At 41.6% G+C, this 72,089-nt stretch overlaps 2 protein-coding genes across 7 annotated transcripts in view; one reads left to right on the top strand and one right to left on the bottom strand.

Annotated features, from left to right (window-relative positions):
• CCDC148 (coiled-coil domain containing 148) overlaps positions 1-6,626 on the top strand; it is a 182,825-nt gene extending 176,199 nt beyond the window's left edge. For all 6 annotated transcript variants that reach the window (XM_081948672.1, XM_081948671.1, XM_081948674.1 and 3 more), the window contains 2 exons: positions 5,460-5,600; positions 6,392-6,626. In XM_081948672.1, the coding sequence (XP_081804798.1) occupies positions 5,460-5,600; positions 6,392-6,538 (288 nt within the window). In that variant the 3' untranslated portion in view covers positions 6,539-6,626. The remainder of the gene's footprint in view (positions 1-5,459; positions 5,601-6,391) is intronic.
• Positions 6,627-16,600: 9,974 nt separating this feature from the next.
• Positions 16,601-71,349, bottom strand: UPP2 (uridine phosphorylase 2). The gene is made up of 7 exons (XM_081936329.1): positions 71,127-71,349; positions 61,816-61,933; positions 56,565-56,723; positions 46,397-46,511; positions 42,830-43,039; positions 37,580-37,726; positions 16,601-18,217 (listed from the first exon to the last, which is right to left on the bottom strand). Exons 1-7 carry the CDS (start codon positions 71,195-71,197, stop codon positions 18,045-18,047), a joined length of 993 nt encoding a protein of 330 aa, XP_081792455.1. The 5' UTR covers positions 71,198-71,349; the 3' UTR covers positions 16,601-18,044.
• Between the last annotated feature and the right edge of the window lie 740 nt (positions 71,350-72,089).

Raw genomic sequence — 72,089 nt, 5'->3', positions numbered from 1 at the left:
ATGGCATAGCTATCAGGCAAAAGGAATACAGAACTAGAGCATTCGCCGATGATCTGGTTGTTACCCTTTCACATCCTTTGAAATCAATAATCCAGATGAAAAATATCATAATAGAATTTGGCATGGTGTCTGGGTTTAGACTAAATCAAAACAAAACGAAAATGATGGTTAAAAACATGACAGAGACTCAAAGAAAGAGACTTGTAAGTTTAGCAGGTTTTGAAATAGTTTCTAAAGTTAAATATTTAGGAATACAAATTTCAGAATCAAACACAAAACTTTTCTCAAATAACTATGAAGTGTTGTGGCAAAAGATACAGAAAGATCTTGAAGCGTGGAAAAAGTTACAATTGTCTTTGCTTGGAAGGATCTCAGCAATTAAAATGAACATTCTACCTAGATTTATCTTTCTATTCCAGATGATTCCGGTGCTCAAGTCAGATAAAACCTTGTTAAATTGGCAAACAACATTAAATAAATTTGTTTGGAAGGAGAAAAAACCGAGAGTAAAGATGAAGATTATGCAAGATACACGTGAAAGAGGCGGCCTTAGACTCCCAAACCTTCGATTGTATTATGAAGCTGCGGTATTAACGCATGTAGCAGATTGGTTCGGGAAAACAAAAATGGAATTGCTCAATATAGAAGGCCATGATCTTGTTCTGGGATGGCATGCATATCTTTTTTATGAAGACAGGGTGGATAAAGTGTTTAACAACCATGTTCTCCGTAGTGCCTTGATGAGAATATGGAAGAAGCACCGGCCCAATTGGGATTATAAAATACCGCTTTGGTTGGATCTTGCAGACACCATGGGGATTATGAATATTAAGTCACTCGGGGGGTGTTTATATAAAGATGTGCTTATTGCTGATGGGGGCGAATGGAAGTTAAAAACTTTGGAACAGCTGTTGGAAGAAGGAATTACTTTAAATTGGTTACATTACATACAGCTTCAGAAGAGATGGGAAGAAGATCGCAGGGTCGGCTTTATGGATAAAGAAGTGGAACTGATTAAGCAGATAAAAGAGACTGGTCCAAAACAAGTTAAAAGAATATATAATGTACTGTTAGAAAGAGACTCAGAAAGTGAATTGGTTAAGGATTGTATGATTAAATGGGCTCAGAATTTTGGTGAAGTGGTTATGTTGGAAACGTGGGAAAAAATATGGGTTCAGAATGTTAAATTTACACAGTCACAGAATTTAAGGGAGAATTTTTATAAAATGTTTTACAGATGGTATTTAGATCCTAAAAAATTATCATGCATGTACCCAAATGTTCAACCAAAATGTTGGAGATGCGGGTGTCTAGATGCTACCTTTTTTCATGTATGGTGGACTTGTAACAAGGTTAAAGCTTTTTGGATAAAAATATGGTGGGTTATGCAGAATGTATTTAAGAAAAGAATACAATTCGCTCCACAAATGTTTTTATTGGGTATAGTTAAGGATTTTACCAAAGGGGAAACAAAATTGGCCTTGTATATGGTTACAGCAGCTAGGTTGTTGATTGCGCAACATTGGAAAAAAGATTTTTTGCCGACAATTGATCAATGGATTCAGAAGGTGGCGGGGTTCGCTGAAATGGCAAAAATTTCAGCTTTCTTAAAAGCTCAGAAACAGGAGGATTACACACAGGAATGGGCAAAATGGATTGATTATATACAGAATAAATACCAGACTAGGAGTTATTACCTAGCCTTTAGGTAAGAATGTTTAGACCGATAGATGATCTGAGTAAATAGTATATGGGATGTTTGGAATTGTTAGAGTGGTATACAGCGGAAGTCAGGGGGGTGGGTTTGTGTGGGAGGTGGGGGAGGGTTAGGGTGGAGGGTGGGGCAATATATATGTATGAATAAATTAGAAGATGGGACTAATGAAACATTGTTAGGCTAGGAGAAATTTATATTAAGAGTTATAGATGTTAAATTAGCTTAGAAAATGATCAATGTGTTATTATTAATTTAAGAGTAATTTATATAGTTTTTGTTGGGAGGAGAGGGGTCATGAGTAATCTATTTTAAGATGGGGGGAGAGGAGGGGGTAAAGTGTTTGGTATAATATCTGAATGTGAATTTTTGCGGGGGGGTTGGGGGGGTATAGCATTTGTATGAGATTTATATTGTGTGGAGGGGGGGTGAAAAGGGGGAAAATTTGTTTGTACAAAACTCTTTTAATAAAAAAAAGAAAGACGAAAACACGTATCCACTGCCAGCAAAGAAAGCCACAATCAAAATGCTCTCTTGCTCACTTCTTGGTCTTTTTTCCTCAATCACTTGATTAGATATGTCAGGAACCGTGTTTCCTTTCAGGTTGATTTATGCTCTAAGTTCTTGCTAGGGGTTTTTTTTTTTGGTCTCCAAATACCACTTGCCCGCATCTACATATACTGCATGACAAAACATTTCAGCATTTCATAAAATGATTTGGGGCACAGCATGTAGCAAAATAAGAGAGAAAGTGAGTGAGTAGATGACCCAGGCAAATCCAGGGTCAACGTACGTGTTTTTGTATGATGGCTGCCTAGCAACTTAAGAAGTTCCTTCTAAAGTGAGATGCTTTGGGGGGTTGATATTGCTATCTACATTTTCAGAATCATAAAATCGGTTTTCCTGACATCCATAGCTCTTATTTTAAATGGATGCTCTGGGAATGCAGAGTTGAAGGGAGCAGGTCTTGGCTTCACCCACAGGCCAAAAGAACAAGAAGCTCATATTGTTTTTAAAGCTAAAGATCCAGGAAGGGAAATTCAGTCCAGTCTTTGCTGCATGTTAATTGTTCCTTCATATTTCTTGGTCTTTTTCTTTCAGGGACCCGGGGGGGGGGGGTGAGAAACTGATCTACCTTCTCCTTTTTGTTCCAATTCTCTCTCTCGCCCCCTCCCCATAATTTTGATCTTTTTGGACAGTAATCTTAAAGACAGGATTTTTTTAAAAAAATGGTATGAGCAACTTTGGGAACAATTATCTGAAAACATGGGTTAACAGTACAATAATAAATAAATAAATCGCCCCAAATCTAGCTTCTGTTACATAATGACAAGACCTTTTAAATTGCTAATTAAAGGAAGCGGGGGTATTTTTCAGCAAAACATCCAATTGATTACTGTTTTTTTCTCCATAAGCTTTTGAACTCCAGTTCTGTGCAGATGAAAACTTGAAAACCTTCCAACAATTTTACCTCAGGGTGTTTCCAAGAAACCACAACAACTACAAATATGAAAGTTTTGGAAAGTGAACTACATTTGCTTCTTCCACGTAAATGCTCAGTGTCACTGCTTTAATATCTGTGGTGACTCATCAGATGAAAGCAGAACTGTTAGTCATTGTCAGTGCTTTCTGATCTATTTTCATTTGTTATAAAGATTTTTTAAAAGCCAATTCCTGCATCCTTTTGGTCTGTGTGCCAGTTGAAATGGTACAAATGGAAGGAAGGGAAGTAATTTTTTATTTGTCATCATGCTTAGTTTAGAATGCCAAGCAAATGAGGGGGGAAATATCTAGTATCCTTGATAGACTGGAGAGCTGATATAATGAAGTCTCCCCTTATGCCCTCCATAATAAAATGGGAAAATATGGGCTGGATGATGCAACTGTTAGATGATTTCATGATTGCCTGGATGATGTCTAAATGGCTTCACACCAGCTTGTAGAATAAAGTAGTAAGTAGAATGACACATGGCTGTGTTTTGGCCGAGCATTGTTCAGTACTTTTTATTAATGATATGGGTGAAACAATCAATGGGATAAATATGAGATTTGCAAATGATATAAAAATCGTGAAATGATAGTTCCTTTTCATTGGTGACTTGGTAAGGAAAGCTGGATAGCCTTCCGTCAGAACTGAGCAAGGAGTTAGATTTAGATGACCTTTGAGATCACTTCCAACCAGAGGTGGGTTGCTCCCAGTTTGGCCCGGATTGGGTGAACCAGTAGTAGTGGTGGCAGGAGACTCCGCCCACCCACCCGGATGCTTCTGCGCATGCGCAGAAGTGTCACACGCCCAAACAGGTAGTAAAACAATTGGCAACCCACCACTGCCTCCATCTCTTAACTCCATAATCAGAGAGGGTTCTGCTTTACACAGTTTCAATCACCTCTCATGGTCCCAAGTCCATTCTGTGGCACATTTCTCCTTAGAGCCATTTTCATGGCTGCATTGGCCAAAGCTGTCTCTCAGAAATGAGTTGGATACAAATTCCTGAAATTAAGACTTTGTCTTGTCCTGAAACATAAAGTATACACTCACATTGACTACTTTTAATTACTTATCCGAGGAAGGAAGTGAAGCTTTGGACTGATGTTTGGGGATTGTTTCAGGATAGATGAACACCAAACCTAAGAGTAAAACTAAGAGATATTGTGGTCAGAGAGAAGAGGTGCACAACTGAAAAGTCTCAGGGCTACTGGATTAAGAGAGGAAAGTTTAATAGCTATGATGACCACAAATGATTTCTAACAGTTTACAATTACAGGTAGTCCTCAACTTACAACAGTTCGTTTAGTGGCTGTTCAAAATTACAACAGCACTGAAAAAAGTGACTTGTGACCACTTTTCAGGCTTATGACTGTGGCAGCATCCCCATGATCATGTGATCAAACTTCAGACTCTTGGCAGCTGACTCGTATTTATGACAGTTGCCGTGTCCTGAGATCACGGGACCACTTTTTGTAGCCTTCTGATAGGCAAAATCAATGGGGAAGTCAAATTCATTTGACAACCATGTTATTAGCTTAACAACCATAGTGATTCACTTAACAACTGTGGCAAAAAGCTCATAAAATGGTGTAAAACTCACTTAACAATTGTCTCACTTAGCAACAGAAATTTTGGGCTCAATTGTAGTGATAAGTCAAAGATCCCCTGTACTGCTCTTGTGTCAAACTATGTGAAGAGACAGACCCTGGCTTAGTTTTTTTATATATTTGAGGATTAGTTTGGACAAATATATAATGGTGCCTTTGAAGATAATTGATTAAATTCAACTGGTGCAAAATATGATTACTCAAATGTTGATGTGGTAGATAATTCTCTCCTAGATCCTCAAGATATTGGCTGTCTCTATATTCTGAAGTTAGTTGAAAATGCTGGTTCTTATTTTTAAAGCCTTGCCTTTATTGATTTCAATCTGATTTCCAGATTTGGAAAATTGAATTTCTAGATTATAGTACTTAATCATCCTTGATGCATGATTTACATCAAAAGCCAAACTGGAGATCTTATTCTTGGTGGTTTTGCCAGGCATCCTGGCAATATCATTACCTTCCTGGACCACCTGGATAGGTTGGGATAGGGGTGTCCTGTACACAGGTGAAGTTCTCAGATTTGAATTGCTTCTTCACTTATTTTTAGACTGTAATTTTCTGATAAGTTTAGGGCTTTTTTGTCCCTTATTTAAGGAAGTGGGAAAAGCAGGAGTATTACTGAATTGTTTGTACTTCCTTTCTTCTTCAGGTTGCTATCGTGGCAGAATTTGATCCTGCTCGGATGGTGGCCGATACAGTAGCCTCTAAAGCACGGATGGGTATTGGAACTGAAGAAGAATTTATTCTACAGAAACCTCTGTTTGTGTTGCATACCTTCAGTGATGAGCAGGTGTGTAGCTTGTACAGCAGATTGGCATTCTTATATAAATAGCTGTGCACTAAGCCTAAACCAAGCATACTTCATCACAGTTTAGGGCAATCTGTGAACCCAAACATTGTTTGCATGAAATGTTTAGAGCAAAAGAACAAAAAAGTGTGACTACTCTGGATGCCTTGGTAGAGTTCCAGAACTTGGGAGTAGGCACCAAGAAAGCCCATGTTATATGCTTCTGGAGTGGTAGGGCCCAGGTTGACATTTGAAATCACCAGTTCCTTTATACAGGAGAAGCCAGTCATTCAGATTGTATTCAAAAATTAGCATTTCTACTGATTCAAATCAGATTGTGATTGTTGCCCCTAAGATCAATATATTGTACATGCACAAATAAGACTACACTTACTTTGATAGAGCGACATCAGTAAATGTATTCTAGAAGCATAAGGATTAAAGTTGAACATTGAATAAAAATGTACAAAACAAGATAAGTGCAAAAAAAAAAAACTAAAAAGAAGCTAAATCCTAAGGCATGAAATAGCTGAAATCAGCCTAAAATCTAGGGAAAGGGGTGTCTAATAAACACTAAGAATTACAGTAACTAATTTGAAATAAGAATTAACATTTAAAAGTTAAGAATTAGAGTTTAAAAATTGGGCAGATTAGAATAACTGGTTTCAATGACATCAAATTGTCTACCTAATATCAGAAGGACAGACATGTTCTTGATCCATGACTTGTAGTTGACTGTGGCAATTTATTATACAAGGCTTGTATTAACATATTGTATTACCTTTTTTATTCAGATAATTTCTGATACCCGGGTTCGTGTTGAGCTGGCTCTCCGAGAAGCTGGACTTCATAGCACAGCTTATGCTCAAGAGCTCTTACCTAAAATCCCTCCACCTAAACTTCCAAGGAGAGACATGGTCTCCACAATTTTTAAAGTATAGAGCTTTGCAACATAGTCAAATCCTTTAATTTTTTTAAAAAAACTTTTCCTAACTAGTAAAAATGCATAAATAAACTATTATAATTTAAAAACTAAGATTGATACTGAGTTGATGGTGTTTTCTTTTCCTTCATAGAGAAAATATATTGAAAATAATGTATTGCCCAGCAGTTTTCAATAGACTATTTCCCCCCCCATCCACCCACACCCCCCCCCCAATCTTAAGCAATGCTGAATGAATTTCTTCTTAGAGCAATTTACTGAAGCTGCACTCTAATTATTTTTAGAGGAAATCATCTTTCTCGATGAACACCTGCAGGAAATTACAACCTGTACTTGGCTATCCATATATCCATATGGGAATGTACCATATATGTACCTTGTTGGATCAAGGCTAGAAAAGCAGCAGTTGGTCCTGAATTCAACTGGAATATCCAGAATTCAGACCACTGAATTCTGCAGCGCTCTGCAGAATCCTCTGCAGAGCTCACTGGCTAATCTTGAGCAATCTGTTGGGAGAGATTAACCCAAACTTTTATGTAAATCCATGAGGCCCCTTTGGCTGCCTTCTCATTTCTGTTCCCAATTGGACTCCTGCCTCCTTTTGTTTCCAAGTCTCTGGAAACCATCCTGCAATGGTTTTTAGACAACCAATTTTCTTAAAGATAGATTCCCAATTTAAGAATTAATCCATTCATACCAATTTACAAAAGCTTGTTTTACCTGGGTAGTAATAGCCCACTTCATTTTTATGGCAGGTTCTATTACTTGATTTTTAATAATAATAACCCCCCCCCCCCCAATTAATATATGTTTCTCTGGCTTTATTCTTATTATTATTATTATACATGGAAAATGGAAACTTTCCTTACTTATGGAAACCAATATGATTCATCATGTTTACCACAAACCAATCATCCAAACAATTTCATTTTACAAATGAACTTTGTAATTTTTTAAAATTCATTCTCCACGTTTTAGCAACAAGAGTCCTTAATAAAATATGCAAAGTGAACTTGTAAACCATCTCCTTTTGGAACATTAAAAGCATTTCCAGTGTTTATGCCACCTGCATATGAAATATATGTAAACAAGGTTCATCAAATCTGTAGTTTGCCAATTAGCTACAGTTCAAACAATTAGTTTCTTGGGTTGGGGACTGGATACTTTGTGACAGCTATCTTTCTTGTGCAGTGTTTCTATATTTTGCCGACTTGCCCAACAAAAGAAAAATAAATTGTAGTTCTCAAAGCTTGCAGACTTCAAATTTTAGTCCCAGCCCTGCTATTTTCTCAGCGGATTCGGTAGTTGCAGAGAGATAAGGACTGCAAACCCCAGCAGGGCTTAATCATAGTTAAACAGACTTGATGATTGAAGACAGTTTGTCCTGGTTTATGCTGACAATAAGTCCCAGTAAATACCCCATTAACTCAATTATTTATAGCTAATTTCTGTTCTGCTAGATTTTCGTAATGTAGGGGGGGAAACCACAAAGGGATGGGACGGTAGTGAAAGAAAGATACTTTTTTGTTTTAGTTTTTAAGCTACGGGGGAAATACATTTTACACACACACACACCTTAAGGTTGGGTACAGGCCACTTTATAAACATTTTCAGTGTGTTGTGTGTTTTGTCTTGGGCAAACTGGATATATATATATATATATATGGAAATGAGGTGATTAGAAGAAAGTCACTCACAGAACGAGGAAAACTGCCAGCCTTGATTCAGCATATTAGTATCAGAATAACTGCATATGTAGACAAAGATATTCTGATGAAAGCAGAAACAAAGTGGACTTTCCTGAACAGCTCCAAATATATGATCTAATCACTGTTGTTCTACTTTATTGTTTCTGAAATAGAATGTGGATTTTAAAGCAAAAGGCTTGCCTTACTAGGGATTCCTAGCAAGGCTAATGCCCGGAAGCAGTGAATAAACACTGACAAAATGTTCTCAGCCAGCCAACATTATTCAGATTTCTATTGCTCTAATTCAGCAGAAATCAGAATAAAATGTCTGGAGCTCAGGAAGGGAAAGTGAATTTGGAGAAGTGACTTGCTGGCTCCAGTTAAAGTAGCATCTCTTTAGTGCATCTCTTTTTTTTTTGTTTCCCACAAATGAGCTAGTGAGTTAATAGACTAAGTAGGCATTCTGCCTCTTGCCAGAAATGCTCTAGGACACTGGAGAGCCACACCGGATGTGCCATAAGTCAAAAGACTGGAGCTAATTGAACTAATTGAATGGCTGAGATATTTGCAAGTGGCATAATTTAGCATCCTATTTCCATGAACAAGAATAATGACCAGTCTACTGATGGTAGATTTTTTACAACAGATTGATTGGCATCTTCAGTCATCTTTTCAATATGTTAAGGGCTACTTTCTGCGCTAAAATCTTTGCAAATTATTTTACTATGGAATGGCAGTGTGCCAGGAGTGTCTCTGGGCCACTTGTGCTTTCTCAGCCTAGCCTTACACAGTTCTTGTTCTGATCAAATAAGGAGAGCCACCCTGGGCAGTCAAGGAAAAGAATGAGTGAATGAATAAATGAATACATGCATGTATGAAAATGAATGAATGAATGAAACTGCTGTCTGCCTGCAATTTGGCAGTTTGAATCTCACCATGCTCAAGGTTGACTCAGCCTTCCATCTTTCCGAGGTGGGTAAAATGAGGACCCATATTGTTGGGGGCAATCGGCTGACTCTATAAACTGCTTAGAGAGGGCTGTAAAAGCACTATGAAGCGATATATAAGTCTAAGTGCTATTGCTATTATAATGTATGTAAGAATTACATGGGACACAGTGGCTCAGTGGGTAAGACACTGAGCTTGTCGATCAGAAAGGTCAGCAGTTCAGCGGTTCGAATCCCTAGTGCTGCATAACAGAGTGAGCTCCCGTTACTTGTCCCAGCTTCTGCCAACCTAGCAGTTCAAAAGCATGTAAAAATACAAGTAGAAAAATAGGAACCATCTTTGGTGGGAAGGTAACAGCATTCTGTGCACCTTTGGCATTTAGTCATGCCAGCCACATGACCATGGAGACATCTTCAGACAGTGCTGGCTCTTTGGCTTAGAAACGGAGATGAGCACTGCCCCCTAGAGTCAGGAATGACTAGCACGTATGTGCGAAGGGAACCTTTACCTTTTAAGAGTTGCATTGTTAATATTAAGCCTGCTGAGATTCCTACAGGTGAAAGCTTCCTACCACAACCATCTTTGGACTTTGGAAATGTTTTGAAATTATTTTCATTGGAAGACACTCTTCTCTTTTGAAACATGACTTTGCCTGGCCACTTTAGAGTATTTTATTTTCAATTATTTAGTGATTTTCCATCAGATATGTCCATCAACATATTTATTTGGTAAATTTCATTCAGCTATGGAAGATGCCTGTATTGCAAAATCTCATATCTGTACATCAAGGTTGAATATAAGTACTGTGCATTGAGAAAGTTGCAGCATAATGTATCATTGTTAATTGTAACAATGAGTCCTTGTGAAGCTATTTTTTGATTCATTCCTTTATTCCTTTATAATCCTGTTTTTATCTTACTTTGTCAATCATCTCTCTGGCTTTGTACAGGCGTATCCAACAACTGTGCAAGATGTATCTACTTTTCATGATGTTTGCAGTCTTCCATATAAGGAGGATTTGGGTCACTAACCATCTAGGTCAGGAGTCCCCAACCGCTGGGCTGCGAACTAGCCCCAGTCCGCGGCATGCCAGGACCCAGGCCATGCAAATGAGTGAAGCCCCATTTGTGCATGCAGGAGGCCCAGGCAAGGCATGAATCATGTCTGTCCTGTATCTGCAGGAACTAAGCCCTCCATGAAACTGGTCCCTGGTGCCCAAAAGGTTGGGGACCCCTGATCTAGATGATATCAGAGGAATTGGAGTGTTTGGTACACAAACAGTGAAATCATATTTGCATCCATTCAGTTACATTTTTATAGATTAAAAATTGCAATTAGTTTTACCAAAAATACTAGCTCATATCTGATGGGCATGTTGGAAGAAATGTCCTTCTGGGTTCGCCCCCAAGTGGGGAAAAATACACTGGAGGCATGGAGGCTGCTTACAAAGATGGTTTAATGTTTTAATGGAGGACAGGATGCATGGCTGGAGGTCCTGGGGAAAAAGGTGATCACATGCTTCCAGGTGTTGGGTGATGAAGAAGAAAAGGGAAGAAGGGTCGAAGAAGGGCTTGCAGGGCTTTTTATAATCTGTTCGGCCCCACCTATCTGTTTCCTGTTCCTGTGTAAGAAATGTATTCTGATTGGTTTCAGACTCACATGGGCCCATGCAAGGGCAATCCTCTAGGCTGAGTTTTGAATCCAGGTTTGGTTGAGTTCAGATGCCATGTGGTCAGTTGAGTAAAGGCTTATATTACCATGCCTTCATTCCCATCCCCCTGGAGCTGAAGGGGAGAAGTCTTTTATTATGTAAAGTGGACTAGCTCGGGCTTTAATGGTTCATGGACAAAAGGTGGGGACAGGAAGCTGCAGGGAGAGTTACCTTGTCTTTTTGAAACATGTTTCTTTTCAGATCCAGAGAAATATTCTGCCTTTTCAATATTTCCTAGGATATTTCATTTTTCAGGGAGAGGGCTGGGTGATAACTTCCTACAGGCACCTACGCATTTTTCCAGGAAAGAATTGGTGGGGTAATATAACTTATTAACTGTAAAATCATTCAATATTTCACATACCATAGCTGTTGTAAGCTGTAACTTCTTAATCTTTTAACAAAATATGTTCCTTTGAGATGACTGCCTTAGAAGTGAGAAGATGCAGGGTTGAAGTACAGCTACCTAGGAAACAGATGGCAAAAGGCCAGATGGCCAGCTGGGATACAACAGAAGCACAAGGCAAGAGAGAAACAGCTTAATGGAAAGAAAGAAAGAAAGAAAGAAAGAAAGAAAGAAAGAAAGAAAGAAAGAAAGAAAGAAAGAAAGAAAGAAAGAAAGAAAGAAAGAAAGAAAGAAAGAAAGAAGGAGGTTTAATGAACACGATGTCCAAGAAGGAGTTGAAGAACTGGCTGATTTGTGCCCGGGTTAAAATGATGCTGGCTGATTTGTGTTATTTAAGATCAGCCAATGTACTTAGATTACAATATTCTAGATAATGTATGAACCCAACCAATAAAGTGAAACAGATTAAACTGTGGCTCAGTGAACCATAGATTAGCATTTTGTGTAAACAGCATGGCACTAGAACTTCTGGGATAAGATGCAACAAGAATGATGCTGCCTATTTAATCCTGATATGTCTTGTTTTCTGGCTGAGAAATCCTGAATGCTGTTTCAATTATTGCTGGTTGCCCAAAACGTCCATGGATACACATGTTGATGTCAAACAGGGCTGTAGGTTTAGGACAGTTTTTAAAACACTAAACTCCCCCAAAGGTTATTTTCTACAGATATTGCCTTCTTTACATTTTGGGCATGTTTGGGCAAGAAGCCTTCCTGTATTTAACTGAATAGTGATTTACTTAACCATGAGTTAACTAACTGGCCTGGGTTTGCACAATACATTGAAGTATATACATGCAATCAGAATTTCCACACTTCATTAAGCTACTATGTGTTTAGCCAGCTTATGGTTCAGTGTGTCATGCAAATTCATCTCTAATTTGGTATTTATTGATATTGACAAGACCGTTTGAATCCAAGAATAGCCCTACTGGATCAGGCCAAGATCAATACTGACTCCAGTATTTTGCTTCTTATATGTCCAACAAAATACTTCTGGGTTATTTGGAAGCAGGAGATGGAGAAATAATCTTTTATTATTTAGTTCCCTGCAACTGGCTATTTGAGGCAAGATACTGTCTTCAAGACCTACAGCCATGAATTGAGCTTTCCTCCTTGAATATCCCCAATCTGCTTCCAACTTGGTGGCCTTGTAACAAATGCAAAGAGTGTATAAGAGTCGGCACTGGGACGACTGTGTTGGGAGGCACAAACCCAGCATAGCCCTATGAATTAGGCCAGGGGTGTCAAACTCGATTTCATTGAGGGCTGCATCAGGATTGTGTTTGACTTTAGGGAGCTGGGGTGGGCGTGGCCAGCTTGACATCACTCATATCGGGGACGCCTATGGGGGCCTGAGCGCTCTGTCAGCGAACTCTGTTTTCGGCTGCAATGACCTCCTGCAACCCACCGCCAGCTAAAATTGAGCTCAGGAGGGCCACCTGCAGCTCTCCCAAGCTCCGTTTTCACTGGCAGAGGCACCGTGGGCTGGTCCTTCACTGTTTCCATGGGCCAGAGCTAAGCATCCCCCGGGCCAGATGTGGCTCATGGGCCTTGAGTTTGTCACCCATGAATTAGGCAATGTGATTTGAGTCACATTATAGAATATGTGAATTCTACCAGAGGAGCAAGTCAAACATATTGCAGTCATGTATGTAACCTACACACAGAAGGAAGAGATGTGCATTGGAGAGCATGTGAAGCTGGGATTGGGACAACTTGCCACGACTAACTCACTGTGGCCAACTCACTAGGGCCAACTCACCGCGAGACAACTCACCATGGCCAACTTACCAAAGGACAACTTGCCATGGGACATTCAACCATTCAATTTAATTATTTAAAATAATTGAAACATTATTTTAACCTTTGTCATTCACATTTCATTTTGTTCCTCCTTTCGCATCCATTTCACCATTTCTTCGCTATTAGTGTAACTGTTATCCCATGGCAAGTTGTCTTGGGGCAAGTTGGCCATGGTCAGTTGTCCTAGACCCTATGAAGCTAGATCTGGTTCCTCACCACCATTCCCCTCAGGTTCTTATGCAGACAGACAAGACTGTCTTTATGCTTGGAATCCATACTATATTTGTGTACATTTCACAGTTAAAAAGCCACTCCTGAAATACTTTTGCTGATGAAAACAAAACCCAAATGACAATATTTGGAATTACAGGCTTTGCTGGCACTGTTGGGTTAATGAGGCAACATAGTGGTTTTCAGATTGTAAAGCACATCTGACTCCTACCTAACCCTTTAGAAAGAAACTACTTTTATGCACTCCATGAATTGTGATAGATGCTTGGTTCTTTGAAATCACTGTACGCAAATTAGACTTTTCATTGCTGCATGGCAAAAGGCTCATTAGTACAATAATCTTTGACATTAGCTTTGTAGGCTCCAAGGTCTAGTTTAAATGTCCAACAGAGGGGAAAATGAGTTTATTTCTGGTTCTAGAGTACATTTACTTTTGCCCATTGAAGTATTATTAAAAGATCTAACCCTGTGGCAGGAACAAAGCTTCAGGCAATTCTACACATGCCCCTGAACAAATGACTTGAATGACTCAACTTTTGCAATTGGGGAAAGAGATGAATCACAGAAATGAGCAAGTTTACCAAAAGCCCAGGTGAATATATTATCACTGTTGTGCAATCTTGAAAGTGAAATGAAAAACTTACCTTCTGCTGAATCTATCTATTAAATCTAACTAAGTAATATTCATTTGTGCTTATAAGAAATGGAAATTATATCATGCCTTTCTCCTAAATATTTCCTACTCAAGCACAAAATCAAACATTTAACTTCTGAAGGAATGTTGGAAGAAATGTCCTTCTGGGTTCAGTTCCAAGTGGGGGGAAAAGACACTGGAAACATGGAGGCTGCTTGGAAAGATGGTTTAATGGTGGACAGGACCACATGGTTTGAGGTACTCAACAAAAAAAGGTGATCACATGCTTCCAGATGTTGGGTGAAAAAGAAAAGAGAAAGAAGGGCTGAAAGTTCCTGGCTTTATACTCTCTGTTCGGCCCCACCTCTGTTTCCTGTTCCTGTGTAAGAAATGTATTCTGATTGGTTATCAGACTCCCATGGGGCCATGCAGGGGAAACTCTCTAGGCTGTGTTTTGAGTCCAAGTTTAGTTGAGCATTGCTTCTTCCCAGGTGCCCTGTGGTGAGTTTGTTAGTATCTTTGTTATGTACAGTAGAGTAGCACAGGGCCCCTAATGGCCCATTGACAAAGGTGGGGGCTATCAAGAGTGAGTCTGTTTCCTGCCTAAAAACATGTTTCCCCCATTTCTTATCCAGGGAAATATAATGTTCTGCCTTTTCAATATTTCCCAGGATATTTCATTTTTCCTAGGAGAGCAGTGGGATTTAACTTCCTAAAGGAAAATTGGTGGAACTGTGTCTAGGGCAGTGTTTCTCAACCTTGACAACTGTAAGACGTGTGGACTTCAACTCCAACCAGCATGGAATTCTGGTAGCTGAAGTCCATACTTCTTAAAAGTTGCCAAGGTTGAGAAACACCGGCTACCCTTTCTAGGCTGCAAAAAATGGGATAACCACTAGATGGCAGCAAAGAAATATAGGAAACTCCCTCTGCTACCATCTAATGATCTCCTGCATTTCTGCAGTCCAAGTAAGGTAGGCCTTTCTGTAATGTTTATGGTGAAAGAACAAGTAAGACAGCTTTGCCAAGTACTATTATTCTCTCAGCATTTCCACATGAGGATTCTGCACCCATTCCAAAACAATCCAGACCTTCGTGACCCTATTATGTAGGTGGTAGCTGAGTGTGCTTTATTGCTGGCTCACCTCCATTGTGTTTGAAACTGCAGCAGAGTGAGTTGTGGTGCTTTGAAATTCTGCCTTTGTGGGCAATCTTATTTCCCCATTGGCAGGAGCTCCTTCTTATTTCACTCCCTGCTTGCTCAGCTGAAGGCAACTATTACTTTCTCTCCATAGAATTTCAGTTTAGAATATATGTTAAGGGAACTCCCATTTCAAAACAGGCACTAGAGGGGGAAAAGCCATTAGTAGCAGAGCTATTCCCTCATAAACAGGAGGAGAAAACGGATACAACTCTTCAATTTCACTTCTGCTTGTTTCAAAAATATCCTGCTACATTCCCCCAATCCTGCCATTATAGCCAACTATGTTTCAAGCTGCTGTAAAAAATGCCTGGTTGAAAAAAAAACTGCTGACAGGCTATCGGTCTTTGTAGTGACTCTTAAATAGAAAAAGGAATCACACCTCTGCAGCTGAGTAAATGTTACTCACAGCAATCATCATAAACTTCTGATTTAACAGACAAACGAGGCTAAAGGGAATGCTCATTAAATCAGGGCGTCTGCTAAATACAAAAAAGGTTTTATGCAGGTATATTTAATATGTTTTATGTACTTTATGCATGAATAAAATGGTAAATGAAATTTTATGGGTGTTCAAAATGGCAAACCAGATTTTAGATATGCTCAAAAACATGAAAAATTTTCTCCATTGCACCCAAAGTCCATTAATCAAAGATCCATTAAGTTTACCCTATTCGTATTTTTTCATCAAGCAGTCAAAGAAAATGTGTGTAAGAGAACACATATGAAAGGTACTTATTCACTTTCTTTCCCATTTACATTGAATGGAGTGGTCTGAGGGAACATATCAGAGGTGGTATTCAGCAGGTTCTGACCAGTTCTGGAGAATTGGTAGTGGAAATTTTGAGTAGTTCAGAGAACTGGTAAATACCACCTCTGACTGGCCCCACCCCATTTATTCTCTGCCTCCCAAATCCTGGCTGATTCATAGGGAATGGGGATCTTGCAGTATCCTTCCCCTGCCACGCCCACCAAGCCATGTCCACCAAACCACACCCATCATGCCATGCCACACCCATCAAGCCATGCCCATAGAACCGGTAGTAATTTTTTTTGATTCCTACTACTGGAACACATTGCTACTAAGATGGTTGGGCACTGAAAATCTTTGTACTCTCCTGTTTGTCAGATAAAAGTAGATCAATGTTTCTTTAACTTGAAATCGCTTTTTAGTTTCAAAATTTGCTCAGTTCATTACATTGTAAGCTAGTAATCAGGATTATGTGATACACTAAGCCACCTCCTCCTCCCAAGTAGCCACAAACCTAGACCAAACTTCTGCTATAAATTTTTTTAACCTGGTTAAACATATGTGAGCATAGACATTATTTTTGCAAAATGTCCAGCTTGAAATGACCGGTGAGTTTGGGAGTTGATTGGAATGGCAGTCACAAAGCTCAGATCGTCCTTCTCTCCCTGAGCCATTCAAAAACTAAAAGAAAAAGTACTGGCACAAAAATGTTGTGAATATTTATTAAACACACGATCACTAGTACAATACTTTCTTAAGCAGTTTTCCACCCACTCTCTTTCATGGGTTATTTTACCGCATGAACTAACTGATTTTTTTTAACAGAAATTTTCAATAGATGCATTGTGATACATGAAACAATGAATTATATAAATGTATTGTAAAATTATTATAAGATGAGGCAGTTCTCACATTCAACTCAATACAGCTTTTCTTCAAGCACTATATGCTTTCTTTCATTTAGAAAGGATTATGATTCTCCTTTCTTGGGTTTTGAGTAGCAGACAAATGTACAGTCAGAATTTGTCAGTAGCAGTTTCTGATCACATTTCTGCATCTCTAATGTACAGGATTTGCTTCTTCTTTCTCTTGGTTTATCATGACAGAGCTCGTCACCCAATAGGTACTGGAATCAGCGCCAGGATGTTCCTTCTTCAACTTGGATCATAGCATCATGTACTCGGAACATTTTCTGTGCTGCTTTGAGCTTGCCATACATTGACATCTTCTGCTTAAATATTTTAAGGCTGTTTGATCAATGCTTGACAGGTGTCTAAAATAAAATGTTACCTACTGTGTTAGGAAATCACATTCTAATCTCATTTTGCAGCTATGCTGAGCCGTAACACATGGGAATGACAGCCCTATTTTTGAATCCAGCGACAAATTGTCACCTGAGTTATACAGTAAGAAGTAGCTTGGCTCCCTCCTACAGATATAGGAGACAATTAAGCCCTCCTCCCCCAGCTTAGGGGGATTCTTGGCTTGACATATTGATTTAGCTAGGATTAAGTCTGGCATTTTCAATGATCATTATTTATATTGTCCAGTACATGACATGGTATCACGAAGTTAACATTCGGTTAACATCTTAGTAGAATGAACAGGACTTCTGTGATGACTGCTAAAATGATCTCATGCCATCAACTAACAGTCTATAATAATTTCGATCCAAAATCATCATTAGGATAGCTAAGTTGAAACAACCTATGGACAGATATTTGAAATGTCCCAGACTGATCTTCCCCAATGGAGAGCACTTGTATAGAACATGTTGGGCTTTAAATCATACCTTTTAAACACTTAGCTTAATTCCTTTCTTTGCCTTCAGCTGGTACTTACCGTAACTAATATTAATTCTAGGTACCATAGTTAATAATGCAGAAAATTCTTCTGAAGGCAACAAGCATAATCCAGTATGTTCTGGTAGGTAAAAAAATGATGTATTCAGAATTAAAATTAGTTTTTCCTCCCACTAAATTCAAAGTATCAGTGAAATGGTTTTTCAATCCACTCTTTTCCTGTTCTTGTGCTTCATACAAAAACCCAATAGTGTTAATGCACCTAACATTCGTAATTCACATCCATGAATATTATGCCGTTCCAGGCACACACAGTCCGCAATACTTTAGACCACTGCATTATCTAATAATTCCTTGTCATTAATCAGCCCAAGGCGTTTTTTGATCAACGTCGCAATCAGTTGCTGAGGTCGTCGCTGATACTCCGCTAGAACTTCATGGGAGGCTTTGATCTGATCTCCTTCAAGTCGATTAAGGAGAGCCACACAGACAACTGCAGCTTGAAAGCAGAGGAAAACAGAGGGAAGAAAATCAACTTTGTTTTTACAACAGCTATAATCGTAGTCAATATAAATTTTACTGCAAGACTGCAAATGCTATAGTGGAATTTTACTAGACAACTTTCAAATTAAAGGATAACTGTTTCAGAAGTATAACAAAACATTCCTAGGACTGCCAATGTGTATTTACTCTACTTCGAAAGGAAGACAAAATCATTACATTGCTACCTTTTAAAACACCTGTATGGCTTTTAAAAACATGCACATGTTGTTCTTACTCAGTTTAAAGCAGGTGCAATAACGACAAATGCTTCAAAACTCAACAAGGATAATAAAGTGTCAAGCCGGCCTGCTTCAGCAACCAAGAAAGAAACCACTTAACTCCATTTTGCAGAATTAAGAGTACTTTTACTGGTTATGAAAAGATAGCAGCTAAGTAAAGCAAGGTCTGAGGCAAAAGCGTGCGAAATCATACATATCAATATTTGTCCAACCCCCTCTCCGCGGTAACCACCACCCCATTGTCCAATCTGCAAATCCCTCAGGTATCATGTGGGTTTCATGTCCAAGGAGCATCATCAGGTTGGTATGCAGGACGGTTGGCCTTGACCAACTCTAAACACCAGCCATCAGCATGCGCAGTAGATGGTGAGAACAAAACTCCCACTTAACAATTTCTCCTGTACCAAATCTTCCCCTCCCAAATACCAGCCCCCCCCTCCCCATTTCAATGGCAGCTGAAAGCAAATAGCAAAACAGAGACTGACATCCGGCCCTCCTTCAGGAAGCCCTTCCAACATGTTAAAAACAAGAAAAGAGTTAAGGAAACAATTGGTCCATTGCTGGGAGAAAGTGGCAAGAAGGTGACAAGCAACAGGGAGAAAGCAGAACTATTTAATTCATGTTTTGCATCTGTCTTTACACAAAGGGATAAAACAGTCCAACCTATCAAAAACAGCACTACAAAAATCAGATTAGGAACACAAGTTGAAATAGGGAAGAAAATGGTAAGTGAGCACCTGTCTACCCTAGATGAGTTCAAATCACCAGGACCAGATGGATTACATCCCAGGGTTCTGAAGGAACTGGCAGACAAGATCTCAGAACCACTGAACTATATCTTTCAGAGATCCTGGAGCACCAGGGAACTACCAGAGGACTGGAAAAGAGCTGATGTGGTTCCCATCTTCAAAAAAAGGGAAAAAACAGATCCAGGAAACTACAGACCTATCAGCCTGACCTCAATACCAGGAAAGATTCTGGAAAAGATAATCAAGCAACGAATTAGCGAACACCTAGAAGTAAACAAAGCAATAGCCAAAAGCCAACATGGGTTTGTCAAAAACAGATCATGCCAGACTAATTTTATTACATTCTTTGACAAAGTGACAAAATTAGTAGACTAGAGGAATGCCGTTGATATAGTTTACTTGGACTTCAGTAAGACATTTGATAAGGTAGACCATAACTTACTACTAGATAAAGTAGAAGAATGTGAGTTGGACAGCATCACCACCAGATGGATTCGTAACTGGCTGACCAACCGCACTCAACGTGTAGTCCTCAATGGAACTGCATCTACATGGAGGGAGGTATGCAGTGGAGTACCCCAAGGCTCTGTTTTGGGCCCAGTACTCTTCAACATCTTCATCAATGATTTGGATGAGGGAATAAATGGGGAACTCATCAAATTTGCAGATGACACCAAGCTGGCAGGAATAGCCAACACTCCAGAATATAGGCTAAAGATACAGAAGGATCTTGACAAACTTGAACATTGGGCACTATCTAATAAAATGAAATTCAATGGTGAAAAGAGTAAGGTTCTACATTTAGGCAACAAAAATGAAATGCACAGATACAGTATAGGTGGTACCTTGCTCAACAGTAGTAACTGTGAAAGGGATCTTGGAGTCCTAGTGGACAACCATTTAAATATGAGCCAGCAGTGTGCAGCAGCTGCCAAAAAAGCCAACACAGTTCTAGGCTGCATAAACAGAGGGATAGAATCAAGGTCACGTGAAGTGTTAATACCATTTTATAATGCTTGGTAAGGCTACACTTGGAATACTGCATTCAGTTTTGGTCACCACGATGTAGAAAAGATGTGGAGACTCTAGAAAGAGTGCAAAGAAGAGCAACAAAGATGATTAGGGGACTGGAGGCTAAAACATATGAAGAACGGTTGCAGGAACTGGGTATGTCTAGTTTAATTGAAAGAAGGACTAGGGGAGACATGATAGCAGTATTTCAATATCTCAGGGGTTACCACAAAGAAGAGGGAGTCAAACTATTTTACAAGGCACCTGAGGGTAGAAGAAAAAGCAATAGGTGGAACTAATCAAGGAGAGAAGCAACTTAGAACTGAGGAGAAACTTCCTGACAGTTAGAACAATTAATCAGTGGAACAGCTTGCCTCCAGAAGTTGTGAATGCCCCAACACTGCAAGTCTTTAAGAAGATGTTGGATAGCCATTTGTCTGAAATGGTATAGGGTTTCCTGCCTAGGCAGGGGTTTGGACTAGAAGACCTCCAAGGTCCCTTCCAATTCTGGTATTGTATTATTGTATTATTGTATTGTATTGTATTGTATTGTATTGTATTATTGTATTGTATTGTATTGTATTGTATTGTATTGTATTGTATTGTATTGTATTGTATTTATTGTATTGTATAGAAGTCATCCCTGCAAGAAAAGAAAACAATAGAAAAGAGAACATAAAATGTGTACATTTCAAATAATATCAAGGCTTATCAGGGTACTTGGCGTAGAACTTCTGTAAAAGTCTAGGAGACCTAACATGAGATTTATCAACCCATTCAGCCTGGGAGGGGGGGGAAATGTTTCCAGGACATTAGATACTGAATTCGACTCTTATGTTTCCTGGAGTCCAAGATTTCTTTAACTTCAAAATGCTGCTCAATAAGAAGAGGGGCAGGGGCTGCAGGTTGAGGCGCACGAAAGGAAGAAGTGTGCTCTGGTTTCAACAGGTTCACATGAAACACAGGATAAATCCACCTAAAATGCTTTGGCAACTCCAATCATGCAGAAACAGGATTAATGATTTTCACAATAGGGAATGGACCAACATACTTCGGTCCCAGTTTTTTCTTTTAAGTTTTGGGTGGTTTGCAGAAACTTGGTGGACAAAAACACGCGATCCCCCACTTTGTACTCTTTCGGCTTCACCCTCTTTTTATCAGCCTGTTTCTTGTGCGCCCAGTGAGCAGCCTCCAATGCCTTGCGGGTCATGGGCCAGAATTGGTGAAGTTGATCACTCCACTCAGAGAGGGACAACATTTGTGGTTTTCTCTCAAGGTAACTCAGGAATCGGTACAAAATCCTGCCCAAACACAACTCTAAAAGGGGTCAAGCCGGTACTGCTGTGCACAGAGTTATTGTACGCCACCTCAGCATGTGGTAACAGTTCAGCCCAATTATCTTGCTGATAATTGATGAAATACCGGAGGTACTGTTCCAAAACAGAATTAGTCCGTTCACAAGCCCCATTAGTTTGAGGATGGTGGGCGGAGCTTAGGCCCTGGGCAGAGCCAATTAACTTCAGAAACTCCTTCTAAAAGAGGGAGGTGAATTGAACCCCCCTATCTGAAATTATGCATTCAGGCACCCCATGTGAAATAAATAACTTAGCTAACGACTTAGCTGATGGGATTTGGGGACAGGGTACAAAATGGACTTATTTGCAAAACAGGTCGGTGATTACCCAAATCACGGTATTCCCTAGACTCTCTGGCAATTTGACAATGAAGTCCATCGATGTTTTCTTCCATGGCTCCTCAGGGCGGGCCACACTTTGGAGAAGGCCCTGGGAGTTCCCCGGTGGTCATTTTGAGGCTGAACAAACGGGACAACTGGCTATGTAGGACTCAATGTCTTTTTTCAATGAAGGCCACCAAAATTTCCTCTTAATCAGATGCAAAGTCTTTACAAATCCAAAATGGCCTGCCATTCTCGAATCGTGGGCCCATTGAAGAACAATAGGTTTCAGGTTAGCAGGAACATACAATTTAGCTCCTACCCAAGCCAGTCCATCTTTCATAGTGCATTTGTTTGAATGTTCCTTGAACCAGTCATCGGACTCAAGGCCTTCCTTGAGTTTGTACATTAGGTCCGTAGTGAACTCTAAATTCATTGTGCCTTGGCTCCTAGTAACCACTGGGGCAGCTAGACTTTTTGCTGGGATGACTGGGTGAACAACGCTCAGCTTAGAGCTGTTGTACTGAGGAAACCTAGACAAGGCATCAGCCATAAAGTTCTCTCCCCCCTCCCCCGGAATGTACTTGAGGGTGAAGTTGAAATGGTTGAAGTGTTGTGTCCAAAGCACCTGTTTAAGAGATAGCTTACGTGGGGTCTTCAATGCCTCCAAATGTTTATGATCAGTCCATACTTCAAAAGAGTGTTTTGACCCCTCTAGGAAATGTCACCAGGTAATCAAAGCCCACCTGACCGCAAAAGCTTCCTTTCCCCTTTTAGCCCATCTCCTCTCCGTCTCTGTAACCTTACATGAGGTGTAAGCGCATAGCTGCAATTTTCCATCAGCATTCATTTGAAGTAATACTGCCCCTACCGCCACATCACTGGCATCAACTTGAACGATAAATGGTGCCTCCATATCTGGGTGTTTCAAAACAGGTTCAGCTGCAAAGAGTTGCTTTAATTTTTTGAAAGTGGCTTGACACTCCATAGTCCAATTCAAAGGCTTACCCGGTCTGGGTTTGGCCTCCCCTTTTGATTTTAGGAGATTTGTAACGGGAAGAGCAATGCTGGCGAATGAGAGAATTAATTGACAATAAAAATTCGCAAATCCCCCAAAACTTCACCGGGTCCATCTCAATACCATTGTGGGAGATGTGGTAGCCAAGGTAATCGATCTTCTCTTGATGAAATTCACATTTAGACAATTTGGCATAAAGTTCGGCGGCCCGGAGTTTCTTGAGTACTGATTGCACTAAAGTCACGTGTTCATCACATGTTTCCATGTAGATAAGGATGTCGTCAAGGTAGACCATCATGCCTTTGTACAGGAGTTCATGTAAAACTTCATTTATTAATTGCATGAAAACTGCTGGTGCCCCCTGCAGACCAAAAGGGAGTACCCTGAATTGAAAGCAGTTGAAAGCAGTTTTCCATTCATCTCCCTCTTTTATTCTGACTCTGTAGTAGGCTTCTCTTAGGTCCAATTTCGTGAAGATCAACCGTTTAACCAATTGGGCCAACATGTCCTTCATCAGCGGGAGGAGGTATACATTTTCTATGCAAACACTGTTGAGGTTTTTGTAGTTGACACGTAGATGAAAAGAGCCATCTTTCTTTTATCTAAACAATACAGGAGTGGCAACCCATGGACTAGCAGGTTCTATAAACCCCCTCTCCAAATTTTTGTCAATAAACTTCTGTAATTCCTCCATTTCGCGTGGGGTCATCAAGTAAATCTAGGGTTTTGGGAGTTTTACTCCTGGGAGGATTTCAATGCTGCAATCCATCATGTGGTGGGGAGGGGGTAATTTATCAGAAGATTTTTCACTGAAAACGTCCTTTAGGTCCCAATATTCTTTTGGGATTTTCTCCTCCCCCTCGATTTTTTCTTGCACTGCAGCGCCAGGTTAGGTTCAGCGTTGGCTATTTTGGAAACCCTCCCCTCTGCCTCTGGGGGTTTAGCAGATCAGATGCGCAACCACCCTTTCCTCCAGTTGATATGAGGGTTCCATTTCCGTAACCAGGGCAAGCCCAGTATGAGGGGCCGATCCATCCCAGGTGCAACAATGAAATTTAAAGTTTTGGTAATTCCCCATCCACATATCTATTGGTTCAGTCACAAAATGGGCAGGAGCCCCCCCAGCTACTGACACATCCAGATGGCAAAAGGCAATGGAGACTTTCAAAGTTCTCAGTCTTAAGCCCATTGTTCCCATCACTTCTGGGCTAATAATGCAACCTGTGCATTAAAGGGTCTAAAAGGGCCAGCATTTTTGCTTGGGTGCCAGTAGAGGGCACTTTAAGTTCTACTGGGATGGTCATGGAGCCCGATCGGGAACTTACCAGATGATCGTCATCGGAATCGGTTTCACTTTCCCCCGATGGAGAGGAGGGTTCTTCTTCCTTCAGGATGGGAGGGAATTCTGCAACTGGTTCCACCCCTTTCATAGCGGTGTCCTTCCGTTTTCCAGGTTGTTTCTCTGGCTTCCTATCCCCCACGGCAGGGGGCTGTAGGCCAATCTTGGGTGCCCGGTGCCTCTCCTTTCCACATTGGAAACAAGTGGTAGATGGGGCTTGCTTGTAGACCAACTTTTTTCTCCTTTTGGAGTTCCTTTTGGGGGGACGGGAGGGGGATTTTTCTCTTTCTCACTGTCTTCACGGTACTTATCACTAGCTATCTCGATCTTCACATCTGCTGCCAATTCGTACCAGCGTTGCAGGTTACGGGGGGCCCTCCTGTTAACACAGTTCTGATATGTATCTTTGTTCAGGCCAGCCATAAAACTGTCCATTAAAGCTTCTTCCGACCACCCCGCATATAAATGGACAGTTCATGAAACTCTTGGATGTGTTCAGCCACTGGATTCTTTCCCTGAGTAAGGGTTTTCATTTTGATTCTGGCCTTTCGCTCGGTGAGCAGGTCATCAAAGCATTTTCTCAGGCAGGCCATAAACCTATTATAGTCTCTCAGCAGAGGGAAGTCATCATTATACAGAGCAACCATCCATGCCATCGCGTTGTTCTCCAATGCCATCGTAACAACTCTTACTTTGGCTTCTTCAGTGGGGAGATCCTCTCCAAACTGTTGCATGAAGTTCCAGACCTGGACCAGGAAAAATCCTAGCTCCTTTGGGTCACCTCCAAATTTCACACCAAGTGGAGGAACTTTGCCATACGGCATCTGTGGGGGGGCCCTCCTCCTCTTGGAAGGGCTCTCAGGGCTGCTGATGCCAGGGCTCCCCCATCCTGATCAGCTCCACTGTCTGCCCCCAGGGTCTCCCTTGGGCGAGACAGGTCTTCAGCAGGTCTCTTGTCTAGATCTGGGAGATCAGCTTCTTTTTCGGACCTGCTCTTGTGAAAACGTCGTCTCTCCCAAGCCTCCTGGAAGAGTTTCATAGCATGGGACATCATGAGATCCTCCTCGTTGGCTTCCTGCCAGGCAGCTGCCGGTTGCCGATCTCACCTTGTTGTAACTCCAGCCGGAATTTCCTCAAGCTTATACTTCTGTCCCACTCCCAACAACCACCTGGGGCAGATGGACCTTTCCTCCAAATTCAGTTCCGCCATCCGCTCCGTCTCCAAGGGACATGAGGATCTGGCCGCCCCCATGTTGTCCTCCTGGTCGCTGCCTAGGTTGGACATTCCTTTGAAGGTTTTGGTTTTATTACACTCCCCTCAGAAGGTGTTAGTTCCAGAATGAGTGCAAAAGTGAGATCTTGCTTAATGTTAATTAAGTTTGGTAGGAAAGTTTTAAAACCCCACCCTGAGTTTGGAGGCTCCCGTAACAAGCTTTATTGCATCTAAGTGTGATTGGAAAGTTTTAACAGACTTGAATAAACCATGTAGAAAAATAGCACTTAAACTTTCCCCCATAAGTCATGTTCTTGGTTGGAATGGCCCACATATAAACAATCAATGCAATACTGTGAGGAATAAGACCAGATTTTATGGAAACAAAAATATTATGTATAATAAACACTATTGTTGAGCATCCTAAGCAAAGGTGGTATTCAGCAAGTTCTGACAGGTTCTGGAGAACCGGTAGCAGAAATTTTGAGTATTTTGGAGAACCAGCAAATAGGCTGGCCATGCCCCCTCTCCCTTCCAGCTGATCTTTTGTTGTTGTCCTGAACTGGAGAATGGAGCTGGGGGGGGAGAGAATGAGGATTTTGCAGTATCCTTCCCCATGCCATGCCCATCAAACCACTTTTAACTGGTGTTAAAAGATCTTGAATCCCACCACTGATCCTAAGTTATTTGCCACATTAGAGCAAGGGTGGGCAACCTTTTTTTGGGGGGGGTCAGCAGCCACACCCAATATTTTGGGGAGGAGAGAGTTTCAAAGTGGGTAGAACTGCACCATCCCATAAGGGAATGAAAGTGGACCTGGAGGGGTGCTTTGATTTTTAATTGTGAGGTTCTTAGTTTTAAGAGTTTCTTACACGATAGCTTTCATCTACTCAACTCAAAACAAAAGGATATTACTCTATTGTTTTCAGCAGCATTTTAAATGAAAACAGTTGTGCCCTGCCCTGAATGCCAGCACAAATGGAGAACCCTTTGCAGTTTCTAAAAAAATGAAACAAAATGCATAAACATGTGCAAGTACGCACAACCACAACACACACACACTGACAGTGGAAACTTTTCTCAGGTTGGCTTGAAAAGCTTTGATTTTGCTAAGATTGCTATTCCCCCCTCCTCTATTGTCCATCCTACACAGTCCCCAAGAACCAATTTAAAACATCCCTGTATCCAGGACCAGAGTTTTTGTCTGGAAAAGCATAGCTTTTGCACCTGCATTTTCAGCCCTCAAATTATTGCAGTTCTCCATAAAACCAAGTAGCAGAAATGGCATAAAATGCTGCTTAGCATTTGAGGTGTCAGCAATACAATTTTAGACAGCAGGCTGCTAGGACTGAATTACCTTTCATGCCTATTTTACAAAACTTAAATGGGAGTGATATTCGGCGACATTGTGGAAAATACTGCAGAAACAGCTGGTCCCAAGCCCACTTTTCCAGTGTCACCTTGAGTTGGGGCCCAGACTGATGATATCAAGCAAAGGAGAAAGGATCCAGCATGCATACATACAATAGTACTTAGCACTTAGACTTATATACCACTTCACAGTGCTTTGCAGCCTCTCTACAGGGTTTACAGAGTCAGCCTATTGCTCCCAACAATCTGGGTCCTCATTTTACCCACCTCAGAAGGATGGAAGACTGAGTCAACTTTGAACCCTGTCAGGATCGAACTCCTGGCAGTCGACAGAATTAGCCTGCCATACTGCACGCTAATCACTGCTCCAGTAAGTATATATGTGGGTGTCAATGCAGCACTTTAATTCTGTCAATTGGATGGTTACATTGCAATTAATCAGCTGATGCCTTTGTAGGAGACTGAGAATGAGCCTCAGGTAAGAAATAGTAGCACAGGGCAGTAAAGTGAAAAAGTGGACAAGTGGTCTTTTTGGGTTGGCTTACTATATACTGTGAACTCAGCCATTATGATTTGTAAATTATGAATTTATGACTTAGTTTACTCAGTTGCTTGTGGCTTAATGAATCATCTGTGTGTAACCCATGCTATTTTTCTTGTTCACCTTTTGTGAGTGTGCTGCCCCAGCAGTATATGGCTAGTGTAGGAATTAAGAACTGTCTCCTTTAAGGAACTACCTCATGGGAAATGTAGGCAGAGACTGCCTTATGGGAAATGTAGATCCATGACATGTGATCACATCTCTGTTTATGATTGGCCACTGGGGCATCTTGCTCACATGCAAAGTTTATAGCCGGGCAGTTTAAATGCCTTTGTGAACCGGAATAGTAGCGTTCTACATCTCCGCTCAGCATGGGGATAAATTCATCATCTTTTTACACTACGTGATGGGACAGATCATGGAAAGTCAGAAGTATCTTAACACTGAACTGTACGTTTTGCTATTAAGAATGCCTGATAAAAAACTTGATCTGAAAGAGATTCCTAAGCGTGGAGTTATCTGCATGCCCCGAGCAAGCCTACAACGCTTGAGGCAGAACACCTCTAATGATGTAGACTGAGGCAATTACCCAATCTCCTTCTTCTCCGATGAAACGTTAGCATATGAGGCTCCAACACAGTTTAGCTATCTTTAGGATATACTGGTCAGTTGGGCTGAAGAGCATTATGCTCTCACAGGAGGAAGGAGAGCAAGATGAAGCCTTAGATCAGTGATGGTTAACTTTTTTGCCCTCGTGTGCCGAAAGCACGCACGTGTGTGCAACAGTGCGTGTGTGACCATCCCACGCTCCCCTTCCCCCCGGTGCATTCATGCGCGACCATCCCTGCACTGCAATTTGGGCATAGCAGGCTCCCCTGAAGCCTCCTGGGACCAAAAACGTGCTACGGGAGGGGAGCTGCCACACACACACCACACTCCCCCCCCTCTGCGCATGTACGCAACCCCCCAACCTTCCTGTGCATGGGCACTTGTCTCCTGCATGTGCGGCAGAGACCTGAAAATCAGCTGGCCTGCGACAGGCGCACGCACATGTCTGGTGGGGCTGAGCTGGGTGATGGCTCGCGTGCCCCCAGAGAGAGCTCCGCGTGCCACCTGTGGCACATGTGCCATAGGTATGCCATCACAGCCCTAGACAGTAATGAGGAACAACATGAATCATAGAGCTTGACTGGCCCTCATTGGTCCCGATTCTAGTTCTGGAGAATTCTAAATTCTAAGCAGAGGCTCGGCTGCCGGAGTCAAGCAAGAGCATCTGCCTTAATGAGCATCATCTCCATACAGTGGAAGGAAAAGGCAGAAAAAGAGAGAAGTGGCAGAGTGATTAGCCTCAGGCAGCATGATCCTCTCAGGTTGTTTTTTTAAGTCACTGGGCTCTGATAACCAGAGCTAATGAGTGCAGGCTGCGCTCAGGATATTTCCAGTATTTAAGCCCTGCCTGAGGGTGCTCAAATACTAGAATAATTTCTCTGATCTGACTTGGTGAACAAAGTTCCTTGGAGAACTTGGATTCCTCACCAGGCTTGCTTTCTCTGATTTATCCACCAGTAATAAACTTTCGCTTATTGATCGCAGACAGGACTGGATTTGCAGCTTTGATTTCAGCTGTAAGCACCTCTGCCAATTTATGATCCCGGAGTAATAATAACTTTGTTAAAGCCGTATGGGTTAGGTAAGGAAAACAAAACGGATTGAATCAAAACCAAATGCTTCATGCTGGGATTACATTTCTTGTGGGGTTTTTCTAATATAGCGATACGGTTAAAATATTAGACAATATTATTTACTATATAATATCTTTTAATAATATCTGGATTGCAAAAATTGAGATTTTTTCCTCTAGATCTCTTTTTGCTCTAGTGATCATTTAAATACAATAGCCTTCCTATGAACCTTCGTAAGTGCTTTATACATTGTGGCCAGAGGTGGGTTCCTATCGGTTTGGACGAATAGGTAGTAACTTGGCCTGCCACGTCCTGGGTGGTGGGTGGGGCTCGTTTGTTGACCACGGCTGGTTTCCAGATGTCTGGTAGGCGGGAGGTATCGTCACGTTTATTCATGCTGTGGGGGTGTTTCTCTATTTCTATGGCTTCCATAATTATTCTCTTGTTGAAGTGTTCTGTTTTGGAGATTAATTTGGTTCCTTCAAAATCAATTTCATGTCCTGTTGCTTTAAGGTGCTGGAAAAGGGAGGAAGTTTTTTCTTTTTTTCTGACTGCGTTCTTGTGTTCTGAGATGCATGCATTTATTCTCCTATTAGTTTGTCCAATGTATGTGGCTGGGCAGAATTTGCATGGTATTTCGTAGACTCCTTGGTTTTCTAGCTGGATCTTGTCTTTGAGGGTTTTTAAGATGTTGGCTATTTTTTGGTCAGTGCTGAAGGCTGTCTTGATATTGTGCTTGTGGAGAATTTTGCTGATTTTATCTGTGGTGCCTTTGATGTAAGGGGGGAGGGCGATGCCGTTGTCCTGTTCTGTGTCTCGGTTCTTGAGGGCAGTCTCCCTTTGGATTAGGTTGGTAATTGTTTTTCTTTGGAATCCATTGGAGATTAATACGTTTGTGAGAGTGTGCAATTCAGTTTTCAGGTGGTCTTTGTCAGCTAGGCATTTGGTTCTGGAGAAGAGGGTCTTGGCTACAGAGTTGATCTGTGCAGGGTGGTGATGGGATTGTGCGTTTAAGTAGCAGTTGGTGTATTTTTTTTCCGGTAGATGGTGTGTCTAGGGAGCCATTGGGTTTATTGTAGATTAAGACGTCCAGAAAGGGAAGTTCATTGTTTGCTTCTATTTCCATAGTGAATTATATTTTGGGGTGTAGGCTGTTGAGATGTGTTAGGAAGTTGTCCAGTTTTTCTTTCCAGTGTGGCCAAATCACGAAAGTGTCATCAACATATCTAAGCCAGAGTTTGTGTTCAGATTTATCTAAGGCGTTAGTTTCAAAATGTTCTGTGTATAAGTTTGAAATGACAGGTGAGAGGGGTGATCCCATGGGTGCTCCTTCTATCTGTTTGTATCTTTTTCCATTATGGATGAAGTATGTATTGGTTAGGCAGTGGTTGGTCAGGTCCAGGATGGGTTTAGGGGGGTTTGTTTGTTCTGGATAGCTGTCAAGGCTTCTTTTATAGACACTTGGGTGAAGAAGGATATGACATCGAAGCTCACGAATAGGTCGCTGGGTTGTAGGTTTTGTTTCTTTATTTTTTCTATGAAGTGGAATGAGTTTTGTACGTGTGAGGTGATGGATTCTGAGTAGGGTTGAAGTTGTTTGGCAAGGAATTTGGCAAGATTCTGTAGAGGTGAGCCTATGGAGCTGACTATGGGTCTGAGTGGTGTTCCTTCTTTGTGTATCTTGGGGACTCCATAGAGCTTGGGGCATCTGGATGATTTCTCTCTGGGAATAATTATTGGCTGGATCTCTTCATTGATGGGAGAGGCTTTTATTTTGGATTTGGTGGTTTTTTCCAGTTTTGGTGGTGGGATCTGTGTTTAGAGTTTGTAAGCGGGGTCTTGGAGTAGGTTGGATAGTTTGGCTTGGTAGTCAGACGTGTTCATCACCACTGTGGCATTTCCTTTGTCTGCTGGGAGAATGATTATGTTGTTGTCTTTCCTAAGTTGGTGAGTTTTTGTTCTTCTTTCTGTAAGTTGCTTCTGGGTGGATTGCTGGAGCAGAGGACGTTGGTGACTTCAAGTCTGATTTTATTGGCTTCATCTGGGTTGATTTTGGTGAGGGTAGCTTCAACTCCATATATGAAGTTTTCAGAGGGGATGCATTTAGGGGCAACTGCAAAGTTGAATCCTCTGGAAAGGACATTGGTTTCTGCTGTGGTAAGTGTCCTGTGTGATTTGTTGTGTACTCTTTGTTTCATGAGTTGCTGTGGAAGGGGGTTGTGCTTCTGTTGTTTTTCTAGTCTGTGGAGTTTGTTGGTGTGTGTGTCTGTCTTGTAGGAGGTTTCTCTCCAGAGGGCTAGTTGTTTGAATTTGTCCCAGAGTGCTGGGTTGATTTTGTTGCTGAGTTTGAGGTGAAGAGTGAGTAGGTCCCGGTTGGTTTGGTCTAGTAGGAATCTTTTCCTGTGGAGTTCGTTTCTGATTAGGGCTAATTCAGTTCTTTTCAGGATCCTTTCGGTGGCTGAGGTTTTAGAATGGAATTTTAGTTGGAAGCATGTGGGGATCACGCTTTTGTCTTGGCAGTTGCATAGTCTCATCATTATATTTATATAGTTATGCATCCTTACATGCCCCAAATTTGTAGTTCTGTCTTTATAATCTCAATAATTTCCCATTGTAAGTATATTTCATGTTCCCTCTCCATTTTATATATCTTGACTTGGCTTACCCTTAATTGTCTTTAAATAACAATCCTTACTGTTCAATGTTCATTACAATTCCATTAATCTACTATATAGAATAACAAGTGGTACACATCTCACTTTGTTCATCATCTTAGAAATTCTATTATGTGTCCATATTTCATATATGTTAACCTATACTTAATTGTCCTTCCATTGACATATTCAATCAGTTAGCAACTCAATTCCATTATCATGTATAAAAGTGAATCACATACCTCTACTTTACATTCTCCACATAACAGTTTCATATTTGTCCATATTCCATATATTTTAACCTTTATTTAATTATGTTTCCATTATCATATTCAATCAGTTAGCAACTCAGTTTTATTATCATATATAGGAATAAACCACATTTCTCACCTTTATATTTCCCATATAACGATTTCTAATGGTCTGATTTTTTCCTAGTAAGTCTTTTGTCCCACTTCTCTATTCCTGTCTTCTCCCTTTTCTTTGTTTTCTTTGTCCACCCTCTTCAATTTTCCCCAAGCCACTGTCAAACCCAGTGAAATCTTTTGTATTTCCCTTTGTTGGGGCGTAATCCCCCTCTTCAATTTTCCCTATGCCACTCAGTGAGATCTTTTGTCTGCTTTTATTTCCTTTTGTTGAGACATATCCCCCCTTTTCAATTTTCTCTATACCACTGTCAAGCTCAATGAAGTTTTTTGTCTTTTTTTATTTTCCACCATTTCTACCCTTTCATTATCCCCCTCTTCTTCTTTCACTTCTTCTTTCACTTCCTGCTTTTCATCTGATCAAGGATTTGTGAATCAATACCTTTCAACTGGAACACTTTTTTTTCTTTTCTAAATATTGCATCAAAAGTAAATACTAGTGCCTCACTTTCCTCTTACAGTTTTTGGCAGCTTCCAGGGAAGTACAAAAAATATTGAAATCATTACTTTCACTTACCTGTTTTATTATGCCAAAAAGCAATTTTAAACTTATTGAATTATTTTCTCAGCAAAATACCAGATTGGTAGTTAGTAATACATAGAGTGCAACCATAATTTTTAAAAAAACAACAAAATGAACTTTGCAGCTACCTTTCTGAACAGTGGATTGATATGGTTAAGCAAACAAGAATTAAGGTAACCAGGTGGTTGTAGTAAAGATTGGGAAATGAGCGAAATTGGTGTAAATTGCTAGGGGTTTAGCATGAGAAGCAAGAAAAAAACTTATGTCTAGCAATCAGGGTGTTTCAGGTTTATAATTAACAGGATATAAGAAAGAAGAATAAGAATATAAAAGTAAATTGGAGAAAATAAAATAATTGGATCTCATTAGAGAAAAAAGACTTGTAAGGAAACAAAAGATGGGCGCGAGGAGGTGACCCTCCCCACAACTATGAGAACAAAAATGTAACTTCAGAGTTTTTGAAAGTGGAGTTGTGGAAGGCAAATAACGGACTGGGGCCAAGGCAAACACAGATGAAGGCCAAGGAGAAGACCCAGGGACAGCCTTGACTCAGACGGATTAATGCTTGAAGAAATGCTTGGAAAATGAAAAAGGCAGGAGGATATAAGAAAGCACCTCAAGGAGATAAAAAAAAAGACATCAGAAACTTAAAATGAGATGGAAAGGTCACTCCAGAGTGAGAAAAAGAAGAGACAAGCTTTAAAAGGAAAGAAAAATGGGCAGCTTAAGAAGAGCAAAGGGAGATATATAAGAGACGTAAGGGCATAGGGGTATAAATATTGCTCCTGATTACAGTAAGAAGTCAAAGGAGATCACACAGAGCTGTCTGCCACAACTTGGATTGGTGGGCAGGTGCAACCCATGAAAGAAATCATGTGGTGCATGAGAGAGGATCAAGGCAAGGAGATCCCAGTAAGAGCAAGTAAATCAAGACCAGCTAAACCAGAGAGATGACAAGGAGCTTACTGGGTGCAGAGCAGTGGTGGGTTTCTACCGGATCGCACCGGATCGTGCGAACCGGTTGAAGAATGAACCCGGAAGTAATTTCCGGCCCCGCCCCCTTGGCGGTTTTTTTGCATCGGGGCTGACTCCCCGCCGCCACTGCTGTTCCTTGTCTTCTGGCCCGTTTCCCAACTGGCCTTTCCTCGCTTGGAGGGCTTCGGAGGGAAGCTTCTGCAGAAGCCCGGGTGAGTGACAACAAGTTCCCGCCGTTACGAAGTCTCGGAGGCTGTAATTTTCTGAGCTGTGCGCGCGCGCCTGTTTTCCATGGCGTGGAGCAGCAACGAGGCTCTGCGAGGCCGGCAATGACTCAGGATGCCATCCGGGAAGACGAGGAATGCGAGGGGGGACCGTTGACGGCCTCCGCAATCATCGCTCGCCTCGCAGAGCCTCGCTGCTGCTCCACGCCGTGGAAAACAGGCGCGCGCGCACAGCTCAGAAAATTACAGCCTCCGAGGCTCAGAACGCTTCGGAGGGAAGCTTCTGCATAAGCCCGGCCGAGTGACAACAAGTTCCCGCCGTTACGAAGTCTCGGAGGCTGTAATTTTCTGAGCTGTGCGCGCGCGCCTGTTTTCCACGGCGTGGAGCAGCAGCGAGGCTCTGCGAGGCCGGCAATGACTCAGGATGCCATCCGGGAAGACGAGGAATGCGAGGGGGGACCGTTGACGGCCTCCGCAATCATCGCTCGCCTCGCAGAGCCTCGCTGCTGCTCCACGCCGTGGAAAACAGGCGCGCGCGCACAGCTCAGAAAATTACAGCCTCCGAGGCTCAGAACGCTTCGGAGGGAAGCTTCTGCATAAGCCCGGCCGAGTGACAACAAGTTCCCGCCGTTACGAAGTCTCGGAGGCTGTAATTTTCTGAGCTGTGCGCGCGCGCCTGTTTTCCACGGCGTGGAGCAGCAGCGAGGCTCTGCGAGGCCGGCAATGACTCAGGATGCCATCCGGGAAGACGAGGAACGCGAGGGGGGACCGTTGACGGCCTCCGCAATCATCGCTCGCCTCGCAGAGCCTCGCTGCTGCTCCACGCCGTGGAAAACAGGCGCGCGCGCACAGCTCAGAAAATTACAGCCTCCGAGGCTCAGAACGCTTCGGAGGGAAGCTTCTGCATAAGCCCGGCCGAGTGACAACAAGTTCCCGCCGTTACGAAGTCTCGGAGGCTGTAATTTTCTGAGCTGTGCGCGCGCGCCTGTTTTCCACGGCGTGGAGCAGCAGCGAGGCTCTGCGAGGCGAGCGATGATTGCGGAGGCCGTCAACGGTCCCCCCTCACGTTCCTCGTCTTCCCGGATGGCATTTGGAGTGATTGCCGGCCACACAAACCTCGCTGCTGCTCCACGCCGTGGAAAACAGGCGGGCGCGCACAGCTCAGAAAATTACAGCCTCCGAGGCTTCGTAACGCTGGGAACTTGTTGTCACTCGGCCGGGCTTATGCAGAAGCTTCCCTCCAAAGCCCTCCAAGCGAGGAAAGGCCAGTTGGAAAAGGGGCTTTGCTCCTGCTCCGGGCTGGAGGCTTCCCTCCGAAGTCTTAGGATGTTCTGAGGAGCCCCCCAAGGAAAAACGCCGCTGCCAGGTAGTTAAAAGTACCTCTCTGATTCTGTCAGACTCTGTCAGTCTCTCTCTGATTCCCTCTCTCACTCCCTCTCTGTTCCTCTCTCTCTCTGTCTGTCTGTCTCACTCACACACACACACACACTGTGGTCACCTTGTTGAGTGTTCCAATCACATTTGAAACACTCAACAACTGGCCTGCATTTATGGTATTTTGCAGCATTCTGCAGTCATAGGACCAAAATATATGGTTAAAAGCATATATTTTGGTCCTATGACTGCAGAATGCTGCAAAATACCATAAATGCAAGCCAGTTGTTGAGTGTTTCAAATGTGATTGGAACACTCAACAAGGTGACCACAGTGTGTGTGTGTGAGTGAGACAGACAGACAGACAGAGAGAGGGAGTGAGGGAGGGAATCAGAGAGACTGACAGACACACACACGCACACACAGAGAGAGACAGAGAGGGGGAGGGAGGGAGAGAAAGAGAGAGAGACACACACAGAGTGAGTGATTAAGTGAATGAGTGAGAGACAGACACACCCACATACACAGAGTGACAGAGAGAGAGGAAGGGAGGGGAGAGAGACAGAGGGAGAGACAGAGACAGACAGACACACACACACACACACACAGAGTGAGTGAGAGACAGACAGACACACACACACAGAGTGACAGAGATGGGGGAAGGAGGAGAGAGAGACAGAGATACAGAGAGAGAGACAGACAGATAGACACCCAGAGAAAATGACAGAGGGAGACAGAGAGGGAGAGAGAGAGAAAGAGCCAGAGAGAGAGAGAAAAAGAAAAAGAAAAAAAGAAAGTGGGAGAGAGAGATGAAAGAAAGAAAGAAAAAGAACTTATGACCACAATTGAGCCCAAAATTTTGGTTGCTAAGCAAGAGCATCGTTAAGTGAGTTTCACCACATTTTCCAAGTTAGCCATGCCCACCTGGTCACATGACTGCCAAGCCACTCCCACCAGGTCACATGGCCGGCAAGCCACTCCCACAAAGGAGGCCACACCCACAGAGTAGGTTCCAAAAAAATTTGAAACCCACCACTGGTGCAGAGGAGCCAGTAAGGAGGACTATGGGAATCCAAGTCATCAGAAGTGAGATTTTTGGAAGAGCATCTTTGGCTGAACAACCTTGCCAAGAGAAAACGTGCCCTGAATTGAGTACAACTATGTAGTTGGAAATGCACTGCCTCTTTACGTAAACTGCCAAGGTGCCTAAAGGTGATGCTGAAGAAGCCTCTGGACATCAAGAGTTCACTCCTCTGAGTTACTATTGTAAGGCTATTCTTCTATCTGTGTAAATTCGGCCGTGTATCTAAAATGGTGATTTTCCTGCAAGTAGTAATGCACAGATGTTCTCAACTTTGGTCTGAATCAAGGGTGGGTTTCTGCCGGAGTTACTGTCAGTTCGGTGAGCATGTGATTTGCGCCGCGCACATGTGCAGTTGCCTGTAAATAGGTCTGTGCATGCGCAGAACATTAACAATGTCTAAAAAACATGCCACAGCGACCGGAGAACCAGTTCGTGGGTGTGGCGAGCCTGCTGTCCCTATTGGTTCGGTGACTCAGTCGCAATTTCCATTACCGGTTTGCCCAAACTGGTGCAAACTGGTAGCAACCCCCCTCTGGTCTGAATATGGGAAAATAAAGTCATGTTGTTGTTAGTTGTGAAGTCATGTCCGACCCATCGCGACCTCATGGATAATATTCCTCCAGGCCTTCCTGTCCTCTACCATCCTCCGGAGTCCATTTAAGCTCACACCTACTGCTTTGGTGACTCCATCCGGCCATCTCATTCTCGGTCATCCCCTTCTTTTGCCCTCCATCGTTCCCAGCATTAGGCTCTTCTCCAGTGAGTCCTTCCTTCTCATTAGGTATTTGAGTTTCATCTTCAGGATTTGGCCTAAAGAGCAGTCAGGGTTGATCTCCTCTAGGACTGACCGGTTTGATGGCCTTGCAGTCCAAGGGACTCTCAGAAGTCTTCTCCAGCACCATAGCTCAAAGACCTCAATTCTTTGGTGCTCAGCCTTTTTTATGGTCCAACCCTTCACAGCCAAACATTGCAACTGTTACCTTCTCATAACTAGAAATACCTCAGATTTTTTTTTTAATCTGTAGGAAGTTCTGGGGTTGGTAGTACACTAGGTTGAAAGGTCATCGATAGTTGTTAGAAAAGACACCATCTGAGTCCCAATGACTGGGAAAACCACAGAGAACAGTTTCTTAAACTCAAAAGACTAGTTGCTTTGCTATTGAAACACAAAAACAGGACTATCCAAGGGAGGAGAACCTTCCCAGAAGTCCTCTGACTTACCTTTCAGGCCACAAAGCCTGCACATCGCAGCAAAGACGGTGGATTCCATTTCAATGTTTCTCACGCCGGAATTGTATGCTCTTTTTAAGTACTCTAGCTTTTTTTCATTAGAGAAGCAGCACAATGCTCCGTCTAACCGTCCTTGGCCTTAAAAGGAAAAGGGAAAGAGGAAAATATCACTGTGTTATGCTTTCATGCGGCCTGACTGGCTGGCCCAGTTGACATTTTTTTTTTTGCAGAAAATGTGTTTTCTTCTGAAAGCCTAAAGGTAACCTACTGATATCCTACTTAAATAAAAAACAAACTCCCATTAAAAAAAAACCTTAATAGCCTGTTCTTTGAAATACTAATAACTTATCTGCCACGTAGTTTTTAACATTTCCGTGAAATCTGCGAGAAGTGAATGACAGAATAGAATACATAAAAATAGAGAATGTTAAAAAAAATTCCTTCAATGGTGAAGATAATAAATTAAGGCTAATGTGTCCTTTATCGCTCTATGCAGAGGAAAGCTGCAGAAGCCAATAATGAAAGCAGCACTAGTCCTATAGAAAAAGACACAGCGGCATATTTGAACCCCCTACTGAAAGTTCTTTGTAAAGCAGAAAGCTCACAAAACACCACCTCTGGATGCTTTTACTACTTGCTGCTCTGAAATAATGTCACACTTTACAATGACTGGCATTTAATTGGGAGAAAGAAAGAAAAACCAAGTTACTGTAACACCTTCATTACAGAGGTGGCATTCAGCAGGTTCTGACCAGTTCTGGAGAACCGGTAGCGGAAATTTTGAGTAGTTCGGAGAACTGGTAAATCCCACCTCTGACTGGCCCCGTCCCCATCTATTCTCTGCCTCCCGAGTCCCAGCTGATCGGAAGGAAATGGGGATTTTGCAGTAACCTTCCCCTGGAGTGGGGAGGGAATGGAGATTTTACAGTATCCTCCCCTGCCACTCCCACCAAGCCATGTCCACCAAGCCACACCACACCCACCATCCACACCCACAGAACCGGTAGTAAAAAAAATTGAATCCCACCACTAACCCTAACTCTTTTCCATTTAGATAAGTGTCACTTAGCTAGCATGTCTAAGTTAATGGGTGCTTTTGTTGGTGATATTTAATTTTCATTTAATTTTGTTTCTTCTTACTAGAGCAGTGGTTCTCAACCTTCCCAATGCCGTGACCCTTTAATACATTTCCTCATGTTGTAGTGACCCCCAACCATCAAATTGGTGCCTCGGTTCCTAAGACCATCAAAAATATGTGTTTCCCGATGGTCTTAGGCGACTCCTGTGAAAGGGTCGTTCGACCTCCAAAAGGGTCCCAACCCACAGGTTGAGAACCGTTGTACTAGAGTGTCCAACTTCTAAGCACCCAAACACCAACTATTGGCCACTCTCTCTCTGCATGTTATTTGCATTGCTTTTACCCCATAGAGAAGGAAGAAGGGAAACTCAATTCCAAACACAACCAACATTTCTCTAAACCAGTCTGATTAACCCTAAATTGAACATCCTAGAAATCTGTGTCTTTGAGTGTGATAAAGATTTCCTTATGAAATGAACATATTTTGCAAATCAGTCTCTTTGATTACTGCTTTAAACCAGTTGCTGGTCTCTTTGTATCTCTCTTTTTTTTTTATCCTACCCCTGCAGCCAGTGGTGGGTTCCGGATCCTGGTGCAACCGATACGGTGCAATGGGGCCTGGCGTCCACCACATGGACACGCGCAGCGCACACATGTGTACTTACCATCTGTGATGCTCCACGATGCCTCTGTGATGCTCCAGCTGCTCGGCGGAGCATCACACAGGCATGTACGCTCTGTGTGCGGAAGCCCCGAAGAGCTCAAATACAGGTAAGGATGGTGGGCAGGCAGGTGGACCCTCTGGAGCACCGTACCAGAATGGTTCCCGGTGCTCCCAACAGGCACTGGTATGCCCGTACCAGGGCATAGCGGTCGTAACCCACCACTACCTGCAGCAGAGCCAACCTGGACAAGCTTTCCCACTGCAATTTTGTTTCTGTACGTGAAGCCTCTAAACTGGCTTTCATAAGAGGTGGCCGAAACTCGGATCTGGCCAGCCAAAGGTTTCCAGAGACTCCAGAGTTGATGGCTTCTCTCAGTTTCTTCTGTTTTATCCACTTTGCAAACAGCACTTAATTGTCTCCAGAGAAAAGGTCCTGGGGTAGCAAAAGGCACTAATGGGTACTTATGTAAATGCCAGACTTCTTGACATTTTTCTTAGGGGAAGGTAATTTTGGAAGCTATAATCCTGTCACAGGAGGTAGCTGGAATGTAATCCAGCTGCTAACATGATGATATGATGATTGACTGGCTCTTTTATTTTAACGGTTTAATATGAAATGCTTGCATCTTTTAGTCAATGAACTGGCACATGTTGCTGAGGATGCAAACCAGGAGCGGTTTAGATTTTTTTAAATGTCATAAAGGAGATGAAGATGGATTAATAGGCATCTTCTTTCTTTCTCCAGTTTTCAGTAAATTAAAAATATAGCAAAAATACTAGGCATCGGTCCCTAGGATAAACAGGAAACATTCTATTTTTTAAAAAAAAAATCATTTGAGGAATTTAAAAACCCTGAGATTTTTTTTAAAAAGGGGAGTTTGCTTGGCATCTGAAGCAAAAGTGCCCTGCCTTCACTCCTATAGCTGTATGAGGCCCCAGAAAGCTTTTGGTTCATCTCATTAGGAGACTTGCAAAGTTGCCACTAAATAACACTATTTAATATATGACGGGAGTAAAAGTTAGACTTTGAAGAAGCAGGCTAGGGAAAGTATTGATGGCTTTTTAAAAAAAACTTTGGTGTTGGAGAAGACTCCTGAGAGTATCACAACATCAAGCAAAGAGAGGGGGAAAAATAAACATATCAAAACAAATCAACCCAGAGTTCTCACTTGAGGCACAAATGACAGGCTGAAGTTATTTTACTTCAGACACGTTATTTGAACACCAAGCTCTCTACAGAAAGTCTACAGTTCTAATGTTGGGAAAGGTGGAAGGAAGGAAGGAAGGAAGGAAGGAAGGAAGGAAGGAAGGAAGGAAGGAAGGAAGGAAGGAAGGAAAGGAAGGAAAGGAAAGGAAGGAGGCGAAGACAACTGGCAACAAGGTAGGTGGACTCTGGTATAGTGGTGTTAAATACACCGTTGGAGGTTATGAAATACCAGGTAGGGACCGATTGTCATGGATCGAACTAGCTATGTGGTTTCTCACCCCATAGCAGTTAAATCAATCAATCAATTTCTGTGATACTGTAACAGTTGACAAAAACGAGAGGCACATAATCAATGTGATATAAGGGAAAATCATTGAATACATAGGGAACATATTAACTGTGTTGAATTAAATACTCTAAGTGCATCAAATTTAGTTTTTATTTTGCCCATCCATTTCTGGGGAGGAGAGGTCTGGCCTCTTCACTTATTAGAGGACAGCCCTTAGGCCACCATTCTCAATAGTGCTGCTATAAATGGTCAGTACTGAGGGATGTTAGAAGCAGGGGTGGGATTCAGCAGGTTCGGACTGGTTCGAGTGAACCAGTAGCTCCGACGATCAGCTGGGAGCAAACTGGTTCACTCTAACAATCAGGTGGGCCCACCTGCCCCTGCGCTTTAATTACCTATATCCTCTCAGCTGATTCGCGGGGCAGAGCGCATTGCCGCACGTCAGCTGTGTTACTCCCCAAAAGTAATGTGGACGGTAAGTTTTTTTAAAACTGTGCATGCACGCAGAGCGCGCGATCACTGAACCGGTTGTTAAATTGGCAGGATCCCACCACTGGTTTAAAGGTCCAATTCTGCAATATCTTTAGATCTAGCGCTTTGCTGTTGCAGAAGTAATTTCCTTGATAGAAAAGTGGATAATTGTGACAGATATCTCAGGTGACTTAGCTCTGAAATTCTTTGGGGGGAAAAGTTCCACTTCTCTCTTACAACTTTATTCTCTACTTTCTAGTGACCATTTTAGGTTTTCAGTCAAGAAATGAAATAATAATTCTGTTTGGTTTTTGTTTTGTTTTTTGGCATGGTAAGTGTTCCCAATAACTTATCTTGTTGTTTATCAGTGAAACTCCACAGGGTGAAACTACCCTAAAGTTTAATTGTTATCTTGGTCTTTAAAATGACAAGACATATAATTAAAAGAGAACCAAAGTATTGAGGAAGAGTTGCATTTTTCTTTATTGGCTCTATATTTATTAACAAAACCTATAAAACAAAAGATAAAATGCTACCATTTTGCTGCCCTCAAAATTAACAAAAGCTTATTTTTAAAAGGAACTGAAGATAGACCACTAAAAATGGGGTCTAATAATATTAGTGGGATAATTACGCTAATGATGGAGCTAAATGGATTAGGAAAGTTATGCTTAATGATGCTTATTCCTGGTAAAATGATTGCAACCAATATTTTTACTTATCTGGAAGCAAGTTCCATTGAATTTAGTTCTGAGTACTGTAGATATGGGAAGAGGTTTTAGCATCAAATTAAAATCAAGTATCTTTACTACGGTCTTTGATCAGCCTTTACAGTAAAAAAAGAAAGATAGTTTGATACAACAATTTGTTACTGGGAAAGGAGGAAAAATCAATAGGATAATAAAACAGCGTATCTAATTAAAAGTTTTGTGCAGTTATATAACTGGGTGAAGATATTTGGCCACCCAATATATGAATGTGAGATTAGCACGCCTTAAAAATAATAAAAATAAAATGTATCAGTGTGGCCCGCATATTTGGAAATAATTGGAGTGATTGAAACACATCTTGGAGTTTCATAAAAGGACACCATATGAGGACATGATTGTGAGAGAGGTCAAAAGCAACGTCTCTGGAAATAAGGAGTCCCATAAAATCCTTCCGACAGCAGAACTGATAAGCATATTTATTGATTTCAAATTCATTAAGGAAACAGAGATCAAAATGACCGTTCACCATCACACGATGTTTTCCCCAAACTATCTAGATACTATAAAGTTTTCATGTTTTAAATTATCAGTTAAAAACATGTCACGAGGATGCTTGGGCAACTGGACTTTCCTGTTTTTTTTTCCTTGAAAATATTTCGCTTCTCATCCAAGAAGCTTCAGTTTCAGCTTCTTGGAGGAGAAGCGAAACATTTTCAAGGGAAAAAACCCCAAGGAAGTCCAGTTGCCTTTTGAAAAGCACTTTCGGGACAACCCTGACCTGGATAATCGAGCATCTCCATAGCCACTTAAAACCATGCTTACCCTCATAAAAGTCATACGTGCACATTGTATGGCCCATTAGTGCTGGGAAGTCCTTAATTCCTCTGCTGCATTCGAGTAACTCAGAAGCCAAGTCTTGGTCAAGCTCTGTGCTTCGTGTCACTACATAGTCTAGGATCACTTGCTCAAACTGGGGCTTGAAAAAGGAATCCACTGCCACATCTGTTATTACCACAGAGCCGGGCTCAATCCCTAGAAATTGAAAATACACGGTGATGAAGAAATATGAAATGGTAACGATGCCCCAGTAGATATTAGAACCTCCTACAGTAGATGGCATCCCTTAGCTTAGGGGTGCCCACTCCCGGGCCATGGACCACAACATCCGGAGGTGACTAGTGGGTGAGGGAGTGAAACTTCATCTATATTTGCATCCACTCCCAGCACTAGCATTACTGCCTCAGCTCCACCTCAGGTCATCAAGCATTAGATACTCATAGGAGCTAGAAACTGTTCATGTGAGGGATCTAGGTTGCATGTTCCTTCTCCCCCTGCCCCCGAGGTGTGGAAAAATTGTCTTCCACGAAACCGGTCCCTGGTGCCAAAAAGGTTGGGCACCACTGCTTTAGTTGATCTTGGCTATCCCTCAAAGCAGAGGTGGGTTCCTACCGGTTTGGCCAAACCAGTGGTGGCTTGGCGGCCTGGGTCACTGGAACCGGCAGTGACCCAGACCTGTCATGCCCCTGAACCGGTTCTTCTATGGGGCCGCCATCTTGATTTTTGGTTCTGCACATGCACAGAACAATTGAAATTGCACAAATTTAATGGTTTTTTTTTTCTTTTTTTAAACATTTTGTGCCTGCGCAGACCTATTTTTGGAGCAACTATCCCTGCCTCAAAAGTAAGCAGGGTTAGATAGTACATGAAGTAGGAGATTACTAAGAAATCTTGAGGCTCTAGACCGGACTAAGAAATTGAAAAACCATCCTAAAAGGCAATGACGAGCAATGTCCGTATTATAGCCAAAGAAAGGAACATATGGAGTCCATGGAGTCACCATCATTGAGTTTGAGTCAACTCTTTACAATAGCTTTAGCTTCCTAGAAATCTGAATATAGCAAAAACCTTTGAATATTTCCATTTAGAGAAAGGTGGAACTGACACAAGATAATAAGTTATTGGCTCTGTCTGCCTGACCTGGCTGATCCAAAGTTCCTCTCCATCAGTCACTTATTTCAAGAAGATTGGGCTAACTGCATAAGATTTTCATGGCTCAATTAGTCAGCCATCAGCCATTTTTCACTATTCTCAGCTGACGTGAAGGTAATTTAGTGGGTGATACTTTTCTTCTCAATATCCGGCTATTTTGTTGGAGCAAATAATTAAAACATGCTCCATAAAAATAAATAAGTCCCGCTCCTTATGTCCTGGTCAAACCTGGTGGCGACACAGGCATACTAAAACAAATGCAAAAACTGAAGTCTTAATCATAGATAGCTGAGTGGACACTTAATTGAAAGGCAGGTAATTAGTAAAACAAATAGGGAGTTAGTTGGGATACTTACAGTAGGTTAGCTTCAAAGAAATCTACGTTTTGAACTTCTCAAAACACAGAAACCTACCCTCCCCCCCGACTCAGGGTGAATGAAGGTAATGCATATTCTATCAACTAAAGTCTGCTTTAAATTTTGATTACATTCCATTTTATTTAGTTACTTATTAAATTTATATGAGCCATGGTAGCACAGTGGGATTGCAGGCTAATTCTGCTGATCGCCGACGGCCGACTGCCACCATTTGTTTGAGTCTTACCGGGTCAAGGTTAATTCAGCCTTCCATCCTTCCGAGGTGGGTAAAATGAGGACCCAGATTGTTGGGGGCAATAGGCTGATTCTATAAAGTGCTTAGAGCAGGGGTCCCTGCCCCCAAGCCACAACCCACTACTGGGCTTTGGCCTATTTGGAACCGGATCGTGTGAGTGGTGGTCTGGCTCACATGTGCATGCAGCTCCACTTGCATAAGCAGCAGACTGGCATACACACAAGTGGAACTGCATGCACAGATCCACTGGCCCGCCACTCCCATGGCCCGGTTCCCCTATCCCCACACCCAGCTGGGCTTTCAAGCCACAAAGGTTGGGGACCACTGGCTTAGAGAGCGCTGTAAAGCACTGTGAAGCGGTATGTAAGTGCTATTGCTATTGCTATATGCTACCCATTTCACTCTGCAAAGTGACTGTTAAACTCAGGATTCAGTTCATATCCAGTCTATAGATATGTTCTGTAAGCCTGTATGTATGTATGTATGTATGTATGTATGTATGTATGTATGTATGTATGTACAGTATGTATGAAGGGGCACAGTAGCCTAGTGGTTAAAGTGCTGGGCTTGTCAACCACTGTGTGAGTGTGTGAGCCCCTGTTCTTGCCCCTGCCTACCTAGCATTTCAAAAGCGTGCAAACGCAAGTAGATAAATAGGTACCACTTCAGTGGGAAAGTAACAGTGTTTTGTGTACCTTGGCATAGAGTCATGCAGGCAGTCATGACCATGGAAGCATCTTCTGACAATGCTGGTTCCCTCAGCTAAGAAAATTATATATATAATTTTCTTAGCTGAGGGAGCCAGCATTGTCTGAAGATGCTTCCTTGGTCATGGAAAAGAATATATATATTCGTAGATTTTAACGGGTGCAGGTATGCTGGTCTTGTTGGATTTGGGTCTTTTCCCATGTAAGATTGAGATTGTCTTGGCAACGTTTTGGTGAGGTCTCACTCGCCATCCTCAGGATGCCAAAAACACCAGCCAAAAACACCAGCCTGAGGATGGTGAGTGAGACCTCTCCGAAACGTTGCCAAGACAATCTTAATCTTACACGGGAAAAGACCCGAATACAACAAGACCAGCATATATATATATATAGTATTGTATCTATATGTTATTTAATATGTTAGAAATATGACATGTTATATGTTTGTCCATAAGCACAGTGAGCTAATAAGCTTTAGATTCAAGTATCATCCTGCAGCACCTGTTTAGTCTGTTATGAGAACCAACATAAAAAAAGGAAATTAACTCTCTCCGTTTAGTTTGGTGAGCAGGTGATCAGATTCTTTAAAACAAAGAAAGTTCATTTAGGTATTTAAGATCATCTTTGAGACCTAGAAGCTCTTGTCGCTCCTTCTGAAAGCACATAAAGCTTTTCTTTTGATTAAAATTAAAAGGCTGCTTGTGGTTGAAGAAGTATGAAGAGTAGTCCATATTTTAAAGGAATTTAACATTTCATAAATGCGATTGCAAAATACTCTTTTGCGGTATAGTTATTATATTTCTTTGTTTCAGTTAGTGCTGTTCTTATGTAGATTCCAAGGAAAATTTATTTTGAATGGCTTTAATTTAGAAAGGACATCAAGCCCCATATTTTCAGGGTGGTGTTATCTCAGCCAAATACACACTTGTGATCTCTCCGTGTATACCTTTGCTGCCTGAAATTTGTTGACTTGAAATATATATTAAAACATGTTGCAAAATTCTCATCAAGATCTGACCTTTTCTGAGCTGTTTTTCATCTGCATCCCCTATGCCTGGCAGCAGCAAAACTCTTTGCTCACCTAATCCTCCTGAGGTACCGATGCGGATAATGGTAACATCACAGCATTTTGCATGGTGTAGCAATTTGATTAGTTCATGAAGCATGATAGAAATGGAGGGAATACCCATCCCATGCTGTCAGGAGATGAGAAAAAGAAGTAAGAATTCGATACTTTCTCAACAAAACCGATCTGAACTTGTACAGTGTGTTTCATAGAAAACTAACATGGAAAATACATCCAAAATATTGGCACACAATGAAAGTCTACAATGGAAGGCATGATTTAACAAAAGCTAAGACCTTATGTGGCCTGGTTCGCATATAATGCTAAGCAGCAGTGGCTTGATTCATAATTTTAATAATTAAAGTATGGGTTAGCTGCAGGAATTGGGTTGATATAGAAAAAAGCAGAATTCCATATGAAGAAGATAGCTATATAGATACATACATACATACATACATACATACATATACATATACATATACATACATACATACATACATACATACATACATACATACAGTGACGTGCGGTGAGGTTTATGGCTGGTGAGGCTGGTGACGTCATCAGGAAGGCAGGGAATTCTTAACAAGGCGCCGGCCACGACTCGGTTTCCATGGTCCTTTCGCGAGCAAGCTGGCAGGGAAACGGTAGCCGACGGTCGGAAAAGTCCGTCGCACTTTCTGCTTTCGCGAGCAACTTCCCGTAAACCTGCCGTTGCTCAGTGCGAGGAAGGGAGCCGCTCACGCATGCGCATTCGCCCTGGAATCATGAGCTCCGGCGTCAGAACCCGACAGAAGGTGGGGAATGGGACCACATGTGCAGGAGGGAGGCTGAGGCTAGAGGAGCCTCCTGCACCTCCCTCTGTCCTGCACACATGGTCCCATTCCCCGCCTTCCTGAGTCAACATGAAGGGGACTGCGGCTCGCGCAGTCCCATTCCCCGAGTCTCCTCAGCGCCTTTTCCCTTTTCTTTTTTCATGATGAGAGCGGTGAGGCTCTGCCTCCCCTGCCTCCCCTGACCGCACATCCCTGCATACATACATACATACACAGTATAATAGTATAAAGCAATAGATAGAGAGATAGATAGATATACAGATAAATAGATAAATGCTATTGTGTAGTGGGCTTCAGTAAGCAGGAACCAGACCAGCATAGCTGCAACAGCATTTATTGAGACTCAAAATGGAACTAAGTAACTGCAGGCAAATGCCTGTGATTTATACTCTAACCAATCATAGAACTAGAAAAAAACTGCCCAAATATAAATGTTCTAATTTTCCTCCAAAACAGTTGGGGGCATCTAAAGGTTAGTTTCACTTTAGTACAGTTAATAGTTAGGGTCATCTAAAGGTTAGTTTCATTTTAGCACAGTTAACCCAACTATACATTCAATACATAACAGATACTGGATATAAAGGTATAACAGAACCTAGCAGTAGCCATTCTACATGCCACCTAAATTAACACAAGATTCAAGAATGCTTTGTTGCGTTGTTATGCACCCTTCTTCAATAGGTGTGCATTACAGATGCAAGACTTCAAGCCCCATAATTCTCTGCAATGGCCCTATTGCTATCTCAGAAATCTTCTGAGCTGAAGTCCAGCCATCTATATCAGGGTTGTCAAATTCATGTCACATTCTGGCCATGCCCACGCCCGGTTTAGCGAAGGGAAAAAAGTTGTGATATGTCATGTGATGCCGCCATGATGACGCGAGTTGACACCCCTGATCTATATAATTTGAGAAGTCTGATTTTCTTTGTAGATGGTAACAAAGCACTAACATTCATTAGCATCAAGACTTTCCATAAAATATCTTTGCTCTGTCCAATAGGTTGTAAGCACAAATCTTGACCTTATAGACTGGATTACTGCTGTCTTGAACAAAAATACAAACCTCCTCTGTTAAGAAGGAGACATGTAGGCTTTGCAAAGTTAGTATACAGTAGTAACCCAAGACAGAGAAGACTAGTATAAATCACCATCTTTGAGTCTGATCCAGCTTGTCTTCAATGCTGCAACAAAGCACCCCATTTGACTTACGAGTTGGATTTTTGTTTCTGGCCTATTAATCTTAACGGTCTCTTCTCTCCCAGAAATATAAGCAGGCAATTTCTTTCGAAGGCTTAAACATCTGTTACATCCCACGTGTTTGAAGAGCAGGAAAATAATTAATAGAAATAGCAAGAACAAACCAAGGCAATTTTTGGCGCATTAAAAATTAGAAGAAGTGGCAATTTCGAATACTCATTAGATTGGCAATAATCGCCCAAAGAGTATGTGAAGGAGGGAGAAAATGGAAAATTGCTAGTAAATTAGTTATTAAAGCGAATAAAGATAGAATTGAAAATGTTTTCAAACGTGGAAGAAATGGGACACTGGGATGATTTAAGCCTTAGTTTTGACCTATTTTCAGATTATTAAATTACACCATTTCCTAGGGTGCAAGCTTCACTGAACATAAGGCTGCATAATGTAGGGTAGTGAAATTGGGACTGGTAGCTGTGCTTTGGAAAAGCAGATACAGCCAGTTAGAAATGATTCCCCGGCACTTCTATCATGCTTCTATCATGCTTTCAGGCAGGCACTCATACTCACAGGCATGCAATCCAATGTTACACAACTCCCTTGTGCTAACTGAGCCACACCCTGGTGTTTTCCAGGATAGACTGACATCCAGAGGCGTCCTCATCCACCCAGTCCTTTGAGGTCACAAAAGCAAATGCTAAGGCAGAGTGGGAAGAGAAGTGTGTGAAGCAGGAAATATGGAAGTAAAGCACCTACAAATGAGGAAGTGGAGGTGATGTCTGCAGGTTGACAGCTAGTACAAGCAGGCAAGATGACTTTCCAACTATGAGGATCACAAGCTAAAGCAGGGACGTCCAACCTTGGCAACTTTAAGACTTCTGAACTTCAACTCCCAGAATTCCCCAGCCCACATGGCCAGCTGGGTAATTCTGGGAGTTGAAGTCCATAAGTCTTAAAGTTGCCACGGTTGGGCACCGAAGCTACAGTGAGCAGCATATCCTGGTAGGAGTCCAGCTCGGACCTTTGTTTGGAGCTTAGCAGCAACTAGAAAAGGAGCAACCGCACTGAAGCAGCACCTCATCCCAACTAGTGCAAGAATATTTGGAAAAAGACAAAAGGTTGTATGTTACTTTAAAGACTTTAAGACATTGATTTGATCTGAATATTAAAAGATAAGTATTAAGGGACTGAGTATTAAAGATCTATTTACGTAGCAATATCCTCTTGCAAAGCCTAGAAAGGCAGAGTTAACCTAGAGCAACACTCTGTTGCCGGAGAAGGTGTGTGTGTGGCAATAAAGTGTTTTGTACAGATTTGCTATGCTGTGGTGTGTCAGGTCCTGGGAGAGCAAAAGAATCTCACGTATAAGAAAGTTGGTAAAAATAACATTCTGTAGAAAATGGGAAGAGAGTGTAAGTTCAAGTCATAGTTAAGCCAAATTATGTAATTTGTGTTATTTGGGAGTCATCCGGACACTTGTGATGGTGGAGAATTGACAACAGGCAAGATGAATATGCTTCACACTGCCTATCAAAATAAACAAGAAGCACACGAACACAACATGCTCACCAGTGGTGGGATTCAAATTTTTTTACTACTGGTTCTATGGGCATGGCTTGGTGGGCATAGCTTGGCTTGGCTTGGCTTGACTTGGAATGGCAGCAGAAGGATACTGCAAAATCTCCATTCCCTCCCCACTCTGGGGAAAGGATACTGTAAAATCTCCATTTCTACCCCACCCCAGGGCAAGGATACTGTAAAATCCCCATTCCCTCCCCACCCCACTAACCTGCTTTCCAGCTCTGTTCTCCTTTGCGGGGCAACAGAAGAAGACCCAGCCAATCAGCTGGGACTCAGGAGGCAGTGAATAGATGGGGGCGGGGCCAGCCAGAGGTGGTATTTGCCGGTTCTCTGAACTACTCAAAATTTCCACTACAGGTTCTCCAGAATCTGTTAAAACTGGCTGAATACCACCTCTGATGCTCACCAATTTAAAGTCCTTTAAAAATGATCCAGACAACATTAACGAAGGATCTAGTAATCAATGGCCACTAATTATGAAGATTATTATGTAACATCCAGCATTAGAGGAAGTATGCTGAGGACAGGAGAAGAAGCAATGGGTGAAAACGTATCAAGGAGAGAACCAACCTAGAACTAAGGAGAATTTTTCTGACAGTGAGAACAATTAACCAGAGGGATGGCTTAAATCCAGAAGTTGTGGGTGCTTCATCATTGGAGGTTTTTAAGAAGAAACTAGGCAATCATTTGTCTCCTGCTGTTATTTTGTATTCTATAGTCTGCCTTTTCTGACATTTCCAAATAACAAGAGTGAGAAAGGTATTGTGATCTGACCAGCCCTTCTAAGCAGCATCAGTTGCTGGATAAGATATGTTTGCTATAATCCAGCAGAGCTCTTCTTAACAGCTTCCTGAGATTTTTTTTTAAATAAATATGGTTTGGATTATGTTGCATTGTTCACAGCATTATTAAAATTATTCTTTTATCTGGTTCCCACCACACACTAAGCAACAGTATAGTCCGAGTTTTTTCTTAGCATATGACACGAACCACCAGTTGTGACTTCTAAATTTGTGGCTTGGTATGTAATCTAAATCTGCCAATTGGGGTTTATTGGATAAAACCAAGTTGAACAAGTCATGGTTCCATGCAAATATGTAATATCTGCAATATACGGTACTTGAAAGAAATAACGTCAAAAAGGGCTTCCAGATCTGGGATGCAAACATCCAGGTGACCACAGATGATAGTCATGAGTTATTCCAAGAAGTCAAGGAGAAAAGAATAGAAATTACAAAGTGAAACTTGGTGTAGAAGAATAGAATAAATGAAGGATGGAAATACAGGTAATAGCAATAGCACTTAGACTTATATACCGCTTCACAGTGCTTTTACAGCTCTAAGCGGTTTACAGTGTCAGTATATTGCCCCCAACAATCTGGGTCCTCTTCCTCACTTATGGACCACAACTGGGACTGGCTCCTCCACTGCTAAGTGACACGGTTGTAAAGTGAAACCTCATGTGACCATGCCCAACTTACAATATCAAGTTCAACCATGGTTGTGAAACAAAGCACCATGACATCACATTGACCATAGCTTGGCACTTCTTGCTAGCTTCTTTGCTTATTGGAAGCCAGTGAAGGTCACAAAGGACAATTGCATATAGGAGGGATGCTGTGATATCATAAGCACATGCTGGTTATCTAGTGCCCAAACTGCAATCACATGACAGTGGGGATCAGAGATGGGTTGCTACTGGTTTGGCCCAGTTCGGCCAAACCGGTAGTGGTATTTTGGCTTGGGTCGCAGAACCAGGACCAGGACCCGCCGCCGAACCAGTTCCCCAGTCGCTGCTGCCATTGCCGGCATTTTGTTTAGTAGTGCGTGCACTCCTCAGTTCACTGTAAATTGTTCTGCGCATGCGCGAAGAACAATTCACATTAAACTGCACACATGTGCACGAAGCGAACTGGTAGTAAAAATGGGAGCAACCCACCTCTGGTGGGGATGCTGCAATAACTGCAACCGCACAACAATAACTGTTGTAAATCTTCTTCTTTTTTAGCACGGTTGTAACTTCAAACTGTCACTGAACATGCAATCAGCAAGTGAGGTCTGTCTCTAAAAAGATTAGGACCAAGTGGGTTGTGAGAATAAAGAACAGCAATCTATGCCCTACCAAAACTCTTCTGCCTGTCTGTAACCTTCAATTAGGTGAAATTGGTAGATAAATAGGGGAATAGTGATTGAACCAAGGTAATTCTGTATGGGCTGACATACAGAATGCCATGGCTCCTGTGGAATGAAATTTGGGGAAGTTATGGCTGCTTCGACGTCACTTCACCTTCCGGCTACACCATAGGTGGGTTGCTCCTGGTTTTGCCTGGTTTGGCCAAACCAGTAGTGGAATTCAGGCCTGGGTTGCAGAACCGGCAGCGACCCAGGTCTGCCACGCCCCCGAACCAGTTCCCTCACCGCCACTGGGCTGTCGCCATTTTGGTTTTTAGTGACTGTGCATGCGCAGTTCACTGTAAATTGTTCTACACATGCACAAAGAACAATTTACATCAAACAGCGCACGTCCGCGTTGCACGCAGGTTGCAAACTGGTAGTAAAACCGGCAGCAACCCACTCCTGGGCTATACTTCCTAGAAACATACAGGTTGCATGGCACAAAGAAAGATGGGAAGCTGATATGCCAGCCTCCTTTCCTACTTTTTTGGGGATGCCTACACCCACTCGGCTGGGGCAAGGCCTGACAGGTGAGAAGCAAGGGGTTGCTTTGAACAGAGGTCAAAAGATGAACCCTCTTAATAACAGTGGGTGTCAAGAGAAGGATGAGAGAGCGATTGAGATGCCTGCTTGTAAGGTAGGGCTGGCTGGGATGTGCCGGCGGTCAATGGTGAATCCTCTTCTTTCCTGGAGGGAGGGGGCTCTTAGGGAGACATGGGGATGGGAAGAAGGGATAAAGTTTTCCTCGTGCTCCACAGCTGCCTTCGTTCCATCTCCCTTCAACAGTGACAGGCAGTTTCATTGCTCAGCCTAAGAGGAGGAGGAGGAGGAGGAGGAGGAGGAGGAGGAGGAGGAGGAGGAGGGATTTCCAATGCTTCCTGCCAGCTGCCCATAAGCTCTGTCAATGGGGAAGCTTGTAGGAAGATGGAAGTTCCTCAAGGTCGCACTCCTTGTTTGCTCCCTTCCCACTTATTCTGTTCCTCTGTTTAAGTAAGGAAATATCTCAGGAAAGATGGCCTAGTGCAGGGGTGTCAAAATTTCATTTCAAACACAATTGTGTTTGACCTTAAGAGGGGCCAGGGGGGCATGGCTGGGTGGGCATGGCCAGCTCAATAACACTTGTATTGGGGGCGCCTATGGTGGCCCGAGAGCTCTGCCAGCGAAAACAGGCTCCCAAGCTCCGTTTTCAGCTGCGACGGCCTCCTGCCAGTGAACATGGAGTTCGGGAGGACCACATGCAGCTCTCCTGAGTTGTTTTCGCTGGCAGAGGCACCGCGGGTTGGTCCTTCACTGTTTCCAAGGCAACCCCATGGGCCAGATCTGGCCCCCAGGCCTTGAGTTTGACACCTCTGACCTAGCGAGTCACAGGTTTTCTAATAGCATATAAAATGGAGAACAAGAGTCACAGCTACAAAGTAGTGTTATCTTCGGGGTAGAATGAAGAACATATCAGAAAGTATAAGAAAGTCTGAAGGATTTTGGCACGGCAATAAAATAGCTAACTAACGGGAAGCAGAGCATTTGGAATGGTATTGCTGTAATCTGTATCTGTAAGGGACAGGTTAGGAGAGAGGAGATAATGGTCAGGTTGAAGAATGTGGACAGAACAACAGTGATGAGGAACCAGAAGATCAAGTCTTGGAAATGTGAAAATAAAAAGGATGGACAGAATAAGGATCGAAGGTCTGGGCATAAATAGTATAACCGAGAAAAGATAAGAGAAATAGGTTACTTAGGATAGATAAGTGCAAGTAATTAGAAACAAGGTATAAGAAACAGGAAATGTACAATAAATGAAAGAACATAAAACTGTTCAGACTAAGGAAAAAAGTTTATTTTTGTAGTGCACTTTGATACTAAGCTCTCATTTCTTCAATGATCATCGCGCAGTGTGTCTCATCCAAATCTCTACCATCCTAAAATCTATAACAGCTGTGAGAAGTTTTATATCCAAATATATTTTATTCTTTATACTGTTTCCATCTTCCCCTTAAAATATTTTACAGACTCCACAATGGTCTGAGAATCAGTGTCTCCACTAGATAATTAACAGTCAGGGTGAAACTAAGTGAATCAACCAACATTAGCAAACTTCCTCAAACAACTTACCAAGACCTCATCCACATGTCAAAGGATAAGGTCGACAAACACAGAATTAATTAAATTAGGTCTCCCAGAGGAACTGCATGTTCACAAGAATAAACACACACACACACACACATCTCAAATGTCACTCTAGAATCAGCACATGACACTCTGGACAAGCTCCCCCTATAAACATTTACTGCTGTGGCCCATTTCTCTGCAGCCTGCCCCTAAATGCAAACTGGTTACCTTTTAGGAATAGATATTTCTTCTTTCCTCACAGCTATCTAGATCTCATATTTATTTATTCTTGCACAGCCCCGGATTAAGTTGGAACCCCAATTTATTCTTCCGACACAGGACTCTACAAATTCAGTTGCAACTCGATGGATCAGGTCCACTGCATTTTATTTTTTCCCTTTTGGGGGTGCTCAGGACAAGTCCATCTCCCTATGTTTCCTCTCCCCATACTCCATTGGCTGAATTGTGCTGTGTGTGAAATGCATGGAAAACTGGGCTTGCGTGAATCAACTGGATTTGTTCCAGATGTAATTTTGGTTGGGTTCAAAGATGGCATAGTGCGACCTGAATTTCAAAGGCAAAAATATTCAAATAGGATCAAAATTCAATAGGGGAAAAAAACCATAATCCGTAGACCATAATAGGGAAGCATCAAAACATCTACAGCTGCTTCCTTTAAAAAAAAAACACAGGATGGGATGAAAATAGCAAGGGACGTTTAGTTCTTCCAGGTTTTACTGCAATTTTTTTCTGAAAACATTATCCTTATAAAGGGATTCTCCTTTTCTAAGGGAGAAATGGGAGGAGGGAGGAAAGGACAGCAGAACTATCTCCAAATTATCTAGCAAATATCCTCTGGAGAAGTGGTCCAGAAAAAAATACCAAAAAAAAAGAGTCCTACTTCAATTTAAAATGAAAACCTTTGAAAACAGTATAAAAAGTAAGATCTTCACTCCTCTGCTTTTACTGTCATGTGACAATCACATGACTTACCCCTATGAGCCCTGGTGGTGCAGTGGTTAGAATGCAGTATTGCAGGCTAATTCTGCTGACTGCCAATTGCTAGCAGTTCAGCAGAGTCTCCCCGACTGAAGGCTGACTCAACCTTCCGTCATTCTGAAGTTGGTAAAATGAGGACCCCGATTGTTGGGGACAATATGTTGAGTATGTAAACCTCTTAGAGAGGCCTGTAAAAGCATTGTGAAGCAGTGTATAAGTCTAAGTGCTATTGCTGTTGCTATTATGCTGTATTACAACTGTTCGATCCAGTGAATGGATGAGACAGACTCAGGCTTCAGTGACAAACAGCAGCTCTTTATTAGACAATTATTTACAGATCCAGCACTTGCCTGTCAGACAGCTAGCCCTTTTATAGGGAGCTGTCAGACGGCTCAGCCAATCGGCTTTGAGTATTTCCCCATCGGAATGGAGGACCTTGGTGGAGCCTATTTCTTTACTGTCAATATGTAACAACAACTTTGCTGCCTCTAAACTCTGAGGAGCTTTTTTGTGGGGGAGGGCTGGTGGGGAGGACAGGAAACTTGACATAAATGGTTGCCAAGCTTGACCTGTCTAAGGAAAGACCTTCTCATTGGCAAGTCTTAGCTTCTCCTGGATATGCCCCAGTTATGCTAGGGTTGTACCTGGCTGGCAATTCTCATTAAGGTACAAAAAGTGGTAAAACAAGCTGGGTGCAGTGAAATACAAACAGACCAGAGAGAAAGAAGCCACTATTATGTGTACAGTATGCAAAAAATCTCATCAACAGCCAAGGGCCAACACTGGGATTCATGCTCAGTCTTATGGTCTTGAATAAAAAAGTAGCAGCTCATCCCCATCTTTTCCATGCTTTGAATGGCCTATCTGCAGGTGTGGGAGTTCAGGGCAGTTATCCCCAATGGTCCCACTTATAACCTTGCTGGAGTGCGGAGCGGGGGGGGGGGGGAGGTATCTCAGTGGCTTCCTAATAAAAGCAATTTATTCAGCTTTCCAACTTTCTGCTTTAGCCCCTTAAGGGATGATCTGAGATTATACAACATGGCCCAAGGCACTCTTGCTGACATGCAAGTGAGGGAGAAAGAGTGGAAAGTGGAAAGGATTGAAGGAGAAATGATGCTTGTCGGTTAAACCAAGGCCAGAAACGATGATCCTTGAGCCCCAGCATTGATCTTTTTACTTTTTTTCTGGTTCTTCCTCTGACATACATTAAAGAACAAAGAGTATGCTGGAATGGTCAGATATACCGTTTACTATTAAGAGGAGTTCCCCGGATTCCCCCATAAGGTACTTACACTGATGGAGAGCACTGGGCCCACCTTATACATGGAGTAACGATCGGTCCCAGCACAAATATCTTTCAAGTCGTCGTCCTCTCCTTTGTGTCCAAGTTCTTTCTGCATGAACTGAGCAAAAGCTTTCATTCGGTTGGGGCTTCCTCCCACACAGACAAACTGCAAAAGGATGATAAGGGTATGTCTAGTTTAATAGAAAGAAGGACTGAGAGGGGAGACGTGATAGCAGTGTTCCAATATCTCGGGTTGCCACAAAGAAGAGGGAGTCAAACTATTTTCCAAGGCACCTGAGGGTAGAACAAGAAGCAATGGGTGGAAACTAATCAAGGAAAGAAGCAACTTAGAACTGAGGAGAAATTTCCTGACAGTTAGAACAATTAATCAGTGGAACAGCTTGCCTCCAGAAGTTGTGAATGCCCCAACACTGGAAGTCTTTAAGAAGATGTTGGATAGCCATTTGCCTGAAACGGTATAGGGTTTCCTGCCTAGGCAGGGGGTTGGACTAGAAGGCCTCCAAGGTCCCTTCCAACTCTACTATTGTATTGTAAGGGTATCAGCCATAGCAGGGGTCGGCAACCTTAAACACTCAAAGAGCTACAAAGGTCCTAACCGGAAGCCCCCCATTCAATTCTGGAGCCGACCGGAAATCCGGTTTCCTCACCATAGAGTCTCCTCATAGCGCAATGTCCTTTTTCCTCTACCTGTCCTAACAAAAGCCCTATCAATTGTGGAGCTGACCGGAAAATCCGCCCCTTGCCATAGAGTCTCCTCCTGGAGGAGTCCCCCACCTCCCAAACCGGAAGCGCCACTCAAAATTGTGGTGCTGACTGGCGACAGAGAGCCGCAGCAGAGGGATGAAAGAGCCACATGCGGCTCCAGAGCCGCGGGTTGCTGACCCGTGAGCCACAGCAACAACAACTCTGCATCTACTGCTGCTAAGCTGTCAGAATGGTTTTGTGCAATTTTTATATCCAAAAGGGGATCCAGATTCAAAGCATGAATTAAAAGATGGTCCTGGCCTTCTTGAGCCGTAATGGGGATACAAGAGGTTCTCATTGATCAGGATCTGATCAGGATAATCCCATGGAATTTAGTCATTGTGCAATTTAAGAAGCAGAATATAACAACTTGGTTTTATTTTTGTCATGATAGCGGAAGACTTAAATCAGGGATGAGCAATTTGGGGGAGGGTGAACATTCTTTATTTTCTAAAACAGTGTTTTTGGCTGAAGTACTGGTCCCAAATGGCTGGTTTTACATTTTCAACCAGAGATTCAATGTACAGATTTTAAAACTAATGTAGTTTTTAAAATCCCTCCTTTATTTTTAGAAATAACTCAAAGCGGCAAATATACCTGATGCTCCTTCTTCCTCTTCTTTTCCCATAACCACAACCCCGTGAAGTGGCTGGGCTGAAAGAGAGTGACTGGCCCAAGATCACCCAGCCGGTTTTCCTGCCTTTGGCAGGACTAGAACTCACAGTCTCCTTTTTTCTAGCCTGGTGTCTTAACCACTAGGCCAAACTGGCCATGCAAAGTAATCCTATAGCTAATCAATACAGTTCTGATTATTGTATACCACCTAGAGTTGCTTCTGTGGGATGGGTAACCATATAAATGTGTTTAATGAATAATAAATACATTTTATAACTGAGTTTCTGCAATGTAATCATTGAAGCATTGTGGAACACTGCCAAAACAGGTCTGGGAAACAATGGGTCATTAGGTAGCTGCCCAGGCTGTGTCCCACTGAACTTTGCTATAAGAAATGCACAATTTCTGTGGAAAGGGGCCCTTCTATATGCTTCACCAGTTGCGAAGGTCTAGTAATCTAATACCCATGACATAAATAAAATTGAAATGTTTCCTCTCCTGCAAGAATATCCAATGAAGTGAAACAGGAATGGGGATGATGTTATGTCCTGCATATTATTTGATTCAGTAAAAGGGGGTGGAGGGAGAAGAAAGAAAAGAGATGCAGGGCTATAGTTTTAGATATCACCTATATATCTCCTTCTACATGGACTACATTGTGCCTCAATTGTGCGATGTCTGCATTTTAGATCTGAATTTTGTCCCCGGTCCAAATGCCTAATTTGAAGCGACTGTAATTTTCAGATGAAAATAAACCCAGCAAAATAAGCAAGCATGGCACATAAACTGCTAGTAGTTATTTATGCTAGAAACAAAGTTGAACCAGATGCTGAATTGGTGTGTGGTCTGCTCTATTATTTCAAGGAGGGGTGCAAAATTCTGTACGTGCGGTCAGAAATTGCAAGTATAATGGGTGTGGAATTCCAGGGGGGTGGGGTGGGAATCAAAAATCACTTCTGAATTGAGAGGATAACTACTCAACACGTCTCTGTTTGCTGCCCCACATAGCTACTGTGGTCTTAAATGACATTTGATCTAAATGGCTGACATTTCTATACTGTTTTGCACAACTTTATAGCAATAGCACTTAGATTTATATACCGCTTCATAGCGCATTTACAGCTCTTTCTAAGGGTTTTACAGAGTCAGCCCAGCCAATCTGGATCTCATTTTACCCAGATCGGAAGGATGGAAGGCGGAGTCAACCTTGAGCCGGGTGCGCCATCGTAGCTCCTGCAACTCCTACAACTTTGTAGCCCCAGAAAATACTGTAGGTTCAAATCCTATGCATTTCCTCAGGAGAAAATAAGCCCATCTCAGATTGTGCTCCAAATGTGTCAAATAATCAATTAAAAATTTATCTGAATGCTTCCATTAAAATCAATGGGGATTTTAAATACTTAGCTTGGGTTCCACATATTTTCCAGAAATAAATTAAAGGAATTCATTGGGCTTTTTCTTACACAGCACAAATAAGGATTTCAGAAGAAAGGCCATTCTACTTTATTTAAAATAAGATTTACTGAAAGTTTTACAGAGAACATAAAAATTAATGCAGGCTAATAAAGAGTAAAAGCAGTGTAGAAAGAAATAAAGAGGAAATAAAAAGACAAGATTAGAGAAAAAGAATAAAAAGAAATAGAAAGCAGCAGCGTCCAATTTCATTTGCAGCAAATATAAGTGCTAATAAAAAATATCTCTTACTCTACAATTACAAAAGAAAGTCAACACTTTGCTATTAGGCATTTTTATAATCATAAACGCCACAAATCATAAATGCATTTTTTTCTGTTTTATGCAAAAACTCTATACAGGGTTTTCCATTCAGTCGTAAGTGTAGATGCTGTTTTTTCTCTGATCAAAGAGTTAATTTAGCAGTCACTGAGGATCAAGGCAAATTTCCAACTGGGATTCAGTTGTTGGAGACCTTTGGATAACAGTCATATGCATAATGTTTCCTCAATTTAAAGGACTATTTAGGGGAAACACATCAGCTATGCAAAATTCTTGTTAGTATTAAATTTATGCAATTAACATAATTTTATGCCATTGACATCAATTTGCATAGTTTGTGTTAGGGCAGTTGTCCAGATGGTTCTTAAAAACAATATTTATTATTTTGTGTATATGGGGGAGGGGGAGTCTAAATACAAATTTAATTCATTATACCCAAAATTGTAGTTCAGAGAATTGAGATTAAACTGCAAAAGTTAAAAAAATTAGGGCTATCAGATTTGGGTCTCAAAAATCTGGATGACTACAAGATGGCAGCAAAAACAGAATTTTGTGTATCTCTTTGCTGCATGTAGGGTATTCGCTCTAGATCTGTTAATCCTAGCAGAGACAGAACCTGTGCCGTGTGTAGGTTCAGTTCTTAACATATCTGGTTAAAAAGATTAGATATAGAAGCAATTTATCATGATTAATAAGAACGTATTCTTTTATATTTTAGAATATCACTTCCTAAAGTAGGTTCACTTTCATTAAACTTGGTCTAGTTTAATGAAAAGAAGGACAAGGGGACACATGATAGCAGTCTTCCAATATCTCAGGGGCTGCCACAAAAAAGAGGGCGTCAAGCTATTCTCCAAAGCACCTGAGGGCAGGACAAGAAGCAATGGGTGGGAACTATCATATTTTTCGAAGTATAAGACGCACCGGAGTATAAGATGCACCAAGATTTTGAAGAGGCAAATTAAAAAAATAAAGTTTTTGCACTCTGCAGACCTCCCAGAAATGGCCCGTTTTTCGTGAAAACAGGCCCGTTTCTTTCCCCCCCAAAAGGCATGCATAGCCTTTAGGAGGCCTGTAGAGTGCTCTTAGGAGGTGGGGGGGGGGAAATAAGCAAAAAATGACCTCATTTCTGCCCTCCCCAGCCCCCAGGAGCATTCTGGAAGCCTCCTAAAGGCTATGCACGGCCATTTTGGTGGAGGGGGCGAGGTTTCAGGAGGCAAAAAATGGTGTATTCAGTGTATAAGACGCACCCAGATTTTCACCTCTTTTTTGAGGAAAAAGGTGCGTCTTATACTCTGAAAAATATGGTAATCAAGGAGAGAAGCAACTTAGAACTGAGGAGAAATTTCCTGCCAGTTATAACAATTAATCAGTGGAACGACTTGCCTCCAGAGGTTGTGAATGCTCTAACACTGGAAGTTTTTAAGAAGATGTTGGATAACCATTTGTTGGAAGCGGTGTAGAGTTTCCTGCCTAAGCAGGAGGCTGGAGTAGAAGGCCTCCAAGGTCCCTTCCAACTGTTATTCTATTCTATTCTATTCTATTCTATTCTGTTCTGTTCTGTTCTATTCTATTCTATTCTATTCTATTCTATTCTAAACACTCATTATTTCTCTTGTTTGGGAATTCTGTTCCTTTTCTAATGTGAACCAGTATCAGATTTGGAGCCCAGAGTCTGTTGCTGAGAGTTTTCCACGAGACTGAACACACTTCACAATACAGTTGGTGTTTGTTTATCTGAAAATATCCCTAAGCAGCTTTGGAAGTGGCGTCAACAGAAATCAGGCTCTTCTCCTTTAGCAAGAGAAATGGGAAATGATGCCACCCATGACTCAAATTCCACCAAGTATTGTTTTGGAACTGGAGCCAGAGAAAGTACCCTAAGGAAGAATTTAGCCTATCAAACTGGCTTTGTTTTCTCAATCTCCTTCTTCACCAAGAAGAGAAGGGTAATAGCCCATAACTGTAGCTGCAGCATACTTTTTGAGTCACTTTGCCGAATAGCACAGACTCTATTCGCCTAGGACCTTTAGCTCATCACGGAAACTTGTCTGCAGCTTTTGGTAACAAAAGGGAAAAAAAGAGCAGCAAGAGCAGAATGCAACATGTTTAGAAAAGTCGTCATTGTTTTGTCTTGATATTACCTTTATGTCACCAAACATGGCTGGCAGGTTGTGCGTTTTGGTTCCTAAATCTAAGTGGTAAAGGACGTCTTCCTCCATTAAGTCCAAGTGAGGGTTCTTAACATAAACAGATCCGTTCCTAGGAAAGAAACATAAAAAAGAGAAGAAGGAGGCTGTCAGTGACCGCAGAGAGGGGAAATTGCAAGGTGAAAGTTGGCGAGCCAGGAATTCAGGCGAAGGTGTAGATTGCCTGTTTATCTATTAATAATGCTGAGGTAAGCGAGAGAGAGAAAGAACTGGGGCCAAACAGGCTTTTTTCCCCAGATGATAAGTTTTTAGTATAGTAAACGTGTCGTTATATTGCCCACTTGGTATGCTGATTGCAAACTCTTCCCTGGAGGTTGAAGTTCGCGGTCTTCTGCAGCAATATATTTTATATTCAGGAAATGGCAACCCCCACCACACCCGCTCCTTTCACTCCACTGGCGTCTTGTATTTGCCTTCTGAAATGACTTTGTGTGACTGTTCATAGACACATTCCTTATGGTTTGTGAAGTCATTAATCATGTTCACATTGCCATTTAGTTCTGTGATCTCCTTTATTCTTTTGTCTTCACAATATCACCAGTGGTTGAATTCTCTTGTAGTGCTCAGAAAGAACAGAATAGCTCCTGTGAGATCAAACCAAGCCTTTGTTTGTACTAAAGGGCCCCACAAGGCATAGGACTGCAAAGGACATTCAGCCACTCCATGTGTAAGCAGTCTCATACTCACATTGTGTTTCTCACATCCTCTCAATCGGAGACCTCATAAACCTGTGATGGCGAACCTATGGCACACGTGCCACAGGTGGCACACAGAGCCATATTTGTCGGCACATGAGCTGTTAGCTCCGGGGCGATTTTCAGCCTTCCGGAGGACTGGGGGAGGCCATTTTTGCCTTCCCCAGGCTTCAGGAAAGCCTCCGGAGCCTGGGGAGGCCCACCCCATAGTGGGATCATACACGCATGTGCGGGGGTCACACATACATATGCAGGTGGGTTGGGCGCATTGAATTGTGGGTGTGGGCATGCCCGTGTAATAGCGCACATACAATTTTGGCATGCCTTTACAAAAAGGTTTGCCACCACTGTCATAAACAAAGCATGAAGGTGCCATCCTTCTTCAGGTGCTGACCACCAGCAGCTATGATTTAGGGTATGCTGTCTCTCAACACTGCTATTTGCTATTTGCACTGCTATTTGCTTTTTTTTTTTTTTTACAGTTCCATATCCTGCCAGGAAACTCAATATTTTTGGAAACTCAATCTATTGGGGGGGGGGGGGAGGTAAAATTCCTGGTTAAGCTAGGTTCTTGATGGTTACATGAACACATCCCTATATTTTTAGGGTAAGAATATAGAAGTGTTTTGCCTTCTTCCAGAATTTGTTTCCCATTTTCTTAATCCAGTTTACTGTGGGATTCCTAGTGATGAATTATCCAAGTACTAATCAGGTCTGATTTTATTTAGGTTTTTTTTTATATTACCCAAGTACCACCGCATTTTATTAGCTGGAATTACCCCTAAGACACATGAGCTCCCATTTTACTGGCTAGCACTAGCAATGACACTTAGGCTTGTATACCACTTCACAGGGCTTTTACAGTCCTCTCTAAGCGGTTTTACAGAGTCAACCTATTGCCCCCAACAATCTGGGTCCTTATTTTACCCACCTTGGAAGGCTGGAAGGCTGAGTCAACCTTGAACCCTGTCAGGACTGAACTTAGATGTTTCCGAGTTGATGCTGAACAGCCTATCTTAGAGCTACATTAATTAAATTATTCTTTAAGCTATTCAAAAGATGACAAATTGCATTTTTAGGAATATAGTTCAGCCTCACATTAAACTCCTTAATATTTCTTCCCTACATATCAGTGGTGGGATTCAATTTTTTTACTACCAGTTCTGTGGGCATGGCTTGGCAGGTGGGCGTGGCTTGGCAGGCTTGGCAGGGGAAGGTTACTGAAGATTCCCCATTTCCTCCTGATCAGGGAGGCAGAGAATAGATGGAGGTGGGGTCAGTCAGAGGTGGGATTTACCAGTTTTCCGAACTACTCAAAATTTCCGCTACCGGTTCTCCAGAACTGCTCAGAACCTGCTGAATATCACCTCTGCTACATACTGTATGTAATGATTTGAAATAATGCTATAACTGGACATAATGAGATCCTTAAAGATTCTTCAAATTTCTTGTAAACACACACACACAAACCACATACACACTTCCATTCCTTTTTAATAAGTCTTCCAGAGGTCTACTAAAATATGAGATAGTATTTTCTGATTAAATTCCTTTTTTTTAAAGGAAACCATATTGAAGAAAAATAAAAGGGAATGCTTAGTTTAATGAGGAGACAAATGGAAGACAGAAGGATTACTCCTTCTGTAGAGAGAAAGCCAACAAAGGTTTAAAATAAAAAAGAAGTTGCTCAAGAGTCAGAAGCAATAAGACAAAGGAGAAATAAAGACAAAACATATCTAAAAGACTAAGATACAACAACATAACTAAGGGATAAGAAATAAAGACAGAATTCATGAGCCTAGAGACCCATGAACAATTCTATCACTTTTTAGCTTCTTATTCTTAGTTACTATATATTCTAATTCTTTTATTTTGATTTTGTAAGCTGCCCAGAGCCCAGTCAGGTTCAGAGGGTCAAATAAATTTCATAAATAAAATAATAAATGAGGGTTTTCCCCCACCCACCCAATCCTGTGTTCCCAGCTGACATGCCTGCTAGCACATCAGGGCTGGCAGAGTCAAAGAGGTCATGAGCAGCCAGCTTGATCTGGATCAGAATCAAGAAAGTGCAAACCCACCAGATGTGACATTTGTTTGAAGGTCGGTTGTGACCGAGCATCCTTGCCAAAGAAGGACTTTAATTGTGTTATGTAGGTATTAAACTTATATACTATTTTATTAAAGGCGCTTCATGGCCAGTGGGGGGGATTCAAAATTTTTTACTACCAGTTCTGTGGGCATGGCATGACTTGGTGGGTGTGGCAGGGGAAGGATACTGCAAAATGCCCATTCCCACCCTACTCCAGGGGGAGGATACTGTAAAATCTCAATTTCCACCCCACCCCACTAACCTGCTTTCCAGCTCCGTTCTCCTATGCAAGGCAACAGAAGACCCAGCCAATCAGCTGGGACATCGATCAGCTGGGATTCAGGAAGCAGTGAATAGATGGGGGCAGAGTCGCCCAGAGGTGATATTTGCCGGTTCTCCGAACTAGTCAAAATCTCTGCTACTGGTTCACCAGAACTGGCTGAATACCACCTCTGGCTTCACCCCTTTACAAATACTGTTTAGGATGAATCAATGAGACACTGAACAAGCCTCTGGACACTGAGGACCTTGAATTCACTATTTTTCTAATCTAGTACAAACTAATTCTTATAGGTGTAGAATTGTATAGCTGTTGTTTTAATGATTGTAATAAAGCAAACTACCATTTTATTTTGATCTGAAAGCAAGAGTTGTATGGTCTGTTCATATGTAATAGAAGGGTCTTGGGGCTTACAGGTTGGTAAAAGGTACCTCTTGGAACCCTCTGCTGGGTGGAGGTTTTAATAGCAGGCTGAATGACATTAAATTCATTAGGAGTTGGAAAAGATTCTATTTGGCAAATTGGGGGAATTCAGCTCACAAATCCAGGACTGGCTCCAATATTATATCTGAGATTATGCAATTTCATGGAGGCACAATTGATATTTTTTTAAAAAAAACTCATTAACTTGCATCCCTGAATAATTTCCCTTTTTTTCTAATGGCCATATTGCATGGAGGGCATCCAACAAAAATCTGAAGTGATTAATATTTCTTCAATACTACCTACTGGCAGACTTACCATTTTTAACTTCTTATATTATATAGCATTTATTATTGTCTTACGTCATTTTTCTTGGACACTAGTATCTATAGCTGTGATGGTGAACCTATGGCACATGTGGCAGAGGTGGCATGCAGAGTCCTCTCTGTGGGCATGCATGCCACCACCAGCTGATCTTCTGGGTTCTGTTTTGTGCATGCGCACCGACCAACTGCTCTCTTCCAGGCTCCATCGCGTGCATGGATGCTGGCCAGCTGGTCTCCACGTGAAGACCATCTGGCCGGAGCACATGTGCGTGCCAGAAACCAGAAGAGTAGCTGGCCGCCACGCGCATGCACACCAGCCAGCTGCTCTCTTCCGTGTTTCAGCACTCCGGTGCACGCATGCTCCAGTGTTGGGTCTCGGTGCCGAAAAGGTTAACCATCACTGATCTATAGCATTCCTTTCAATTCCATCTTTTAACAGATCATTATCCTTCCCGTACAAATCTCTCTCTTTCTAGGATTCTTTTTCATCTCACATCACTTGAAATGTTTTTTCCATGTCCTGGCTTCTGCAAAGGGAGAAAATATCCATGCAATTGGTAAGCAAAGTACAGGCATGAAGTGGGTACTTGGGGTGAGGCTTGCAAGAATGACAGGGAAGCTGACAAAAAATGAACCAGAGGCCTGGCTAGGAATAGTAATAGCAACAGCACTTAGAGTTATAAACCATCCCATAGTGCTTCACAGCCCTCTCTGAGCCATTTAAAGCATATTGCCCACAATAATCTGGGTCCTCATTTTACCAACCTCGGAAGGATGGAAGGCTGAGTCAACCTTGAACCTGTCAGGATCGAACTCCTGGCAGTTGGAATGCAAAGTTAACCTATAATACTGCATTCTAACGTCTGTGCCATCATGGCTCATAATATCCCAAAATCAAAATGAAGCAGGAATCAAGAACAGGGAACCACAAAGTCAGATGCCAAAGTTGTTTCCAGCAATGGTCCCTGCACAGTTTACATCTACATCTGACTGTGCACAGGTGAACTCTTCCGGCTCAGCAATTGCTAATAATGGGCAATGGGCTTGCTTATCGAGCTAACATTTTGCCACTTGCCCACAAGGCAAGTTACTTTGCCAGAGTTTGCTCTGTTTCTTGCAGCGTGGCTTTGAGGACGTGACAGTTTTTATTCTTAATTCGATTCTTTCTACTGGAAGATGTTTAGCTCTCTTCACGCAGTTCCAAAACAATTTTTTAACATTTTTATTTATCAAAATGATCACACATTGTTTCTGTCTCTTTCAACGTAAACAGTTCTGTATGTTCCTCCTTTTTTTTTTTTTTTGCAACTGTCTCCTTCCCTATCTCATTCTCAATTTTGGTAAATCATTCTCTTACATGCATTTTTCCTCATTCACTGCTTCTTTTAATGCATTAGCTCTTGAAGTCAGTGTGATTGTGAATTCCCCTTTTCAGTCTTGGACATATTCTTTTTGTACTTTGCTATTCTGTCCTATTTTCTTTTAATAAGTTGTTTTTTTTAGTTGTAAGCCACTCATAGTTGTTTGGGAATTGGGTGGCCTATAAATTAAATTAAGTAAAGCAGCTTCTTTATACTTCCCATTTCTCTTATATTCTAGAACTTAATTCGCTCCAAGCAATTTCCACAGCTTTCCCCCCATTAATGTCCACTTTATATTGATTGTTTTGGGAGAATAATCTAAGTACATTTTCATATAGAACCTTCTCTTCCTATAAACATTCAAATTTTACTCTACTTCCACTTGTTTGCTTTTCTTCAATGGTTGTTTTTCCCATTGCAGCATCCATTCTTGAAAAAAAATATGGCCTATTCCATATTCAGAACCTCAAATTACATTGAATCCTTCACTAATTGCTTCAATTTTTCATCATAATTAAATCAACCATGTTTTATATGTATTCTTGTTATGCATAAATATGAATGAGTTTATGCATAAATGACATGTTTACAATATATTTTTTTCTATTAGATAGTCATCAAATTGTCACCATCTTCATTCATTCATTCTTGAGTCTTCTCTGAATACTCAGTTCATTTTTCTTTCTTTCTGCCTCATTGCTAGCATGAATTTATGTCATTCAGCAGAATAATTTCCCCCTTGGATTGAATTAATTCAGTTTCCCCCAACCCAATTCATCATTGGTTCTTTCATGATCACTATTCACTGGGGCATAATATACAACTATTAGCAATCTGTAGATATTTATTTTCATACCCAGTACATTAATCTAGATGATGCCAATTCATACTTTTGGACAGACATTTTAGTCTTTTTTTTTCACAGTTGTGCCTATACCTATACTTAGTTTTTCTGCCTATATTCTTCTGCTTCACTCTACAAGATTAGATTGTCTTCATTCAGATCTATTATATTGATCTTCTTCCTCATAGACATAGAAGGGATCTATTTTTTTCCTTAATTCAGGTTTTTTACTACCTGAATATTATTTATTATTTCTCTTATGTAAACTGCAGTCTTCGATACAGTATGGCTATCGCCAGATTGGCCCATAGATTTTGACTTCACTCATCTAAGTTGGTTTTGGTCAGTCAAGGTTTTCACATAATGCTTTTTAGTAAGATATAGAAAGTGTAGATTAGGTTATCAGTCTTGTTATAACTAGAGCACATTCATCTTTAAAAATAAAGATAGATATGTGTAAAAAAAACTTCCTGAAGAAATGTAATGGATATGGAAATAGAGTAGTAAGGGTACTTGGGATAATTACCCTTATTCAAATAGTTTAATTGCTTCTTAAATTAAGATAATAAGCCTAAGATTTGGACTATGAAGAAACTATTATAAGTAGGATCCCAAGGATCTGTTTGGGAATTTATATCTTTTGAACAACCTGACACAGTGATCAGGTCTATTGATAATGCCAAAGAATGATAACAAAAGAAACGGGGTGACCACAGTTTCTCAAAATCCCCCCAAATGATAATGAATTTTTAAATTGGTTTCAGTGTAAGTAAATATTGATTGTCATAAGTCACCAATTTACATGCACAATAACTGGAGTTGGGCTAATGATCAGAAAAGTAATTTTAATTATGATAGAGAATTCAATGAAAATGTTAATGCAGTATGTGATAGCTGTAGCAAAAGGTTAATTATACACTAGGAAACATTAGAAAGAGATTCAAAACTTTTTGGGAAGAGTATATTTGAAATTCTACAGTACTAGCAGTTCTTCTCACCATACTGGTAAAGACTCCTTGAGTTTAGCTACTAGTGACTATGTGGACATATCCATGTAGTTTTCTTGATAACAATTTGGGAGAAGTTTGCTATTGCTACATCTGGGATTTTTTTTAAACTTCCCAGTCTAGCCTATAGAAGTGAGTTTTCATTGTGATCTCCTACCCAAGCATTAAGCCCAAATCTTAACAATTTTTGAGATCAGATCTCTTCAGATAGATACTGCCACCTGCTGAAGCTGTAAATATTTAGGGGAACACAAAATGTAGAGAAGATAAAATGTATAGGCAATTATTGTGTTGTACATTCAAATGTATCACTGTATTAATATAAATATCAAATTATTATTTGGTGTGGATCCTTTGAGCAAGTTGCTTGCAAAACATGGCTTAATAAACCTCCAAACCAATGTGAATTTTGTACAAATAGTTTTTGAAGCATACCCGTTGGACATCAATGCTCTACAAGTCATTGTGTAGTCTAATGTTATAAATTGCTTGACTTACTCTTTTTAGCACTACAACCCTTTCCCAGGGGCAGTTCAAATTAAAATGTCATTTAGATTCAATTGTTTCAATCTGTGCTATTAAATCAGTCAATAGATCATTCTGCTCTTTCATTGTAATAGTTGTAATAGTTGAATTACAATTCATCTATTGTATCCCCTGTTAAAATGATAATATAGATATACAGTGATATATTTTTGTTATTAGAAATCTCCTCTTTAGACACTTCTCGTATAATTATTGTAATATTCTCCCTTGTCCTCTTGATTAAAGGTTAAATTTTGCTCTACATTTAAATTAAAATTATATTCAGAAGACTCAAGTTTCTGATTGCATCCTCCTTCCAATTATAATTGCAAATGGAAAGAAATTTAACTTCATAAGAATATAGGCCCTTGTTTCGTTATTAAAAGAAAATTAATACGTTAGGTCTTTTGAAAAAATCAGTAGCAGTTCAGACCACTTGTATGCAGTAAAATTTAAGTGCTTAAGCTGGATTAGAACTACAGAGAGATCAAAGTAATTCACAAAAACATAATGTTGTACTGATAGGAAAGAAGGAATCTTTCAGTTTTGCTTTCTTCCACATTTAAAAAAAAAGTTAAATATTGAGTTCTGTCTAATTGTAAAGAAATGTGCAAATCCTGGAAAGTTTTAATATATAGGAAATAAACAAATGAAATTGCACCCATTACAGAATTTTCTGTGCACCTACTACATAACTATTAAAGAGAAATAGCTTTCGAGAAAAAAAAATCTGTTAGCAACACAGATTCTGCATCACACACAACTGAATATACAAATATTGGTAGTCCTCGATTTACTATCACAAATGAGCCCAAAATTTCTGTTGTTAAGTGAGACATTTGTTAAGTGGTTTTGCCCCATTTTACGACCTTTCTTGTCACTGTTGTTAAGGGCATCACTACAGTTGTTAAGTTGATTGTTAAGTGAATCTGGCTTCCCCATTGACTTTACGTGTCAAAAGTCCGCAAAAGGTGATCCCATGAGCCTGGGACGCTGTAACTGTCATAAATATGAATCAGTTGCCAAGCGTTTGAATTTTGATCATGTGACTATGGGGATGCTGCAACAATCATAAGTGTGAAAAACAGTCATCAGTTACTTTTTTCAGTGCCATTTGTAACTTTAAACAGAAACTACAGGGACTTTTGTAAGTCGTAGACTACTATACTCTCCAAAGCACCTGAGGGTAGAACAAGAAGCAATGGGTGGAAACTAATCAGGGAGAGAAGCAAGTTAGAACTGAGGAGAAATTTCCTGACAGAACAATTAATCAGTGGAACAACTTGCCTCCAGAGGTTGTGAATGCTCCAACACTGGAAGTTTTGAAGAAGATGTTGGATAACCATTTGTCTGAAGTGGTGTAGGATTTCCTGTCTAGGCAGGGGTGGGACTAGAAGACCTTCAAGGTCCCTTCCAACTCTGTTATTCTATTCTATTCTATTCTATTCTATTCTATTCTATTCTATTCTAGGGTAAAATTCCTTTAGAATGAGACAGACATTTTGCCCATCTATATAAACCTTTCAGATCTGCTTTTCCACACATTTGGGTATTTTAAAAAAACAACATTTCCCCTTATAGTAAGTTATGGAAAAAATGCTTTTAAACAAGTTTTTTAAATGAAGGAAATGCTGATGTCCACAGCTGGGTGCTTCTTAGGCACAGCTGTTTAGGGTCAAGGTGTCAAAGGCTTACCTGCTGTGCTTTTCTTTTCCAGTGTTAATATGCTGATTGGAATTGGCTAAAAAGACTGTCATTCCGTCCATCTTTCACAGCCGCCTAGCAAACGTAGAGTCTTTGCAAACCTCAGGAATCACATACAGGATGTGTGTGTGTGTTTTGTACCAGGCTTTGTATCTCAGTATGGTTGTTTTGCTGAAACGACTCGAATCAAAGTCTGTGTTTGCAGCTCAGGGCTCGTGGTGGGGGGGTTTGAACTAAGCTCACCTCCTCCTCAACTGCTTTGCCAAGTTGTATCAAAATTACCCTCAGCTGACCATCTAAGATTGGCTGGTTTTGAAGGTGTGGTACTCCAGCCCCAAACCTTCCCCTAGCTCCCAGTACTGTCTCTGGAGGACACGAAGGCCAGGGCTGCTTAAATCCCATGTTACTCTTTGACCAGAGTTGCATATTTGCATTTTGGCAGCCTTCCTTGTAGGGAGGAAAATGCTACTTGACCCCACAGGTTGTTTTCCTAGCTCCACTGCCTTGTTTTCATATGTGGGTCTCTTACACAACAGAGCCAGCCTGGCTCAGGGGTTCAGGTGCTGGCTTAGAAACCAGGAGTCAGTGAGTTCAGGCCTGCCTTAGGCTGAGTCACTTTGGGCCTGACACCCCCCCCCGCCCCTCAGCCCAACCCACCTCACAGAGTTGTTGTTGTTGTGGAGATAATAGGAAGAAGGAGCATTAGTATGCTTACTGCCTTGAGCCATATATAAAAAAGGTAAATAAAAAGCCAATAATGATGAGAAAAAATACCACAGACCCTAGGAGATAAATAGATATAATATGTACATAGCATGACGTTGGCTGAGCTGGGCAAAGTGCCAAGCATTACACAAACATCAAGTTAGTTTTTAACTTATATTGATTTCCGTTTCATCTGTCAAATGGAGGCCTCGACATAAAGTTACCAATCTCAGCTGATTTGAGGGCTCC

Source organism: Natrix helvetica (genome assembly GCF_964273705.1).
Source record: "Natrix helvetica genome assembly, chromosome: 1".
Lineage (NCBI taxonomy): Eukaryota > Metazoa > Chordata > Lepidosauria > Squamata > Natricidae > Natrix > Natrix helvetica.
The sequence above is the reverse complement of the archived record's forward strand: the minus strand, read 5'-3'. Positions and strand labels throughout refer to the sequence as shown.

Coding starts and splice junctions, on each gene's coding strand:
- UPP2 (XM_081936329.1), bottom strand. CDS start 71,197: ATGGACGGAATGACAGTCTTTTTAGCCAATTCCAATCAGCATATTAAC. Junction 61,934..71,126: donor GGAAAAGAAAAGCACAGCAG/GTAAGCCTTTGA, acceptor TTTCTTTCCTAG/GAACGGATCTGTTTATGTTA. Junction 46,512..56,564: donor GCCCAGTGCTCTCCATCAGT/GTAAGTACCTTA, acceptor ATCTCCTGACAG/CATGGGATGGGTATTCCCTC.